Source organism: Cherax quadricarinatus, chromosome 55 (assembly GCF_038502225.1).
Source record: "Cherax quadricarinatus isolate ZL_2023a chromosome 55, ASM3850222v1, whole genome shotgun sequence".
NCBI lineage: Eukaryota > Metazoa > Arthropoda > Malacostraca > Decapoda > Parastacidae > Cherax > Cherax quadricarinatus.
Window position 1 is genome coordinate 18,435,683 of NC_091346.1, and position 72,089 is coordinate 18,507,771.

General features: G+C 41.4%; 2 protein-coding genes across 2 annotated transcripts in view; both read right to left on the minus strand.

The window, feature by feature from the left end:
• Window positions 1–6,687: 6,687 nt before the first annotated feature.
• On the minus strand, window positions 6,688–43,727 carry LOC128698924 (uncharacterized). The gene is made up of 3 exons (XM_070096882.1): window positions 43,542–43,727; window positions 17,047–17,186; window positions 6,688–8,344 (listed from the first exon to the last, which is right to left on the minus strand). Exons 1-3 carry the CDS (start codon window positions 43,677–43,679, stop codon window positions 7,507–7,509), a joined length of 1,116 nt encoding a protein of 371 aa, XP_069952983.1. The 5' UTR covers window positions 43,680–43,727; the 3' UTR covers window positions 6,688–7,506.
• An 18,288-nt stretch (window positions 43,728–62,015) lies between these two features.
• Window positions 62,016–72,089, minus strand: part of LOC128698925 (BTB/POZ domain-containing protein 6-like) — a 12,859-nt gene continuing 2,785 nt past the window's right edge. Inside the window, exons 3-6 of the mRNA XM_053791340.2 lie at window positions 65,719–65,952; window positions 65,187–65,282; window positions 63,872–64,011; window positions 62,016–62,859 (exon numbers count right to left, since the gene is read on the minus strand). Coding sequence (XP_053647315.2) covers window positions 62,016–62,859; window positions 63,872–64,011; window positions 65,187–65,282; window positions 65,719–65,952 — 1,314 coding nt within the window. The remainder of the gene's footprint in view (window positions 62,860–63,871; window positions 64,012–65,186; window positions 65,283–65,718; window positions 65,953–72,089) is intronic.

Genomic DNA, 72,089 nt, shown 5'->3' on the forward strand with positions numbered 1-72,089 from the left:
CAGAATGGGGGCACCTCACAAGCGGTGTTCCTCAGGGGTCAGTGTTGGGCCCGCTGTTGTTCAAAATTTACATAAACGACATAGATGAGGGAATAAATAGCGACATAAGCAAATTTGCTGATGACACCAAAATAAGCCGTCCAATTCATTCTATTGAGGACATTAGAGCACTCCAGGATGATTTGAATAGACTGACGCAATGGTCGGAGAAGTGGCAGATGCAGTTTAATATTGACAAATGCAAAGTTCTAAATGTTGGACAGTTAAATAACCATGCCACATATAAACTAAATAATGTAGATCTTAATACTACTGATTGCAAAAAGGATTTAGGAGTTCTGGTTAGCAGTAACCTAAAACCAAGACAACAGTGCATTAGTGTTCGCAATAAAGCTAACAGAATTCTTGGCTTCATATCTAGAAGTATAAATAATAGAAGTCCTCAGGTTGTTCTTCAACTCTATATATCCTTGGTTAGGCCTCATTCAGACTATGCTGCTCAGTTCTGGTCACCGTATTACAGAATGGATACAAATGCTCTGGAAAACGTGCAGAGGAGGATGACAAAGATGATCCCATGTATCAGAAATCTTCCCTATGAGGATAGACTGAAGGCCGTGAATCTGCGCTCTCTCGAAAGGCGTAGAATTAGGGGGGATATGATCGAGGTGTATAAATGGAAAACAGGAATAAATAAAGGGGATGTAAATAGTGTGCTGAAAATTTCCAGCCAAGACAGGACTCGCAGCAATGGTTTCAAGTTGGAAAAATTCAGATTCTGGAAGGATATAGGAAAGCACTGGTTTGGTAATAGAGTTGTGGATGAGTGGAACAAGCTCCCGAGTACAGTTATTGAGGCTAAAACGTTGTGAAGTTTTAAAAATAGGTTAGATAAATACATGAGTGGGTGGGTGTGAGTTGGACCTGACTAGCTTGTGCTGCTGGGTCTGGTACAGTGCTCCATCCTTGAGTGGGGATGACCAGACTGGGTGGGTCATTGGGATAATCCGAGGGGTGGGTCATTGGTCTAATCCGGGGGGGTACATGGACCTGCTCCGCATGGGTCAGTAGGCCTGTTGCAGTGTTCCTTCTTTATGTTCTTACGTCCCCCCCCAGGCGCTGTATAATCCTACGGGTTTAGCGCTTCCCCCTTGATTGTAATATATTAATAATCCATCTGTCTACAGTGTGTGAGCTTCTAGCAAGTGACATCCGCTTTTAATTTAATTAGGCTGATGGACTGTACACTACCGAGTATTATCTCGTCTGAAACCATCTCCAGTAATTATTCTCTGTATTAGAAATAAGTCACTTTGTCTGACTTTATTTTGGATTACCCTAGGTAATTTACACACGTTACTGTGCAAAAAACCACTGTGAAAAACAGTGAACTTCTAAGTGCTTTCATGATTTCCCACATTATCACATTTCCTTGATAATGTGAGAAATGAAAATGCTTCAAAGCTCACTATTTTTTCACAGTGGCTGTTTTGCATATTGTGATATCACCTATTTACTGTGACTTTATTGCATATGTTACTATGTATGATAATTGTACTTGTGTGGACCTGTATCTGGATACTGTACTTACTATGTGGTTCAGTGAAGAGAAATTTCAATTACTCCGATATGGAAAACTCGAGGAAATTATAACTACGTATATCGGAGTATAAAACAAATTCCAACCACACGATAGAGCGAAAAACTAATGTGAAGGTCCTGGGAGTGATAATGTCAGAGGATCTCGCTCTCAAAGATCACAACACTATCTAATGCATCTGCTAGGAAAATGATAGGATGGATAATGAGAACCTTCAAAACTAGGAATGCCAAGCCCATGATGATTCTCTTCAAATCGCTCGTTCTCGCTAGGCTATACACTAACAACCCCCTGGTGGTTAACGCTCTCGCTTCACACGGCGAGGGCCTGGGTTCGATTCCCAGCCAGAGTAGAAACATTGGGCGTGTTTCTTTCCACCTGTTGTCTATGTTCCCCATCAGTAAAATGGGTACCTGGGTGTTAGTCGACTGGTGTGGGTCGCATCCAGGGACACTGACCTAATTTGCCCGAGATGCTCAGCATAACAAGTGGCTTTCTATCTAGTAGTATGTCATTGTTGTCAGCTAGGACTGTATACCATGTACATGCACTTGTAGTAAATAAAGATTATTATTATTATTTCAAAGCAGGCAAAATTGCAGACCTGGAGAATGCACAGAGAAATTTCACAGCATGCATAAATACAATATTATTATTATAATCACGGGGGAGCGCTAAACTGTAGGATTATTACAGCGCATTGGGGGGGGGGGGGAAGATATTCAGGCTCAATTCAGGGAACCGAATCAGATCCAATTCCCAAGATCAAGAGCCCCTCACCAGCATCAAGGAACCCTTGAGGGGATAAGTAAATAAAGCACCTAAATTAGAGATGTTAGAAGCCTCTTGATTTGTACTCCCTGGAACACAAGTGAGATTATTATTATAATCAAAAGGAAGTGCTAAACCTACAAGGGTCATACAGCACAGAGCACAGGTGAGGAAGATACATCATAATATACACTTGAAAAATCCTAGAGGGACTAGTCCAAAATTTGCAAATGAAAATCACTTCTTACAAAAGCAAAAGACTTGGCAGGAGATGTAACGTCCCCTTAATGAAAAGCAGGGGTGCCATGAGTATGCTAAGAGACAACACAGTAAGAGTCAGGGGCCCAAGACTGTTCAGTTGCTTCCCAGCATATATAAGGGGATTACCAATAGACCTCTGGCTGTCTTCAAGAAGGCACTGGACAGGTACCTAAAGTCAGTACCTGATCAGCTGGGTTGTGGTTCGTACCTCTGTTTGCGTGCAGCCAGCAGTAACAGCCTGGTTGATCAGTCCCTGATCCACCACGAGGCCTGGTCACAGACCGGGCCAGGGGGCATCGATCCCCGAAACCCTCTACAGGTATACTCCAGGTAAAATGTCTCTACAGTAAACATACCCAAGTATGGCACATGTCTTATTAATCTACTTGCCGGTTTCTTATATTATTAAAATCATCGTTGGTGCTGGTCGAGGTAATAAGGTAGTGCTGGTGGGGGAAAATTAAGTTGAACTGAAGTTGTGGTGGAAAATGGTGATGGTTCTGCGGTAGAATGTATTGTGGCAGCAACAGTTTTTTTTTTTTTTTTTAACACATCAGCCGTCTCCCACCGAGGCAGGGTAGTTGTACATTATGGTTAATAGGTTGACTATGTACCTCTTATCCATTATGTGGGCAGCAGTCAACATTATGGTGTTATGATTAGAGGGGTATGGTGATACAGATAGTATGTAGAGACGTATACACATCCTCTATGGCGATATGTTCCCTCAGTGTCTTGAGCAACGCATGTCTGTCTGCATAATGGTGTATGTGGTGTGAATTATGGTGGTTACTGTAGTAGTGATGGTTGTGGTGCTAGTGTTGTGATAATGTGATGATAGGGGTGAAATATTGACAGCAAATAGAAAAATATTTTATTTGGATAATTAACCAGGGGGTTAAGCCAGGAAAATAAGGCTTATTCTATTGTGATCCTTCCTCAGGATGCTGCTCTTAAGTCTCATAACATCCAGTACCCTACTCACTGGAAAGTGAATAGGAATAAGGAAGTACACTCAATGCTTCCACTTGTCCCGAGATTGAACCCGAATTCCTTGGTTATTAGCCAAAGGTGCACAATATACACCTACCACTTGTGCCATGAGCCGCCAAGTGCAAGTAGAAATGGAGACGATAATATTGGCTCTTGTGGTTGCAATACAATCGCATATTATAATCAAAACTAAGCTAAACCCACAAGGGCCATACAGTGCTGCAGTTGTGACACAAGCAGCATTACTTGCTGCTAATTATTAAAGAACGTGCACTAAACTCTTGTGGGTCGCAGCACTATTCTGTAGATTATTATAATAAAAAAGAAGCGCTAAGCCACAAGGGCTACACAGCGCTATTCTGCAGAACAAAAATTTTCAAGCAAGTAATTCTGTTTACCCTTGTGTGACTGTTCTGAGTCATTATTATTATAATCAAAACTAAGTGTTAAACCCACAAGGGTTGTACAACTGTTCTGGTTTACTCTTGGTTAAAAATCACTTTCCACACCTGTGTGCCTATACTATTTATGTATAAGATGTAATAATGTAAATGTTTTGAAAGACAAATCCAATGTAATGTAATAATTTAAAGCAATCTTGATTGTTAAATATATGAAGAATTGCTAAATCACCATAGAAAATTTTACTTTAAAGAGGAAAATAAAATTTCTATACATTAACTGTTAACAAAAAGTTTTTCAAGACATGTCCACATTTTTTTTTTTAATTTAGCATACAGTATCTCCTCACTTAATGATGTACTAATTTACTGACTGCTCGGACTTACAACCGGTTCTCCAACCAGTATGCAAATCTGTGCATATTAGAGCTGATTTCCTCTATTCTGTTCATTACAGTATACAATACACAACTGTATAAACATTTAAAAATATAAATGGTGCAAAGGTGACATATAAAAAATATCTAAAGATGGTTGGCACAAACCCACCACCAGTACAATATGCTCCTCGCTTAACGACCAATTCGCTTACCAACCTACTCTTAGGAACAGAATAATTTATGTAATTGTTTTCATAGGGAATACCATGTGTCTCTGTACTTGAGTCCTGGCAAGCCATCTCTCTCTCTCAAATAAAGAAACACAGATACTGCTAGTCTTTAATAATCGTCAAAATCTGCTTAGTCTCTTGATGGCCGAACTTTTTAGCAATGCTACACAAAGCCTATTGTGGAGAACATTTCATGGGGAGTGAATGCCAAACCAGCAGGGGTTATACATCACCTGGGAGGAATGGAATTTCCCAAACTACAACAATTACTGTACATACACAAATAACCCGCACATAAAAGAGAGAAGCTTACGACGACGTTTCGGTCCGACTTGGACCATTGACAAAGTCACACAGTGTTACTTTGTCAATGGTCCAAGTCGGACCAAAACGTCGCCGTAAGCTTCTCTCTTTTATGTGCGGGTTATTTGTGTATCGTTCCAGTCACAGTATTGTGCCTTTTTGTGTTATTTAATTACTGTACATCTGATGAGAGTATATTTTGTATATGAATATAGAAATCTCCATTGTGTACACCTGTATGAATAAAACGGTACAATGATCATACTGAAGAAGGTTCAGTCTCAATCAGAATGTACGAGTACTGAGGTGTAAACATTTAAAACCGTATTTCCACTATAATGCATTCACTAATACATTATTACAACTGTACACACACATTCATTTTTTTAATGAAGACGGAGCCCTAAACCAGTAGAGGTTATATAGCACCAGGAAAATAGAAGGTATTTAAATCTGAGCCAAGCAGAGGATAAATCCAGCTCTTTGAATCAAGAGCTTTTTACTGGCATCAAGTATCCTCCACTTAGGGATATAAAATAATAACCAATAACCTATAAAGTATATATATACTATATAGTGCAGAATAACCACTGTGAAAAAAATAGTGAAATTCCAAGTGCTTTCGTAATTTCTCACATTATAATGTGAGAAATCGTGAAAGCACTTGGAATTTCATTATTTTTTCACAGTGGTTATTCTGCATATTGTGATATCACCTGTTTACTGTGAACTTACTGTATGTATGTATGTATGTATGTATGTATGTATGTATGTATGTATGTATGTATATATATATATATATATATATATATATATATATATATATATATATATATATATATATATATATATATAAATATATATATATATATAGTATATAAACATTACCTATATTATTACATATGAAAAATATAAAAATAATTCATAAAACATTACAGTGGTACCTCGAGTTACGAAATTAATTTGACCCAGAAGGCTGTTTGAGTGCGGATACCGAACGAATTTGTTCCCATAAGGAATAATGTAAATTAGATTAGTCCGTTTCAAGCCCCTAAAAACATACTTACAAAAGAACTGGTGGCCTGGTGGCGAAAGCTCCTGCTTCACACACGGAGGGCCCGGGTTCGATTCCCAGCGGGCAGAAACATTTCAACGCGTTTCCTTACACCTGTTGTCCTGTTCACCTAGTAGCAAATAAGTACCTGGGTGTTAGTCACATCCTGGGGGGGGACAAGATTAAGGGCCCCAATGAAAATAAGTTACAGTCCTCGATGACGCACTGAATTTCTTGGGTTATCCTGGGTGGCGAACCCTCCAGTGTTAAAAACCCAAAGAAAATCTTATCTTAATTTACAAAAATACACTTATATAACTGTTTGAGTTGGGAGCTGTTTGAAACTCGAGGTACCTCTGTACAGTGGACCCCCGGTTTACGATATTATTTCATTCCATGTGTGCTCAAATTATAAATAAATAAATAAATAAAAGTATGTTCAGGTGCCAGTACTGACCGAATTTGTTCCCATAAGGAATATTGTGAATTAGATTAGTCCATTTCAGACCCCCAAACATACACATACAAACGCACTTACATAAATACACTTACATAATTGGTCGCATTGGGAGCTGATCGTAAACCGGGGGTCCACTGTATTTGGAATTAAAAAAAAAATGCCATCATGGGACAAACGAAAGCCTGTTTATTATAATCACTTTTTTAAATCATGGTAGAAGAAAAAAATTAAGAATGCAATCCATACATTTATTCTAACAAAATTACAGCAATAATTTTTAAGCACCAAAATATTTTTCAAAAATAGTAGACCAAAAATATAAAATTAACATTTCATTTTCAAATCAACAACGAGGCTTAAATTATGACTTTTCAGTCTATTGTATGCTATTTCTTAATGCACAATGTTTATTTCTAAATATTATACATTAAATTACCTTACATTCAAAATTACAGATTTTAATTTTATGAATGTTGGGTAGAATTATGTGTTTTATGAATAATTCCATTTATTGATCCTAATCATTTTCTTGCATCACTCCAATACTTTTGTGTATTCTATTACATTTTTTTTTTACCTTACTGGCCATCTTCCCCAAAGAAAAAAAAAAGGAAATCAATTCACCTTCATTCATTCAAATGCTGTTTTGTTAGATGTGTACTCACCTAATTGTGGTTGCAGGGGTCGAGACTTGGCTCCTGGCCCCGCCTCTTCACTGACCACTACTGGGTCCTCCCTCTCCCTGCTCCATGAGCTTTATCATGTCTTGTTTTAAAACTATGTATGGTTCCTGCCTCCACTGCATCAAAATGCAAATGACCCACAGACCAACATTCCTGCCTTATCAGCACTACATTGCATCAACACAGTTTAAAAATCTCAAACAGCAGTATTTAGAAGCTAATTAGCATCTATTAATACATCATTATTCTTGCAGTTAAATAAGAGTGAATCAAACGGTGGGAAAAGTTTTGGTAGATTATAATTAATGTATTTGCATGAAAGCTCTAAGCCTGCATGGAACAAACAGTGCCAAAGGTTGCTGTTAAGTTGCTACTTCTTGTCAATCAACATTTCACTTTCTAAAATATACTCAATTTTTACTTCTGCACGACAGTAAGTTGTACCAACAAATTTTACGCCCTTGTGTTCAGTGTCGATGTCACCCGAGTCTGTCATCACAAAAGTTTTACAAATTTTTAACAAGACCTTATAGGTCTGATCAGGAACTAGGTGAACTGGCTTTTTAAAATGGCAAACAGCACCTTTCCAAGTCCCTTGAGCAAATTCCTCTTCAGCTGAATTGAGCACAGATACCTCACCATCTTCAACACTTGAAATACATGGAGAAGAAATCTTCATTAAAAATATTGGCTCTGATGTCTTAAAATTATCAAGCACTTGAAGGAGAAGTTCACTCCTAAAGTTAAAACTATAGTTACTACCATCTGATAAACGGGGCCTAAACAAGCAGCAAGAACTCATTATATGTTTTCGTTTCTTTGTTGAAAGAAATGAAATAAAGTCTGGTAAAACTACAGATTGTACACCTTCAATTCTTTGTAGAATAGCCACACCTTCATCATTAGTGAGAATGCCAGAAGGCAGCACATATCTCATAAATTCTTCAGATGTCATTACAAGAAATCTCACCAGAGGAAGAAATCCCTTCACTATATTACGCAGCTTGGGAATGAAAGGTTCTTCTCCACAATGATTAATGTCAGATGGTACTGCTACTTCCGTTTCTTTTTTCTTCTTTTCGCAGACTACTACTTCTGACTTGGCTTCATCATCTTGTGCCTCCTCAACATTAAGAACTTTTTTCTCAACATTTTCTATGTCACCTTTCAGCACCTCATCTTCAATGATGGTTAACTGTACTAAGCCCCTGTATTTTCAGAGTAAAAAAAATAAATTTAGAATTAAAAACATTACTGAACACAAATGTTTTTACGGCATTGAAATAATCACAGGAAAAGGGCCTAAATAAAAGAAAATTTATATATAATACAGTCTCTCCTCACTTAATGACAGAGTTCCATTCCTAAGAGTAGGTTGGTAAACGAACTGGTCGTTATGCGAGGAGCAAACGATACTAGTAGTGGGTTTGTGTTAACCGTCTTTAGATATATATATATTTTTTTTAACAAGTCAGCAGTCTCCCACTGAGGCAGGGTGACCCAAAAAAGAAAGAAAATCCCCAAAAAGTAAATACTTTCATCATCATTCAACACTTTCACCTCACTCACACATAATCACTGTTTTTGCAGAGGTGCTCGAAATACAACAGTTTAGAAGTATATACGTATAAAGATACACAACATATCCCTCCAAACTGCCAATATCCCAAACCCCTCCTTTAAAGTGCAGGCATTTACTTCCCATTTCCAGGACTCAAGTCCGGCTATATAAAATAACCGGTTTCCCTGAATCCCTTCACTAAATATTACCCTGCTCACACTCCAACAGCTCGTCAGGTCTCAAATATCATTCATCTCCATTCACTCCTATCTAACACACTCACGCACGCTTGCTGGAAGTCCAAGCCCCTTGCCCACAAAACCTCCTTTATCCCCTCACTCCAACCCTTTGGAGGATGACCCCTACCCTGCCTTCCTTCCCCTACAGATTTATACGCTCTCCATGTCATTCTACTTTGATCCATTCTCTCTAAATGACCAAACCACCTCAACAGCCCCTCTTCAGCCCTCTGACTAATACTTTTATTAACTCCACACCTCCTAATTTCCACACTCCGAATTTTCTGCATAATATTTACACCACACATTGCCCTTAGACAGGACATCTCCACTGCCTCCAACTGCCTCTTTAGCCCATAAATGGTCCAAACATATTACCTGGAGTTCACCTGGAGAGAGTTCTGGGGGTCAACGCCCCTGCGGCCCGGTCTGTGACCAGGCCTCCTGGTGGATCAGAGCCTGATCAACCCGGCTGTTACTGCTGGCTGCACGCAATCCAACGTACGAGCCACAGCCCGGCTGGTCAGGTACCGACTTTAGGTGCTTGTCCAGTGCCAGCTTGACGACTGTCAGGGGTCTATTGGTAATCCCCCTTATGTATGCTGGGAGGCAGTTGAACAGTCTCGGGCCCCTGACACTTATTGTATTGTCTCTTAACGTGCTAGTGACACCCCTGCTTTTCATTGGGGGGATGTTGCATCATCTGCCAAGTCTTTTGCTTTCGTTGTGAGTGATTTTCATGTGCAAGTTCGGTACTAGTCCCTCTAGGATTTTCCAGGTGTATATAATCATGTATCTCTCCCGCCTGCATTCCAGGGAATACAGGTTCAGGAACTTCAAGCGCTCCCAGTAATTGAGGTGTTTTATCTCCGTTATGTGCGCCGTGAAGGTTCTCTGTACATTTTCTAGGTCAGCAATTTCACCTGCCTTGAAAGGTGCTGTTAGTGTGCAGCAATATTCCAGCCTAGATAGAATAAGCGACCTGAAGAGTGTCATCATGGGCTTGGCATCCCTAGTTTTGAAGGTTCTCATTATCCATTCTGTCATTTTTCTAGCAGCTGCGATTGATACAATGTTATGGTCCTTGAAGGTGAGATTCTTCGACACGATCACTCCCAGGTCTTTGACGTTGGTTTTTCGCTCTATTTTTTGGCTGGAATTTGTTTTGTACTCTGATGAAGTTTTAATTTCCTCGTGTTTACCATATCTGAGTAATCGAAATTTCTCATCGTTGAACTTCATATTGTTTTCTGCAGCCCACTGAAAGATTTGGTTGATGTCTGCCTGGAGCCTTGCAGTGTCTGCAATGGAAGACACTGTCATGCAGATTTGGGTGTCATCTGCAAAGGAAGACACGGTGCTGTGGCTGCCATCCTTGTCTAAGTCAGATATGAGGATGAGAAACAAGATGGGAGCGTTTTTGCCACTAGTGCCCCAAACGTATATATACGTTTTATTTGTTATGCATTCAACATTGCCACGATAAGCGTGAGTCGCCTAGACATGAGAGAATGGGTGTGCACACTCACTTTGCACCATACTGAAATAATTGGGGATGCCGTGGTACCATATGGTCTTTTTTCCTATTAAAAAAAAAAAAACTATTTATTTTTCTCGAAAAATTTGGGGCACTACGCAAGAGAACGTATATATACGTTTGGACCGTTTGCACCATTTACAACATTGTTAGTATATTTTTAAATGTTTATACAGTAATGTACTGTACATGTATATTGTAATAAAATAGAGGAAATCAGCTCTAATATACATTATACTTATGTATGCACATTGGTCAGAGAGCTGGTCATAAGGCCAAGTGGTCGGTAAACGAGTATGTTAAGTGAGGAGAGACTACAATAATGAAAATTTCAACATTCACTCAAAAATCAAAGCCATTCATCAGACATCATCTCACTCATAATTGATGATTTACTTCTTAGAGATTTCAACAAATACCATACAGACACTGCCTACTAATAAGACTGTTTTTCACTGTCAATACATTCATCAGAGTTCTCATTCACACACCACTTTTTCCATTTCTTTTTGAAATTTATTCAATATGATCTAACCTGCATTGTGTGTTTTCCTCGTATTGAATCAACACTGATTTTTTTATGAACACACTGGCCATTTCCTGCCGAAGCAGGGTGACAAAAAAAAAAAAAAAATGATCACTCAATCACTGTCTTGCCAGAGGAGCGCTGACATTACAGTTCAAAAACTGATTTATAAAAATATATTAAAACATACACTAGCAATCCTTGTTAGAATTCAGTATACTGATGATGGATTTTATAAATGAAATTTTTTATTGGTAACTTCAGAAAAGTTTGAAAGAAAATTACCCTAAATGAACTCATTGATATTAATTTACATAACTGAATCTTAAAGCTAATAATAATCATAATAAAAGAATTAGCAGTTGGTTTATTAGGTTTAAAGCCTATCAATTACACAAGAGTAAGACTGCACTTCACCTTTGCAACAGCTGTTTGATATATATCAGAACCAAATATATATCTGGTTCCTAAAATAGGCATTAAAAAAACTTTGTAAATATATACATTAAGATACACAGCTCTTGGTATATATACAGTAGGGCCCCACTTATATGGCAGGTTAGGTTACAGGCTATCGCCAGAAAACAGAAAGCCATTTTTTTCCACTAATAAAGGCATATACAGTGGACCCCCGGTTTACGATATTATTTCATTCCAGAAGTATGTTCAGGTGCCAGTACTGACCGAATTTGTTCCCATAAGGAATATTGTGAATTAGATTTGTCCATTTCAGACCCCCAAACATACACATACAAACGCACTTACATAAATACACTTACATAATTGGTCGCATTGGGAGCTGATCATAAACCGGGGGTCCACTGTACAGTGGAACCTCTACTTGCGAGTTTAATCCGTTCCATGACCTTGCTCGCAACTGGATTTGCTCGTTTGCAGAGTCAATTTTCCTCATTTAAATTAACTGAAATGCAATTAATCCATTCCAGTGGAATTCTGTGCTTCAATAATTTCGCTAATATCAACTCTATGGCTTATTTATCTATCTCACTTCATCTAGTATGACATAATAAACAATATAAATAACATAGAAACTTGATATATATACTCTAAAATGAATAAAATATGTAATTCATGTAGTGGTATGGGCGGTGTCGGTGGTGGACGAGAGTTTGTCTGGAGACCGGACAAAATACTTTTTGAATAATTTCGCTAATATCATCTATACAGCTTATTTATCTATCAAAGTTCATCTAATATGACATAATAAACAATATAAATAACAGAAACCTGATATATACTCTAGAATGAATAAAATATGTCATTACATATGTGGCGGCAGCGGGCGACAAGTGTTTGTCTGGAGACAGGACAAAATATTTCTTGAATATTTCGCTATCATCAACTCTACGGCTTATTTATCTATCACAATTCATCTAATATGACATAACAAACACTGTAAATAACATAGAAACCTGATATATACTCTAGAATGAATAAAATATGTCATTACATATGTGGCAGCGGCAGCTGATGAGTTTGTCTGGAAACAAGACAAAATATCCATTGAATATTTCGCTATCATCAACTCTGCGGCTTATTTATCTATCACAGTTCATCTAATATGAAATAATAAAAAATGTAAATAAAACAGAAACCTGATATATACTCTAGAATGAATAAAATATGCCATTATGTAACAGGTGGAGGCGGCCACAACCGCTCCTTCTATGTTGTGCTAAACACCGCCATCTAGTGACGGCCTTTTGAAGCCGTCTATTATTATAATTATTATTATGTAGTACATTATTATTAAATATGTGTTATTTTTATACGTATTATATTATTATTCTTATTGTATTATATTATTATACGTACTATTATTATTATACATATTATTATTATTATTACAATATAAATAATTTGTAATTTTTATTCACGCAAAAAATATAAGATTTACTGTTACGCCTTATTGCAATAATTGTATAAATAATGTCAACCCATTCACAACTGCATATTGGAATGGACAGTGACATCATTTGTTTACTCTGAAACATAGCCAAAACAATCGAACACTTCTCCTGTGTTGAGCTCAATTTCAAGGTACTTTTCGTCGTGAAAGCAATCAAAATCATATCTATTTCTGTAAAATATCTTCAATTCTATCAAATGAGACCAGAAAAATGAGAATACAACCATAAAAACCTTATGAAAATAGCGCTAAGGGGTGGCTAATTGCCGAGACGTGAACTCCATTATTTATGCTTAGATTTCTTTCATTTTTGGTGTACGTTAAGAAGCATCTTTCCATCATACATTGCCCAAGTTTCAATAAGATAGTCCAACAAACAAATGAGATACAATTCCCTAGATCAAGAGCAAGAGCCCTCACCAGAGTCAAGGAACCTGCCTTGAGGTCTGCTCGCTTATAGAAATTTTGCTTGCATATGGAAACAAAAAATCGACCCATCGACTGCTCGTATTTGGAAAAACTCACACGTGGATGGGCTCACAAGTAGAGGTTCCACTGTATATGCCTAGTTCTATTACTAACTTATATTAAGCTAGTAATAGAGCTAGGCATTAAATAACACAAAAGTAAAATACATACACAGTACATTCATTACTTACCTTAAAATATTTGTAGTCTTATTAATGTAGGCAAGAGGTGAGTAGTATTTATTTGTAGGAAGTCAGGTCAGCAGAAATTTGTGGTTACAGGAAAGTGGGTGCGGGAGGGGAGAGGAGCGAATGGTGGAATGATGATGTAAAGAGAGTAGTAAGGGAGAAAAAGTTAGCATATGAGAAGTTTTTACAAAGTAGAAGTGATGCAAGGAGGGAAGAGTATATGGAAAAAAGAGAGAGGTTAAGAGAGTGGTGAAGCAATGTAAAAAGAGAGCAAATGAGAGAGTGGGTGAGATGTTATCAAGAAATTTTGTTGAAAATAAGAAAAAGTTTTGGAGTGAGATTAACAAGTTAAGGAAGCCTAGAGAACAAATGGATTTGTCAGTTAAAAATAGGAGAGGAGAGTTATTAAATGGAGAGTTGGAGGTATCGGGAAGATGGAGGGAATATTTTGAGGAATTGTTAAATGTTGATGAAGACAGGGAAGCTGTGTATAGGGCAAGGAGGAATATCTTGTAGGAGTGAAGAAGAGCCAGTTGTGAGTATGGGGGAAATTCGTAAGGCAGTAGGTAAAATGAAAGGGGGTAAGGCAGCTGGGATTGATGGGATAAAAATAGAAATGTTAAAAGCAGGTGGGGATATAGTTTTGGACTGGTTGGTGCTATTATTTAATATATGTATGGAAGAGGGTAAGGTACCTGAGGATTGGCAGAGAGCATGCATAGTTCCTTTGTATAAAGGCAAAGGGGACAAAGGAGTGTGCAAAAATTATAGGGGGATAAGTCTGTTGAGTATACCTGGTAAAGTGTATGGTAGAGTTATTATTGAAAGAATTAAAAGTAAGATGGAGAAGAGGATAGCAGATGAACAAGGAGGCTTTAGGAAAGGTAGGGGGTGTGTGGACCAGGTGTTTACAGTGAAACATATAAGTGAACAGTATTTAGATAAGGCAAAAGAGGTTTTTGTGGCATTAATAGATTTGGAAAAGGCATATGACAGGGTGGATAGGGGGGCAATGTGGCAGATGTTGCAGATGTATGGTATAGGAGGTAGGTTACTGAAGGCAGTGAAGAGTTTTTACGAGGATAGTGAGGCTCAAGTTAGAGTATGTAGGAAAGAGGGAAATTATTCCCAGTAAAAGTAAGCCTTAGACAAGGATGTGTGATGTCACTGTGGTTGTTCAATATATTTATAGATGGGGTTGTAAGAGAAGTAAATGCGAGGGTCTTGGCAAGAGGCGTGGAGTTAAAAGATAAAGAATCACACATAAAGTGGGAGTTGTCACAGTTGCTCTTTGCTGATGACACTGTGCTCTTGGAAGATTCTGAAGAGAAGTTGCAGAGGTTGGCGGATGAATTTGGTAGGGTATGTAAAAGAAGAAAATAAAAAGTAAATACAGGAAAGAGTAAGGTTATGAGGATAACAAAAAGATTAGGTGATGAAAGATTGGATATCAGATTGGAGGGAGAGAGTATGGAGTAGGTGAATGTATTCAGATATTTGGGAGTGGACGTGTCAGCGGACAGGTCTATGAAAGATGAGGTGAATCATAGAATTGATGAGGGGAAAAGAGTGAGCGGTGCACTTAGGAATCTGTGGAGACAAGGAACTTTGTCCTTGGAAGCAAAGAAGGGAATGTATGAGAGTATAGTTTTGCCAACGCTCTTATATGGGTGTAAAGCATGGGTGATGAATGTTGCAGCGAGGAGAAGGCTGGAGGCAGTGGAGATGTCATGTCTGAGGGCAATGTGTGGTGTGAATATAATGCAGAGAATTCGTAGTTTGGAAGTTAGGAGGTGCGGGATTGCCAAAACTGTTGTCCAGAGGGCTGAGGAAGGGTTGTTGAGGTGGTTCGGACATGTAGAGAGAATGGAACGAAACAGAATGACCTCAAGAGTGTATCAGTCTGCAGTGGAAGGAAGGCGGGGTAGGGGTCGGCCTAGGAAAGGTTGGAGGGAGGGGGTAAAGGAGGTTTTGTGTGCGAGGGGCTTGGACTTCCAGCAAGCATGCGTGAGCGTGTTTGATAGGAGTGAATGGAGACAGATGGTTTTTAATACTTGACGTGCTGTTGGAGTGTGAGCAAGGTAACATTTATGAAGGGATTCAGGGAAACCAGCAGGCCGGACTTGAGTCCTGAAGATGGGAAGTACAGTGCCTGCACTATGAAGGAGGGGTGTTAATGTTGCAGTTTTATAAGAAACTGTAGTGCAAAGCACCCCTCTGGCAAGACAGTGATGGAGTGAATGATGGTGAAAGTTTTTCTTTTTCGGGCCACCCTGCCTTGGTGGGAATTGGCCAGTGTGTTAATAAAAAAAAATATAAATAACTATTACATAATGTTTTCCCTCTGCCCGGCAACCACACCTCCATAGCATATAACCATTACTTTTATTATTTATTAACACAATGGCCAATTCCCACCAAGGCAGGGTGGCCCAAAAAAGAAAAACTTTCATCATTCACTCCCTCACTTTCTTGCCAGAGGGGTGCTTTACACTACAGTTATAAAACTGCAACAGTAACACCCCTCCTTCGGGGTGCAGACACTGTACTTCCCATCTCCAGGACTCAACCCCAGCCTGCCGGTTTCCCTGAATCCCTTCATAAATGTTACTCTGCTCAGATTCCAACAACGCATTAAGTATTAAAAACGATTTGTCTCCATTCACTTCTATCAAACACACTCATGCACGCTTGCTGGAAGTCCAAGCCCCTCGCACACACGTTACATAGCATATATACACAGTATGTTTATATGCTATGTAACGTGTTTCTTGTATAATTTTGAAGAAAATATCACAGATGGATTAATGAAAATGTCTATATTAACATACAATATGACATTTAATGTGCCCAAGAGTGATTAATATGTACTTTTTGTATTACTATGGCATTAAGACTAGAGGGACACTCTTAGTGATTAATGTGTACCTGCATGCCAGTACAGTGTATAAGTATATTTAGGTACAGGTACACAAGTACAGTGGACCCCCTCATAACGATCAGCTCCCAACTCGACCAATTATGTAAGCGTATTTTTGTAAATGCTTTTGTAGGTGTATTTTTAGGGGTCTGAAACGGACTAATCTAATTCACAATATTTCTTATGGGAACAAAATCGGTCTATAACGGCACCCAAATAGACTTCTGGATTGAAATATCGTTATGCGGGGGTCCACTGTATTATTATCAGAGCACATATAAATTATGCAATAACTTTAAAACACTTGAAATTTTGGAAAGTTTCCAGACATAATAGATGTGCTGATGGAGAATATAAACAAACAGGGTGGCACTCTCCATATTATAAAGACAGGTGTCGTATAGTGAGTTTTGGTCATAATTTGAAATAGCCATATTAGCGGAACGCCGTAAAGCGGGGCCCTACTATAAACCCTTCATAAAAGCATTAATGTTTACACTATTCTGACTATAATTTGCTTTGTAACAATAATTAACATTACCAAGATTGGAGGGCAGCAAATACTTTGCCCTCTGAAGATACATTGAGCTTGGGGTGACTAAGGACCTTCTTCAGAGATGATGGCCTAAGAAGACCAAAGTTCTTTGATTCCAACACTGCCTCTGAGGATGTTGCAAGTACCTGTTGGAAATTCCAAACTATGGTATTTTAAATGTTGATACAAAACCTGCCATTAGCAGGTATCAATTCATGAGGATATTTTTAAATGCTGCAGTTAAGAGGAACACTAAGTGTGAAATGTAAACTGCTGGAAAAACAACAAGAATGATGTTGAATGACTCTTCTGTCTCTCTCTGCCTTGTTACAATAATAAAATTTATTTGTACAAGTACATATACAACATGTACAGGCCTAGCTGACATCAATGACATACTACTATACAGAAAGCCCCTTGTTATGCAGAGCATTTTTGGCAAATTAGGTCAATTTTGTCCCCAAGATGTGACCCACACCAGCTGGCTAACACTCAGGTACCTATTTTACTCCTAGGTGAACAGGGACAGTAGGTGTTTTAACCCTTTCAGGGTCAAGACCCCCTGATCCTAAACTCATTCTCAGGGTCAAAAATTTTTCAGAAAAAAAAATTATGTTTTTCTCATGAAATGATAGAGAATCCTTTCCCGGTGGTAATGACACCAAAAGTATGAAATTTTATGGAAAACTTATGGAATTATGCTCTCGCGAAGTTAGCGGTCTCGACGATATATGTATACGCATCGGCAATTTCGCCCCACTTTGAACCCTATTTTCAACCAATTCCAATGTTCCAGTCGACTAAAATCATAACTATTTCACTAGTACTCCCTTTGTTCTATTGAATGAGTACAAGAAGCTGCCCATTTACAGATTTCAGCTACACAATAAAGTGGTCAGAAATTGGCAATTTGGCCAATTTCACAAATTTCAAACAATGCCAATTTCAAAATAAGGTCAGGAATAAACAAGATAGACATTCCTGGCACTAAAATAACATTTTCTCTGTTCATTAGTCATGTCTCCAGGCCCCTTTTCTATTACACTTGCTTTCCATTTTGAATTTTTCTCACAAAAAAACAGAAGATTTACTGTTATGCATTATTGTAAAAATGGTATAAATAACATCAGCGCACTTGTGAAAGAATACATGTATTAGACTCGCCAGTTAATGTGTATTGGACGCATGATGTGATTTGTTTACTCCTGAGCATCAGCAAAAAATCGAACATTTCTGCTACTTTGAGCTCAATTCCAAGGTACTATTGATTTTGATTAGTTTCACAATGATCTCCATTTCTGTAATACATCTTCCATTCTATCAAATGAGATCAAGAAAACGAGAATACTACCATAAATATCATACAAAAATACATGGCAAAGTTGCTGTTTTAAACCAAAAACACAGTCAGTTTTTTTCTCTCATTTTGCACTGTGCTGCAGGATTTCTTTTTTATACTGTGCACACTGACCATGCAGACCCATTATTTCATATGTAGGCCTACCAGCTCTCTCACTAAATTTGAAAGTGCTAGAATTTACGTGTTCAAGTACAGCACCAACCCTGGCTTTCAAGCCTTACAAGTATGGCACCGACCCTGAAAGGGTTAAGGAAACACACTCGAATGTTTCTACCCATACTGGGGATCGAATCACGGACCTCAGTGTTGGTAAATTACTAATGAATTTAAAAAACACAATTCCCACTTAAAATTAAAACATGCGCATTCAATGATTTAACTCTTTCAGGGTTTTGGCCGTACTAGTATGGCTTACACGCCAGTGTCCATGACGTACTAGTACGCATAAATTCTAGCACCTTCAAATCTCACGGGAAAAGGCTGGTAGGCCTAGATGTGAGAGAATGGGTGTGTGTGGTTGGTGTGCATGGTAGAAAAAAAATCTGGGACCCAGTGGCGCATTGTGGGAACGCCATTTTAGTAGACCTTGTTCACCATGCCTCGCAGTAAGAAGCTCCTCACTCCTCAGTGAATTGGGACATTTTGTTCCCCAGTGATAGTTCTAATACAGATGGAAGTGCTAGTGAAGATGAGTTTCAAGGTTTTGGCGAGGTTTTGACTGAAACTAATGGCCATAATATCGGTAATAGTGAGGAAAACCCAGACGACCCTCAGCCTTCCACCTCTGCTGCTGGGCCGTCTTGTCCACGTTCAATTGTACCAGAATCAAAGTGGAAACTCCTATTTTCCCAAATCCCGGACTCAGATGTGAGCAGTGGAGATGATAGTGATAGTGAATATGAACTACAAGCTCTTGAAACCAGTTCCAGTAGTGATAGTGAAGTGCAATACATGTATTCTCGAGTGAAGCGTCAGTATATACGACGATATATGCGCTCTGGTAGTGTGCCATATGCTATTCCAAGGGGAAGGAGTACATCTCGGAGTACATCCCGTCGCTGTACAACAGGAACAGACAGTGAAAATGACGATGATAGTGTTGCAATTGGGATGGAAAATGTGCATGGTGGTGGTAGTGGTGGTGCCAGCTGTGAGGCACCAGCATTGGGCCATGCTACCACCCATGCCACTACCTCAGCTGATCTACAACAAAGGCCACCACCCCTTGCCCACCCACCACACCAGCTTCTACAACCACAACCTCCACAACCACCTGTCATTGTCCAGTACCCACCAGCAGACCGCACTTGGGATTGGCAGGAAGCTGTCAGTTTTGTTCCAAATCCCCACAAGTTTGATGAAAGCCAAAGTGGAACACGACCATGTTGTACACTGGGGAACAATGCCACTGAACTGGAATGTTTCGAGTTATTCTTTGACGAACCCCTGATGGAAATTATTGTCAGGGAAAGCAACACATACTACGAGTACACCATGGCAAACAATACTTTCACCAAACTCACGGCTACAGAGGTGGAAGGAGACAACCGTGGCTGAGATGTATTTTTTCTTTGCCACAATGATGCTTATACCATATGTGTATAAGCACACTGTGAAATCATACTGGTCAACAGACCGCCTGATTGCAACCCCAGGTTTCAGTGATATAATGGGAGTGAATCGATTTGTGCTACTATTACGTATGCTTCACTTCTCGGACAAAACCAGGCCTGACAGAAACGACAGGTTATATAAGATTAGGAATGTGTTTGTGTATCTGAAAGAGAAATTCAATATGTATTTTTATCCCTTCAGGAAGCTTGTAATTGATGAGTCTTTAATTCTGTTCAAAGGAAGACTCTCTTTCAAGCAGTACATACCAGGTAAGAGGAAACGCTTTGGTATAAAGTTGTTTGTGCTTTGTGATTGTTACAGTGGTCTGGTATTGGATATTATTGTGTACACTGGAAGTTATACATTGCAAAATACTAAGAGGTTATTGGGCATCTCTGGTGATATGGTTAGAACAATGATAGGACCATACCTTGGTAAAGGGCATGTATTATATACTGATAACTGGTACACAAGCCCCTCACTCAGTGATTTTTTTTGCGAGTGAACATGACAGATGTGTGTGGAACAGTGTGTGCAAATTGTAAACATATGCCCAGGTTTGACGCTGGCACTCGTAGAGGTGAGGTGCAGGCATTTGCTACCAATGACATAATGGCATTTCGGTGGCATGACAAACGTGATGTCACACTGTTGTCATCAGTTCACCCTAACGAAATGACAAACACTGGCAGGCAGCATAGAGAGACAATGAACCAATTCTAAAACCTGCAGCTGTGATTGAATACACCCTCAATATGCGCTCAGTGGACAAATGTGACATGCAGATTGGGTTTGCTGATTGTGTTCGCAAGAGTTATAAGTGGTACATAAAACTCTTTTTCCATCTTCTGGACATTTCCATGCTCAATGTTTATAATATGTATAAGATGAGGACCAGAAACAAACCATCATATGGCGAATTTGGTTTGTCTGTCATCAGACAAATAGTATTCAAGTACCAAGGAACAACACCTGCAATAGACCGCCCACTAAATTATCAATAACTACCTTCTTGTCTGAAGCATGGTGATCACTTCCTAGTAAAATTGCCTGCAACGGCTTTCAAGAAAAAGGCTCAGAAAAGGTGTTACGTCTGTGCACATACAAAAAAAAAATGCCCACAACACACAGACACTCATTTTATGTGTGAAGAGTGTAAAACACCACTGTGCATGACACCAAGTTTCAAAGACTTCCACGGCTGCAGAACCTCTAGAAACATTCCCTGTGACTGTATATGTGTATATAAAATATAGATAAATAGTAATAAACAACATTTCATATCGTTTGTGTGTGTAAACAACAATTATAAACAATATAAGGACAAGTGTTTGTGGAGTTATTGTGTAGTAAATAAATAGAAAAAAATGATAAAATAACGTTAATATTGGTCTCACAGGCAATAAAAGTTACTTGGAAAAAAAAAATTAAAAATAATAGAAAATATTACCTAAAAAACAAAAACAAACAATACCGGGTGACGGCAGTCGGCGATGTTACCATATACCGGGCATTTTCTGTCAACTTCACGCCTCCATATCTCGGTAAGTATTGATGGTAAAAAATTTTTTGTTTAGCCTATAATGTTTAGAAAAAAAAAAACTATCTTTTCATAAGAAAAAATAATTTTTTTTTTTTTGAAATTTGGTGGACCCTGAGAACAAGTCTCGGAGAGGGCCTGTGGGCCCTGAAAGGTTTAATGTTGATAAAAAGAAAAGCATACAATGCAAAATAAAAATTGTAGATGCAGTTATTTATTTCTGACTTAGAAAATATGTACTATTATTATTATTTCCCAGAGGAACTTATAATAGCTGAAAAATCAGAATAATCCTACTGTACAAAATAAAGGATTGTATATTATTGATTCTTCATTTTTATTTGTTATTAGCATTTTCTCTCAATACAAATTATAAAATACCACTCAACACTGGAAAATAAAATTCAGAGAATCACATACATCAATTCAAATGATTTCCTTTTGTCACTTTGTTTATTATTTGTCATATGGAGACAATACAGTGAGAGACATTTATAAACAATAATAAAATTTTGTGTGCTACTTAAAAATTATTTCTTATAATTTGTACATAGTAATTTTTTAACCTGATCAACCTCTTCTTTCACACTTAAAACAACTGTAATGATCAACAAATATTGACAAGAATATACAGCAGGACCTCCATATCCATGGGGATACCAAAACTGAAGATATCAGAGAACCCTATACAGCCTCTCCTCACTTAGCAACGTACTCACTTACCGACGACTAGGACTTACAACGGGCTCTGACCAGTACTCATACCTAAATAATGTACAGTGGACCCCCGGTATTCGATGGCATTGGTATCTGATAAATCCAGTATTCGATGCATTTTAACGCAAAAATTTCACCTTGGTATCCGATCAAAAACCCGGTATTCGATGCGATTCGTACGAGACGTGTCCACGTGTGGCCTGAACTGCCCCATGTGTGCCAGTGTTTACAAGCCAGGCAGTGTGTGCGCTTCTAAGGATACATTCGGTACATTTCATATCACTGTTTTTGGTGCTTGCTTCTGCAAAACAAGTCACCAGGCTAACCCTGAGAAGTGTATGCCAGTTGAGGAATCCATTGTGGCATTGGGGAAGTCCTTGGGGTTGGAGGTTAGTGAGGAGGATGTGGAAGAGTTGGTGGAGGAGGAAAATGACGAACTAACCACTGATGAGCTGCTAGATCATCTTCAACAGCTCTGGTGCTCTGGTGGCCTGGTGGCTAACGCTCTTGCTTCACACGGCGAGGGCCTGGGTTCGATTCCCAGCCAGAGTAGAAACATTGGACGTGTTTCTTTCCACCTGTTGTCTATGTTCCCCATCAGTAAAATGGGTACCTGGGTGTTAGTCGACTGGTGTGGGTCGCATCCTGGGACACTGACCTAATTTGCCCGAAATGTACCGAAATGCGGAGCATAACAAGGGACTTTCTATATAGTAGTATGTCATTGTTGTCAGCTAGGACTGTATACCTTGTACATGTACTTGTAGTAAATAAAGATATTATTATTATTAAGAGGCCAGACCTGAGGAAACTGCTTCGGAGGAGGGGATAGAGAAATTGAGGAAGTTGCCAACTTCAAAGATTAAGGAAATGTGTGCAATGTGGCTTAAAGTGCAAACCTTTTTTGATGAAAATCACCCTGACACAGCTACTGCAAGCTGCGTTGGCAACCTGTACAATGACAATGTTGTGAACCACTTTAGGAAAGTCATAAAGGAATGAGAGGTACAGGCCTCTATGGACAGATATGTTGTGCGACAGAAGTCCAGTGACTCTGAAGCTGGTCCTAGTGGCATTAAAAGAAGGGAAGTAACCCCGGAAAAGGACTTGCTACCTCAAGTCCTAATGGAAGGGGATTCCCCTTCTAAACAGTAACAACTTCGACACTCTCCCCTCCTCCCATCCAATCAATCATCACCAGATCTTCATTAAAGGTAAGTGTCAATTATTCTATTGTTATTACGTATTCTATTGTTATTGTTGTTATTGTAATTATTCTATTGCATTAAACTTAATATTTCACGTGGTAAAATTTTTTTTTCATACTTCTGGGTGTCTTGCACGGATTAATTTGGTTTCCATTATTTCTTATGGGGAAAGTTGATTCGCTTTTCGGTATTCGATGAGCTCTCAGGAATGGATTAATATCAAATACATGTACCGGGGGTCCACTGTATATTAGAGCTGATTTCCTCTATTCTGCTTATTTCAATATACAGTACACTACTGTATAAACATTTAAAAATACAGTGGACCCTTGGTTATTGTAATTAATCCGTTCCAGAGAGCATGACCAATGCCAAATTTGACTATTTCCGAATTAATTTTTCCCCATAAGAAATACAGTAGGGCCCCGCTTTATGGCATTTCATCTTACGGCATTCTGCTAATACGGCAATGTTAAATTATGACCAAAATTTGCTATACAGCAAGCGGTCTTTCAAATACAGCACGCCACACCCGGTGACCACATCTATTATGTCTGGAAACTTTCCAAAATTTCAAGTGTTTTATAGTTATTGCATATTTTATATGTACTCTGATAATTATACTTATGTGTATCTGTACCTAAATACATACTTACACACTGTGCTGGTGTGCAGGTACACATTAAAATTGCTAAGAGTCTCTCTACTCATGACGTCAATAGTACGTAATAATCATCATTCTTGGGCACATTAAATGTCTTATTTTACATTATTATTATTATTATAATCAAATAGAAGCGCTAAGCCACAAGGGCTATACAGCGCTGCAGGGCAGGAAGGAAGCAAGGGTATCAGGTGGCAAAAGGGAGAGGGATGATTACTAGGTTACGGAGAACAGCAGGGCAGTGGATAGTGAAGGGATAGAGGGTAGCAAGAGATTGAGGGAGAAAGGGCTGAGGAGAGTGCAGAAGGTATCATCATCAGAGTTTGTGGAGTAAATCAGTCGTTGTCAAGAAGTCAATGAGAGAGTCAGGATTAAAGGAGGGTCCATCAGCAAGAAGGGAAGGTAAAGAAAGAGTAGTAGAGCAGAGACGACGTTGGAGGTAAATTCTGCGTGCTCGTTGATAGAGAGGGCAGTCTAACAGAATGTGGCTAACCGATACTGGAACCTGACACTTCTCACAGAGAGGAACAGGGTGCCTCTTTATGAGATACCCATGAGTAAGACGAGCGTGGCCAATGCGAAGACAGGAGAGAGTAGTCTCCCAACCTCGACACTGGTGACAAGAAGACGGCCAGTAACCTATACTCAGTTTAATAGATTGAAGTTTGTTACCGAGCAGAGTAGACCAACGTTGTTGCCAACGGGTGTGAAGATGGGTAGCGATTGCAGCAAAATAGTCCGTAAATGGAACACCTCTACAGTGGACCCTCGACCAACGATGGCATTGATTAACGATAAATCCGACTAGCGATACATTTTAATGGAAAATTTTTGCCTCGACTAGCGCTAAAAAACCCGGCCAACGCTATTCATTCCGTTCGAGACGCATCCACTTTGGCCTGAGCGCGCCTTACTTGTCCCATGGGTGCCAGTGTTTACAAGCCAGCCAGCCACCGTGGTCACTTCCAAACATACAATTGGAACATTTTATATTATCACAGCCTTTGTAGTGATTGCACCTGCAAAATAAGTCACCATGGGCCCCAAGAAAGATTCTAGTGCCAACCCTACAGCAAAAAGGGTGAGAATTACTATGGAGATGAAGAAAGAGATCATTGCTAAGTATGAAACTGGAGTGCGTGTCTCCGAGCTGGTCAGGTTGTATAGTAAACCCAAATCAACCATCGCTACTATTGTGGGCAAGAAAACGGCAATCAAGGAAGCTGTTCTTGCCAAAGGTGCAACTATGTTTTCGAAACTGAGATCGCAAGGGATAGAAGATGTTGAGAGACTCTTATTGGTGTGGATAAACGAAAAACAGATAGCAGGAGATAGCATCTCTCAAGCGATATGTGAAAAGGCTAGGAAGTTGCATGACGATTTAATTAAAAAAATGCCAGCAACTAGTGGTGATGTGAGTGAATTTAAGGCCAGCAAAGATTGGTTTGAGAGATTTAAGAAGTGTAGTGGCATTCATAGTGTGATAAGATATAGTGAGGCTGCCAGTTCGGACCACAAAGCAGCTGAAAAATATGTGCAGGAATTCAAGGAGTACATAGACAGTGAAGGACTGAAACCTGAACAAGTGTTTAATTGTGATGAAACAGGCCTGTTTTGGAAGAAAATGCCAAGCAGGACATACATTACTCAAGAGGAAAAGACACTCCCAGGACATAAGCCTATGAAAGACAGGCTTACTCTGTTAATGTGTGCCAATGGTAGTGGTGATTGCAAAGTGAAGCCTTTATTGGTGTATCACTCTGAAACTCCCAGAGTGTTCAGGAAAAACAATGTCCTCAAGGCTAATTTGAGTGTGCTGTGGAGGGCAAACAGTAAGGCATGGGTCACTAGAGACTTTTTCTATGACTGGTTACACCATGCATTTGCCCCCGATGTGAAAAATTACCTAATTGAAAAAAAATTAGACCTTAAGTGCCTCCTGGTATTAGACAATGCTCCTGGTCATCCTTCAGACTTGGCAGAGTGACTTTCTAGGGACATGAGCTTCATTAAGGTGAAGTTTTTGCCTCCTAATACCACTCCTCTCCTGCAGCCCATGGACCAGCAGGTCATTTCCAACTTCAAGAAACTGTACACAAAAGCTATATTTGAAAGGTGCTTTGTAGTGACCTCAGAAACTCAACTGACTCTCTTAGAGTTTTGGAAAGATCACTTTACCATCCTCAACTGTGTAAACATTATAGGTAAGGCTTAGGAGGAAGTGACTAAGAGGACCTTGAACTCTGCTTGGAAAAAACTGTGGCCAGAATGTGTAGACAAAAGGGATTTTGAAGGGTTTGTGGCTAACCCTGAGAATCCTACGCCAGTTCAGGAATTCAATGTGGCATTGGGGAAGTCCTTGGGGTTGGAGGTTAGTAGGGAGGATGTGGAAGAGTTGGTGGAGGAGGACAATGAAGAACTAACCACTGATGAGCTGCTAGATCATCTTCATCAGCATGAGGCCACACCTGAGGAAACTGCTTCGGAGGAGGGGATAGAGAAATTGAAGAAGTTGCCTACTTCTAAGATTAAGGAAATCTGTGCAATGTGGCTTAAAGTGCAAACCTTTATGGATGAAAATCACCCTGACACAGCTACTGCAAGCCGTGTTGGCAACCTGTACACTGACAATGTTGTGAAACACTTTAGAAATGCCGTAAAGGAACGGGAGGTACAGGCCTCTATGGACAGATATGTTGTGCGACAGAAGTCCAGTGACTCTGAAGCTGGTCCTGGTGGCATTAAAAGAACAAGGGAAGTAACCCCAGAAAAGGACTTGCTACCTCAAGTCCTAATGGAAGGGGATTCCCCTTCTAAACACTAAGAAGATCAACACTCTCCCCTCCTCCCATCCCATCAATCATCACCAGATCTTCAATAAAGGTAAGTGTCACGTAACTGTGCATGTCTTCTTCAGTTTGTGTGTATTCAAATTAATATTTCATGTGGTAACATTTTTTTTTTTCAATACTTTGGGGTGTCAGGAACGGATTAATTTGATTTCCATTATTTCTTATGGGGAAAATTAACTCGACTAACGATAATTTCGACTAACGATGAGCTCTCAGGAACGGATTAATATCGCTTGTCGAGGGTCCACTGTATATGAAACTGGTAGGTCATGTACTGCTGACCGTGCAGCAGTGTCTGCCTGTTCATTGCCCTGTACGTCAACATGACCACGGACCCAACAAAAAACAATATCTTTATGTTGGGTAGAGATGCGGCGTAGCCAAAGTTGGATACGGAGGACTAAGGGGTGAGGTGTATCAAATTTCTGTATAGCCTGTAAAGCACTAAGGGAGTCTGAGACAACCACAAATGATGACACAGGCATAGATGCAATACGGATAAGTGCTGTAAGGATGGCATACAATTCAGCAGTAAAAATACTAGCCGAAGATAGTAAATGCCCTTGTACGACGCTATCCGGAAACACTGCTGCGAATCCTACGCCGTCAGAAGACTTAGAGCCATCTGTGTACACAGCAATGGCATGAGAATGAGAGTGAAAGTGGTCAAGAAAATGAGAGCGGGAAGCGACCGTAGACAGTTGGGCTTTCGAGCAAGGGAGAGAGAAAGAACAGACTCGAACAGCTGGAACTTCCCAGGGGGGTAGGGAAAAGTGAGATGCTACATGAACAGAGAAAGGTGGTAACTGAAGAGAAGACAAGAGCGAATGTAGGCGAAGAGAGAAGGGATGGAGCAAACAGGGGTGGCGAACAAATAAAGAATGTCTACTAATATTGGTAACCATTCTATAAATGGAAGGATTGCAGAGGTCATGAGAGCGTACATAGTAGCAAAGGCAATGGGCATCACGGCAATCGGACAAGGATGGAACATTCGCTTCTGCATAGAGGCTCTCAACAGGGGAAGAGCGAAAAGCACCAAGGCATAAACGTAATCCTTGGTGATGGATGGGGTTAAGGCTAGAGAGAGTAGCAGGAGAGGCCACTGAATATTTCTGGTCACCATAAAAGAGTTTCGATAAAATGATGGTGGAATGTAGGCGAAGGAGAGTTCGACGATCAGCTCCCCATGAAAGATGAGCAAGGGTTTTAAGAAGGTTCAGCTGGCTGTGACAAGTTGCCTTCAGAGAGGCAATGTGAGGTTTCCAGGATAATCTACGGTCAAAGAGAAGGTCTAGAAACCTGACTGCATCACGTTCAGAGATATGGGAGCCATAGAGGTACAAAGGATGATCGGAGATGACAGAGCGTCTAGTGAAAGTAATTTGGTGAGTTTTGGTACTGGAAAATTTAAACCCATGTGTGGTGGCCCAATTGGAAACACAGTCGACCGCATGCTAGAGAGAATATAGCAAGGAGAAAAAGTGTTGTGCTCAGAACACATCCCTGGGGGACACCTTCAGCTTGGATAAAGTCCGGGGAGAGCACATTATTAACCCGAACCCGGAAATGTCTGTCAGTTAAAATGTTCTTAGGAAGGAAGGTAGATTGCCTTGGAGGCCTAAGGAGTGGGCTTGGGCCAAAATATTATACCTCCAAGTTGTGTCATATGCCTTCTGAAGGTCAAAAAATATGGCAATAACCGAGTGGTTATTCACAAAGGCATTACGAACATACGTATCCAAGCGCAGTAAGGGGTCTATGGTAGAACGGCCCTTACGAAAGCCATATGGACTAGTGGAGAGACTGTTGTGTGTCTCTAAATACCACATTAAACATCTATTTACCAGACGTTCCATCACTTTGCAAACTGCACCGGTAAGAGCAATGGGAGGATAGTGGGAGTCTTCATGTCCCGTAGTACCTGGTTTGCAGAAAGGGAGAACAATGGCAGATTTCCACAGCTGTGGAAGAACTCCTTGTGACCAAATAAGATTGAAAAGGCATACTAGGACTGCAAGGGCTGACTGATGTAAATGTTGTAGCATACGAATATGAATGTCGTCGGGCCCAGCTGCTGATCGGCAAGCTGAGAGTGTTGCCTCCAGTTCCTGAAGTGTAAAAAGCACATTATACTGTTCTTCTCTGAGAGAAGAAAAGTCCAAGGGTGCTAACTCTCTGGCAGACTTTGAGGAAAGAAACGAGGGGCATAGATGGAGCCCCAGAGAAATATGGACCAGATGATTGCCAATTTCAATGGCAACATCTAGAGGGTTTGCTATATCAACACCGGCAACCAGCAGAACAGGAGCCGGGTCAGGAGAATATTTACCACTCGGTTTCCGTACTTTTTTCCAGACTGCACTCATAGAGGAAGCAGAGGTGATGGTGGAAACAATCTCGCCAGCAAGTGCGTTTAGCATCACGGATGACACGGCGAGTGATCGCACGCTTCTGCTTAAAATCAAGAAGTCTCTCAGTGGTTCTATTGTACCAGTACCTGCCCCATGCAGTGCGTTTCAAACGTACTGCACGAGCACAAGCAGGAGACCACCAAGGCACGCATTTCTGAGAATGCCTGCCCGAGGTTTGGGATATAGAATGAGAAGCTGCGGTTAAAACTGAGGACAAGAAGAGGTGTAAAAGCTCATCAATGGAGGACGAAGAAGGAACCTCACTAAAAGCAGTTAGTTGTGAGTAAAGGTCCCAATTTGCTTGATCAAATTGCCAGCATGGATTACAATGAGGTGGTGAATATGAAGGGGAAGTAAGAATGATTGGAAAATGATCGCTGTCATGTAACTCCGGGAGAACAGACCAGGTGAAGTCTAAACAGCAGAGGAAGAGCAGATTGAGAGATCGATGCAAGAGAGAGTATGAGTACGAGGATCAAATGGGTGTGAGTGCCTGTATTTAAAACATGGAGGGGGAGGGAAGCAAGAAAAGCCTCTAGCTGAATGCCACGGGAATCACAGTGAGACCCCCCCCAGAGGAAATGATGGGCATTAAAATCGCCAAATAACAGAAGTGGCGGCGGTAATGACGAAACAAGAAAGGCAATATCTGGAATAGATAATGCTCGAGAAGGAGATACAAAGAACAGAGTGTATACCACCTATGCAAGTGGATACGGGCTGCTGTGTAATGCAGCGAAGTACGAACAAATAGCTGATGGTATGGAATATCAGTGCGAAGAAGAAGGGCACCTTTATTAAAGGTCCCATCAGGAAAAGGAGACGAAGAATACAATAAATTATAGCCTGAGATGGGATAGATAACAGCAGAGTGTAATTTTGGTTCTTGTAAGCAAACACCAACAGGGAAAAATTGGGAAAGCAACATCTGAAGTTCACTCCGATTACCCCTGAGGCCGCGTATATTCCACTGTAAATAGGCCATGATTGGCAATAACAAAGATACTAGAAATCCGCAGGTAAAGGGTACCTACGGACTAGAGGGGTTAGAAAAGTCCACATGCGGCAGCAGCGGAAAACATTCAAGCAGCGAAGGAATGGTGCGCTACGAAGAAAAAAGTTGTGCAGATGGAGGAGAGGAAAGAGAAATAACAGAGGGTGGATCAGTGTCCATTGATGGTTTGGTCTCTGCAATATATTCAGAGATTGCTTCAAGTGTTTCGGAATTCAAAGACGTCGTATGGGAGACAATATTGGAGGTGGAAGGGGGAGGATGAGTAAAGATTGGAACTGTAATGGACTGTACCAAGGTGGGGGGGGCAAAAGGGTGGAGGGAACTGGAGAAGAAGTGTGGGAGGGGACAGAAGAGGCAGAAACCTGGGAGGTGGCAGAAGAGGAAGAAACTTGGGAGGGGGAAAGGGGAGGAAGGCACAGTATGAGGAGGAGGGTGAACCTCCACACTTGTAACAGAGCCAGTGAGAGGGGAAGAACCAGGTACAGAGACTGGAAAGGTAAAATGAGGAGGTGGAAGAAGGGAAGGAGGGGTTAAAGGAGCTTTTTTGGACTTCTGAGAAGTAGAGGGACGATTGGGAGGTGTCGTACGAGGTCTCGTCGATACCGAGGATTGTGAGGGAGAACACGAAGAAGCACGAACAGACTGAGGTGTTGAAGTAGGGACGTCTGAGCCCAGGACAGCAAAAGAATTAGATACAGGAGTGACTATGGGAGGGGTAACCACAGAGGAGGCTGCAGAAGATGGGACCCCAGAAGCGGGGGACGTTTTGAAACATGAGAATAAGAAACACGGGGTAGTCTCCCTTGGAGGCAGAGATGAGAAATTGCCATAGCATAAGGGAGACCTTCTGCCTATTTGAGGTAATGGATTTCCCGCTCATTTAAGTAGACCTGGCAACGGCGAGAGTATGTAGGGTGAGCCTCATGACAATTAAGGCAAGAGGGAGGTCGAGTGCAAGATGTATTAGAATAGTCATCAGCACCACAGACTGGGCATTCAGCTACAGATCTGCAATACTTCGCTGGATGGCCAAATCGCCAGCAATTTCTACACTGTTGGGGTGTAGGGATCACCTTTCGAAATTGTAACCTATGTCCTGCTACATAAATTGAGGATGGGAGTTTACGGCTGTCAAAAGTTAAATGAGCCACACTGCAAGGGTTTCTTCTCCGCCCGCGGGCAGGAAGAACATAAGTGTCTACCTTGAGGATTGGGAGATCTTGGAGTTCCAGCTGTTCAAGAACGTCATTGCCACATGTCTGGAAATTCTGTTGGACTATGGTATGAGGCAGAATGACAGTACCACTACAAGAATTGAGGGAATGATGCTTTTCAATAGTGACAGGGATAGTATTGATATGTGAAAGAAGAAAAAGATTATGAGCTTGGGTAGCATTCTGGAAAGTGATGATGCATGTACCGCTCTTAAGAGCATGAAAGGAAATATCTCAACAAACATGGCGTAGGAGTGCCTTGCCAATACTATGGTCGGAAAGATAGGCAATAGAGGAAGTCAGTCGTAAAGTGGAGAATTTAGTCCATTGTGCATTCTGAAACTGAGCGTGGAAAGGAAGTGCATGACATGTCGATCTTTTCTGAGAAGAACGAGAAGGTGGAGAAGTATCATCAGGTAATTGTCGTTGGCGTTTAGGAGTGGGACCGGAGTTGGTCAGACATGAAACGGGCTGGCAATTTGAAAATTGCCGCACCGTAGAAGGAGAGGCTGGAAGCATAGTCAAAGGAGAGCAGAGGTAAGACAAATAGAAGGAGTCAGTCGAGACCTCAGTACCTGAAGCGGGTGAGGAAACAGCACCAGCAAGAGGTACAGAGGCATTAGGAGTGTCCGAAGAGTGGTCAAAAGATGAGGCGGGGTCAGAATGGGGTGCTGTAACAATAAGGGGCCGGGGGTAGTGGGGTCATGGATTGGGTCTTCCATGGTTAGGTTACTTCTTTCTTTTTGTTTTTAAGAAAAAAAAAAAAGAAGAAAAGAAAATAAAAATAAAGAAAAGAATAAAAAAAAGGAGGGACTGGGGAGGGATAGTTCCTAGGAGGAATGAAAGGGCCAGAAATCTTCCTCCGTGCCCAAGAGGACCTCAGCACCGCAAGTAGCGCAGATGCAGCATGGAACCCGTGCCATACCCTACCCAGTAAACCAGCAATCTGGGATAGCAATCTCACATCTGCCGAGCTACCTCAGTGGACAAAAGAGTGGGCGGCTGGATATCCGCCACAAAGCATACCTCCTTTGGCCACCACCCCCGGAATCTGAAAGGCAGCCTCCAGAGATACACCCGTCACCCGAAAGACACCCTAAGCCACCCCCAGGGAGACCGGAGAGGGATTGGGACATCCCCAGGCGATCCAGATTCCACGGCAAACTACACCACTGCCAAGAACCTCAACGGAATAGGATGGACCCCAGTACCCTTTCCCCTACCCAGAAACTAGCGTGCCTGTGGGAAAAATCCCAAAGGCCAAAAAGAGGAAGGGCAAAAGGGAGGGGTGGGGAGGAGGAGGAAGAAAAAAAAAGGGAGGATGGGATAAGGAAGGGGGGATTGGGGGGTAATTAGGTTTGGTCAGAGGAAGGAGACTAACAGGTCTAATTCCTCAGACCAAGAGCCTCTTCACCACGCCAAGGAGCCCCCCTTGAAGAGGTATTTTACATTAACCTTTCCAGGGTCAAGAGGCCTTCTCCTAAACTCGTTCTCAGGGTGGAAAATTTTTCAGAAAAAAAAAAAAATTAATTAATTCTTATGAAATGATAGAGAACCTTTTTCCGATCATAATGACACCAAAAGTATGAAATTTTATGGAAAACTCATAGAATTATGCTCTCGCGAAGTTGGCAGTCTCAAAGATGTTTACGCATCGGCGATTTCGCCCAATTTGAGCCCTATTTTCAGCCTATTCCTCTGTACTTGTCGACAAAAATCATATTTACTTTGCTAGAACTCCATTTTTTCTATCAAATGAATACAAGAAACCACCCATTTACCAATTTCAACTATCCAATAAAGTGATTAGAAATTGGCAATTTTGCCAATTTCACACAAATTTCAGAAGATGCCAATTTCCAAATAGGGTCCAGAATAGACAAGACAGACATTCCTGACACTAAAATAGCAATTTCTCTGTTCATTAGTCATGTCCCCAGGCCCCTCTTACATTTCTTTTGCTTTCCACTTTGAATTTTTTTTCTCACAAAAAATAGATTTACTGTTATGCAGACTACTGGAGTAGTGTAGAAATGGTATAAATAATATCAGCACACTTGTGAAAGAATATTAGACTCACCAGTTGACGTGTATTGGACGCATAGCACGATTTGTTTACTTTTGAACTTTGGTAAAAATCGAACATTTCTACTACTTTGAGCTCAATTTCAAGGTACTTTTCATTGTGAAACCAGTCAAAACAATAAATACCACATGAAAATACAGTGCAAAGTTGCTGCTTTAATCCAAAAACACGGTCAAAGTTTTTTTTTTCTCATTACGCACTGTGTGCTGCAGGATTTTTTTTTTATACTGCACACACTGACCACATAGACCCATTCTTTCATATGTAGGCCTACCAGCTTTCTCTCGCTAGATCTGAAGGCGCTAGAATTTAGGCATTCTAGTACGTCAATAACCCTGGTGCGTAAGCCGTACTAGTACGTCGGAAACCCTGAAAGGGTTAATATAGACATTTTCATTAATCCATCTATGATATTTTCCTCAAAATTATATAAGAAACACATTACATAGCATATAAACATGATACATACACTCACAGAATAAAAATTGACGTAAATATAAATTTGTTTACAAAGCGGCTGTGTAGGTAGTGTTGGAAGAATTAAGTTTTCTCTAGTCAAACACTTGGGGACACCTGTAGAAAAATATTCCTTTCGTATGCCTTCACTCTATATATGGCAATTCACAACCCTTGTGGGTTTAACACTTTTTTATTATGATGATAATAATAATATCATCTACACTCTAAAAATGGTGTGTTGCATGAGAATGGGAGTGCTGCTGTTTGTTTATTCTGTACTAACTTGTACACAATGTAAGAGTATTTGTATTGTGAGGTAATTATTATTATAATAAAAAAAATATTGTGAGGTAAAAGTTTTACAAACTCTTACAAATGTACGCGAATGAACTAAAAGCAGACATATTAGTAAGCATTTATTTCACCTTACAAAGTGATCGCAAACTACCTGTTCAGTTTGTGTTCTTACATTGTCTGTACTCTGTATCTCGTTCTCTCTCTCATTTACTCTTTTGTTAACTAGTTGGCTCTCATTGACGATGGCATCTAAGCTTAGCTGTGATAAAAAGAGGAGTCGGAAGCCTCTTGCTTTAAGTGCCAAGTTAGAGGATGATAGTGTGCCATTCTGATTTTATTCAATAAACACCCTGCCACTTACCTCTCACACATTAATATTAATATTTTAAGGTAAGTAATAAGTGTACTCTGTGTGTATCTTACTTTTTATTGTATTTTTTTTTTTTGCCTGTTTCTATTGCTAACTTAATATAAGTTAGTGTAAACTTGTTGTCTGGCATTTATTGCATATTTTATATGTGCTCTGATAATAATACTTGTGGACTTGTGTGGCAGCCAGGTGGAGGGACAACATTACGTTTTCTCTGCTCAGCCACCAGAGAAAGCATGTATGAATCTGCGTTTGGCCCAGTCACTCCCCCACTCCGCTTTTGTTTACAATTTTCAGTATGAATTATTCATTACTTCTCCCTTCGTTTATGATGCCATCTAAAGGCAACTGTAGAAATTGTTAAATTCAGTGAACAAGGTATGGCTCTGGGCCACAGTGTAGGTAGCCGGTAGGTGTAGCCCAGGCGGGCTACCTACACTGACTTCCTACAAATAAATACTACTCACCTCTCTTCCTATATTAAGACTACACATATTTTAAGGTAAATAGTGAGTGTACTATATGTGTATTTTAACTCTCTGGGATATTTTAAATATCGTATATTAAGTAAGAGACCGGGACTACCTACACCTGGGCTACCTGCACCTGACTTCCTACAAATAAGTACTACTCATCTCTCTCCCTACACTAAGATTACAAATACGCTCCATTCTCTCTACATGTCCGAACCACCTCAACAACCCTTCCTCAAACTGTTGTCCAGAGGGCTGAGGAAGGGTTGTTGAGGTGGTTTGGACATGTAGAGAGAATGGAGCGAAACAGAATGACTTCAAGAGTGTATCAGTCTGTAGTGGAAGGAAGGCGGGGTAGGGGTCGGCCTAGGAAGGGTTGGAGGGAGGGGGTAAAGGAGGTTTTGTGTGCGAGGGGCTTGGACTTCCAGCAGGCATGCGTGAGCGTGTTTGATAGGAGTGAATGGAGACAAATGGTTTTTAATACTTGACGTGCTGTTGGAGTGTGAGCAAAGTAACATTTATGAAGGGATTCAGGGAAACCGGCAGGCCGGACTTGAGTCCTGGAGATGGGAAGTACAGTGCCTGCACTCTGAAGGAGGGGTGTTAATGTTGCAGTTTAAAAACTGTAGTGTAAAGCACCCTTCTGGCAAGACAGTGATGGAGTGAATGATGGTGAAAGTTTTTCTTTTTCGGGCCACCCTGCCTTGGTGGGAATCGGCCGGTGTGATAATAAAAAAAAAAAGTAATGAATGTACTGTGAATGTATTTTACTTTGTGCATTTTTAATGCCTAGTTCTATTACTAACTTAATATAATTTAGTGTAAACTTGTTGTTTGGCATTTATTTATTTATTTTTTTATTATCACACTGGCCGATTCCCACCAAGGCAGGGTGGCCCGAAAAAGAAAAACTTTCACCATCATTCACTCCATCACTGTCTTGCCAGAAGGGTGCTTTACACTACAGTTTTTAAACTGCAACATTAACACCCCTCCTTCAGAGTGCAGGCACTGTACTTCCCATCTCCAGGACTCAAGTCCGGCCTGCCGGTTTCCCTGAATCCCTTCATAAATGTTACTTTGCTCACACTCCAACAGCACGTCAAGTATTAAAAACCATTTGTCTCCATTCACTCCTATCAAACACGCTCACGCATGCTTGCTGGAAGTCCAAGCCCCTCACACACAAAACCTCCTTTACCCCCTCCCTCCAACCTTTCCTAGGCCGACCCCTACCCTGCCTTCCTTCCACTACAGACTGATACACTCTTGAAGTAATTCTGTTTTGCTCCATTCTCTCTACATGTCCGAACCACCTCAACAACCCTTCCTCAGCCCTGTGGACAACAGTTTTGGTAATCCCGCACCTCCTCCTAACTTCCAAACTACGAATTCTCTGCATTATATTCACACCACACATTGCCCTCAGACATGACATCTCCACTGCCTCCAGCCTTCTCCTCGCTGCAACATTCATCACCCATGCTTCACACCCATATAAGAGCGTTGGTAAAACTATACTCTCATACATTCCCCTCTTTGCCTACAAGGACAAAGTTCTTTGTCTCCACAGACTCCTAAGTGCACCACTCACTCTTTTTCCCTCATCAATTCTATGATTCACCTCATCTTTCATAGACCCATCTGCTGACACGTCCACTCCCAAATATCTGAATACGTTCACCTCCTCCATACTCTCTCCCTCCAATCTGATATTCAATCTTTCATCACCTAATCTTTTTGTTATCCTCATAACCTTACTCTTTCCTGTATTCACCTTTAATTTTCTTCTTTTGCACACCCTACCAAATTCATCCACCAATCTCTGCAACTTCTCTTCAGAATCTCCCAAGAGCACAGTGTCATCAGCAAAGAGCAGCTGTGACAACTCCCACTTTGTGTGTGATTCTTTATCTTTTAACTCCACGCCTCTTGCCAAGACCCTCGCATTTACTTCTCTTACAACCCCATCTATAAATATATTAAACAACCACGGTGACATCACACATCCTTGTCTAAGGCCTACTTTTACTGGGAAAAAATTTCCCTCTTTCCTACATACTCTAACTTGAGCCTCACTATCCTCGTAAAAACTCTTCACTGCTTTCAGTAACCTACCTCCTACACCATACACTTGCAACATCTGCCACATTGCCCCCCTATCCACCCTGTCATACGCCTTTTCCAAATCCATAAATGCCACAAAGACCTCTTTAGCCTTATCTAAATACTGTTCACTTATATGTTTCACTGTAAACACCTGGTCCACACACCCCCTACCTTTCCTAAAGCCTCCTTGTTCATCTGCTATCCTATTTTCCGTCTTACTCTTAATTCTTTCAATTATAACTCTACCATACACTTTACCAGGTATACTCAACAGACTTATCCCCCTATAATTTTTGCACTCTCTTTTATCCCCTTTGCCTTTATACAAAGGAACTATGCATGCTCTCTGCCAATCCCTAGGTACCCTACCCTCTTCCATACATTTATTAAATAATTGCACCAACCACTCCAAAACTATATCCCCACCTGCTTTTAACATTTCTATCTTTATCCCATCAATCCCAGCTGCCTTACCCCCTTTCATTTTACCTACTGCCTCACGAACTTCCCCCACACTCACAACTGGCTCTTCCTCACTCCTACAAGATGTTATTCCTCCTTGCTCTATACACGAAATCACAGCTTCCCTATCTTTATCAACATTCAACAATTCCTCAAAATATTCCCTCCATCTTCCCAATACCTCTAACTCTCCATTTAGTAACTCTTTTCTCCTATTTTTAACTGACAAATCCATTTGTTCTCTAGGCTTCCTTAACTTGTTAATCTCACTCCAAAACTTTTTCTTATTTTCATATTATAATAATAAGGTAAAAGGACCCCAATGGAAATAAGTCACTCTGACTTTTTTGGGTTATCCTATGTTCTCTACACATATCCTGCTATGTATGATAATCTATGTAACTGTATTTGTGTATACCTGAATAAACTAACTTACCAGGCCAACCCACCCACACATAATATTCTATAACATTTAAGCATCCCAAAGCGATAAAATGCACATACAGTTCACTCATTACTTACCTTAAAATATTTTTAGTCTTAATGTAGGGTCAGAGGTGAGTAAATGTGATAAAATGAATAAATGAGAGAGAAAGAATGAGTACATGAGAGGACACTTGTGGAGTTATGTAAACAAACCAGGTGGACGCGAGTTTTGTAAACAAACCAGGCGAACCCGTCTGGTTTGTGTACAAGTTGTCTCTACATTGATGTGGTAGAATAAATAAAGAGAAACACTCCCATTCTTGTGTAACACCATTTTTAGAAGAAATGACGCTCTAAGTGAAGGCATATGAAAGGAATAATTTTCTAAAGTTACGCCCAGTAACACATATTCTCTTATGCTGGACTAGAGAAAACATTATTCTTGCTGTCACTCATACAAGCTGTCTGGCTACCACATCTCACATTTATATTTATTTATTCTACTGTGGGGTGTATTTATCATCTTTATATGTAACGTATAGTGTTTATTATATATTTCTGAAAAAATAATATACGTAAATGGAAAACGTGCATATTAACGTAATATACGACACGATTAGTGATTATTATTGAGTATTTTTATCAAGCCCATGATGACACTCTTCAGGTCGCTTGTTCTATCTAGGCTGGAATATTGCTGCAAGGGAGATACATGATTATATACACCTGGAAAATCCTAGAGGGATTAGTACCAAACTTGCATACGAAAATCACTCTCTCCGAAAGCAAAAGACTCGGCAGACAATGCAACATCCCCCCCAATGAAAAGCAGGGGTGTCACTAGCACGCTAAGAGACAACACAATAAGTGTGAGGGGCCCAAGACTGTTCAACTGCCTCCCAGCATACATAAGGGGGATTACCAATAGATCCCTGGCTGTCTTCAAGCAGGCACTGGACAGGCACCTAAAGTCAGTACCTGACCAGCCGGGCTGTGGTTCATACGTTGGATTGCGTGCAGCCAGCAGTAACAGCCTGGTTGATCAGGCCCTGTTCCACCATGAGGCCTGGTCACAGACCGGGCCGCAGGGGCGTTGACTCCCGGAACTCTCTCCAGGTAAATTAATATGGCATCTCGAGACATAAGAACATAAGAAACATAAGAAAGAAGGAACACTGCAACAGGCCTACTGACCCATGTGGAACAGGTCCATGTCCCCCCCCCCCGGATTAAACCAATGACCCACCCCCCGGATTATCCCAATGACCCACCCGGTCTGGTCATCTCCACTCAATGATGAAGCACTGCACCAGACCCAGCAGCAGAAGCTAGTCAAGTCCAACTCACACCCACCCACACCCACTCATGTATTTATCTAACCTATTTTTAAAACTACACAACATTTTAGCCTCAATAACTGTACTCGGGAGTTTGTTCCACTCATCCACAACTCTATTACCAAACCAGTGCTTTCCAATATCCTTCCTGAATCTGAATTCTTCCAACTTGAAACCATTGCTGCGAGTCCTGTCTTGGCTGGAAATTTTCAGCACGCTACTTACATTCCCTTTATTTATTCCTGTTTTCCATTTATACACCTCAATCATATCCCCCCTAATTCTACGCCTTTCGAGAGAGTGCAGATTCAGGGCCCTCAGTCTATCCTCATAGGGAAGATTTCTGATACATGGGATCATCTTTGTCATCCTCCTTTGTATGTTTTCCAGAGGTTTTATATCCATTCTGTAATACGGTGACCAGAACTGAGCAGCATAGTCTAAATGAGGCCTAACCAAGGATATATAGAGTTGAAGAACAACCTGAGGACTTCTATTATTTATACTTCTAGATATGAAGTGAAAGTTTTTCTTTTTCGGGCCACCCTGCCTTGGTGGGAATCGGCCAGTGTGATAAAAAAAAAAAAAAAAAAAAAAAAAAAAAAAAAAAAAAAAAAGATATGAAGCCAAGAATTCTGTTAGCTTTATTGCAAACACTAATGCACTGTTGTCTTGGTTTTAGGCTACTGCTAACCAGAACTCCTAAATCCTTTAATGTGTATCTGCATGCCAGTACAGTGTGTAAGTTTATTTAGGTACAGGTATACATAAGTATAATTACAGTGGACCCTCGACCAACAATTTTAATCCATTCCAGAGAGCTTGTCCTTAGCCAAATTATCGTTAGCCAAATTAATTTTCCCCATAAGAAATAATGGAAATCCAATTAATCCGTTCCAGACACCCAAAAGTATGAAAAAAAAAAATTTCACATGAAATATACAATTTCCTACAAAGAAAATGATACATGTACACTAAATACTACATGAAGAATAAATGACACTTACCTTTATTGAAGATGTAGTGATGAGTGATGAGATGGGAGGAGGGGAGATGATGGTGGTGTATTATTGTTTGGAAGGGGAATCCCCTTCCATAAGGACTTTAGGTACCAAGTCCTTTTCCGGGGTTACTTCCATTCTTTTTTTAATGCCACTGGGAACAACTTGACAGTCACTGGACCTCTGTCACACCAAAAATCTGTCCATAGAGCTCTGTACCTGGTGTTCCTTTAAGATTTTCCTAAAATGGGCCACAACATTGTTATTGTAAAAGCCACCAGCATGGCTTTCAATAGCTGTGTCAGGGTGATGTTCTCCCATAAAGGCTTGCACCTTTGTCCACATTGTACAAATGCCCTTAATCGTTGAAGAAAGCAACTTCCCCCATCTCTCTCTCCCCTCCTCTGAAGCAATTTCCTCAGTTGTGGCCTCTTGCTGTTGCAGATGCTCTTGCAGCTCATCAGTGGTTAGTTCTTCATCGTCGTCCTCCACCAACTCTTCCACGTCCTCCCCACTAACCTCCAGCCCCATGGACTTCCCCAATGACACAATAGATTCCACAACTGGCATAGGCTCCTGAGGGTTAGCCCCAAACCCTTCAAAATCCCTCTCTTCTACACATTCTGGCCACAATTTCCTCCAAGCAGAGTTCAAGGTCCTGTTAGTCACTCCCTCCCAAGCCTTACCTATAAGGTTTATGCAACTGAGGATACTAAAGTGATCTTGCCAAAACTCTCTTAGAGCCAATTCAGTGTCTGAGGTCACTTCAAAGCACTTTTGAAACACTGCTTTGATGTACAGTTTTTTTTTTTAATTTGAAATGACCTGCTGGTCAATTGGGCTGGAGGAGAGGAGTGGTCTGAAGGATGAGCAGGAGCATTGTCTAATACCAGGAGGCACTTGAGGTCCAATTTATTTTAGAGGAGGTAAATTTTCACAGTGGAGCCAAACACATGATAGGACAAATCATAGAAAATGTCCCTAGTGACCCATGACTTACTGTTTGCCCTCCACATCACATACAAATTAGCCTTGACAACACTGTTTTTCTTGAACACTCTGGGATTTTCAGAGTGATACATGAGTAGAGGCTTCACTTTGCAATCCCCACTAGCATTACTACACATTAGAGTTAGCCTGTCTTTCATAGACTTGTGTCCTGGCAGTGCTTTTACTTCCTGTGTAATGTAGGTCCTGTTTGGCATTTTCTTCCAAAACAGGCTTGTTTTGTCACAATTAAACACTTGTTGGGGTTTTAATTTTTCAGTGTCTATGTACTCCTCTAATTCCTGCACATATTTTTCAGCCGCTTTTTGGTCACACTGTGTATGCCACTACGATTCAAACCAACCTTTGCTGGCCTTCAATTCACTAACAGTACCACTAGTTGAAGGCATTTTTTTAACTAAATTGTCATGCAACTGCCTTGCCTTTTCACATATTATTGACTGAGAAACACTATCTCCTGATAATTGCTTTTTGTTTATCCACACCAATAACAGTCTCTCCACATCTTCGAGCATTTGCGATCTCTGTTTTGAAAACATACTTGCACCTTTTGCAACAGCAGCTTCCTTGACTGCCTTTCTGTTGGCCAAGATACTAGCGATGGTAGATTGGGGTTTGTTATACAACCTGGCCAGCTCGGAGGCATGCACTCCACTTCCATACTTTGTGATTATCTCTTTCTTCAATTCCATAGTAATTCTTGCCCTTTTTACCACAGGGTTGGCACTAGAATCTTGCTTGGGGCCCATGGTGGCTTATTTAGCAGTTACAAGCACTAAAAACACTGGAATAATACAAAATGTATTGCAGGTACACGTGGAACCATTCACAGTGGCTTGTAAACAATGGCACACTAGCTGAAGGCAGGGCAGCTGAGGTGCGCTCAGCCTGGATGGACAGGCGGACACATTTGGGACGAATGTCCTTACCCGAATTTTTCATCGAGCCAATATTTTTACACAAAAATGCATCGTTGCCCGAGTTTAACGTTAGTCGATGCCATCGTTCGTTGAGGGTCCACTGTATCAGAGTACGTATATATAAAATATGAAATAACTTTTAAAAACACTTGAAATTTTAGTTTCCAGATACAATGGAGAGACGTAGTGCTTACGGAGCTCACGGAGAATGTAAACAAACTGGGTGGGGCACGGTGACCATATTAGAGTCAGGTGGGGGGAGCCGTATAGTTTTGGTCATAATTTGAAATGACCATATTAGCGAAATGCCGTAAAGCGAAACACTGTAAAACAGGGCCCTACTGTATAAATAACATGCTGAAAATGTCTAACCAAGATATTACTCTCAGCAATGTAATAAAATTAGACAAATTTAGATGTAGGAAGGATACAGGGAAGTACTGGTTTGGGAATAGGGAATAGAGCTATAGATGAGTTTAACTCCCAGGAAGCATCACTGATGCAAGAACTTTGATTAGCCTCAAATACTGTAGGTTGAACAGGTATATAAGTGGGTGTGGTTGATTGTGAATTGTATCTCGTCAGCATTGGCCAATACAGTCTTTGTTTACGAGCTACTACAAGGTTTAACATACAATTCAAGAAAATATTATATGGTGCACGACTCAAGAAATCGTAATGACACGATTGCAAATAAACCATACCCCCGGCCGGGATTGAACCCGCGGTCATAGAGTCTCAAAACTCCAGGCCGTCGCGTTAGCCACTAGTGGCTAACGCGACGGGCTGGAGTTTTGAGACTATGACCGCGGGTTCAATCCCGGCCGGGGGTATGATTATATGGTGCAACATAATTTAAGAGGGTAACCCCAATTTCTTGAATCAAGAGCCTTCCAGCAATAAAGCACCTCACTTGGTTGGGTATTTTATTCAAAGAAAACTCTTATTCACTTACCTTTAGCACCTTCTTGTGTTCAGGAAAGGTAATGGTGAGATCGGACAAGAAAGCTGAGGACCTGAGATATGTCATGCGCTCTCTTATATTGGCCATACGGCACTGCCAGCGCTTGCTGCTTAATGTGGGTGCTGTCATTGCCACCGAAGCCCTGCAAAATGATATATTCAGTAGTAAACTCTTTGATATATCAGACCAATAGGAGGGAAGCGGGTGGCCAATAGTGGCAATAGTGGCGGACAAAGGCGTTTTGCTGCAATTTTTCAACTGTGCAATAACCAAAATGTGGCAAATAAAATCACGTAATATAACGGTCTACAGTAAATACATCCCATTTCCCAGGTGCTGTATGATCCTTACGGTTTGTTGCTTTTGAACTGTAAAATTTCAGTATACTGTACTTCAGTGACATGGATGAAAATCTGCTGGGATAGTAGATTTGGAAGCAATGGGCAATGGACATTGGTTACAGATTTGTCTGCTATTGTTGTTACTACCAAATTTAGATTTTTACGTACAACACTTCGTAAAATTAACTTTACACAGTCCCATTTGTGGGTGTGGAAAGTATTTCCCCAGCTCAAGCTGCCACCTTGCTGTGGGTCAGCGGGGGAGACCTCCCGCCATCCCCAGTGGCCTGGTGGCTTGGTGGCTAATGCTCCCGCTTCACACACGGAGGGCCCGGGTTTGATTCCCGGCGGGTGGAAACATTTCAACACGTTTCCTTACACCTGTTCTCCTGTTCACCTAGCAGCAAATAGGTACCTGGGTGTTAGTCGACTGATGTGGGTTGCATCCTGGGGAACAAGATTGAGGACCCCAATGGAAATAAGTTAGAGTCCTTGATGATGCACTGACTTTCTTGGGTTATCCTGGGCAGCTAACCCTCTGGGGTTAAAAATCCAAACGAAATCCTATCTTATCTTATCTTACCCCTGCCACCCCCATCCCAGCCTTCGTGAATACGTGTCCAGTACAAATGCTCCCTACGAGCTAGCTGTGTTTATGAATTGTTTTGATCTTTTAATTGCCATATCTTGTATCTGCCACAGTCATGCCACCCAGTAGGCATACCAATGTTCCAAGAAAAGGTATAAGCGTTTAAGTCTTTGAGTTAACAAAGAAAACAGAGATATTAGACAAGAGATAGCCTGTGGCCGTAATGAAGCATCAGTTTGTACAATTAAAAAGAATGAGGTAAATATACGAGTGTATGATGAATAACTGACTGACCGACTTGACTGACCAAATGCAAACAAACCATACCACAAGCGGGGATAGAACCCACGATCAGAGTGGCCAGCTGGCCCAGACTTGACTGGACTTGACTGACTTAAAGTTAGACTTTTTCACTGAGAGGACCCTGACAAATCTAGCAGTGCTCTGAAACAGTGTCTAGAGCAGCTGATACTTTACCGTCAGCTGTATATGGTACTGCAAGGTAAAATAGAACAGAAATCCACTACAGAATTTATGCACACTCCAGTACAACCATCAACTTCAGTACTAGAACCTCTACCATCCGCCTCAGCCCGGTAGGGCCACAGCATAACTCTTCACACTCATCGATAAACTCCAGCACCCACAATATAAGGTAAAAAGCACTATTATTTCTGTTGCATTTGTAGTCTTAGGCAGCAAAAATAACATAATACACCACGACAATGAACAACAATTACATATTCACTTTTATTTTTGTGAGATCTGGAGGTTGAAAAAATAGTTGTTTGGCTTTTTTGGGGCTCCCAGGAATGTAACCCTATTTTTCCCACAAGTTCTTCAGTTTATCTAACATGGATTTACCTTGCACTGCATTTTCAGGAATGTAACTAACGTGTAATATAACGGTCTATGGTATTTATTTATTAACACATCAGTCGTTTCCCACCAAGGTAGGGTGGCCTGAAAAAGAAAAGCTTTCATCATTCACTCCATCACTGTCTTGCCAGACTACAGTTATAAAACTACAACAGGACCTACATTACACAGGAGGAAAAAGCACTCCTAGGACACAAGCCTATGAAAGACAGGCTAACCTTACTGTTGTGTAGTAATGCTAGTGGGGATTGCAGAGTGAAGCCTCTACTCATGTATCACTCAAACTCCCAGAGCATTCAGGAAAAACAATGTCCTCAAGGCTAATTTGTGTGTGATGTGGAGGGCAAACAGTAGGGCATGGGTCACTAGGGACTTTTTCTATGACTGGTTTCACCATGTGTTTGGCCCCACTGTGAAAAATTACCTCCTGGAAAATAAATTGGACCTTAAGTGCCTCCTGGTATTAGACAATGCTCCTGGTCATCCTTCAGACTTGGCAGAGCGAATTTCTGGGGTCATGAGCTTCATCAAAGTCAAGTTTTGTTCCTCCTAATACCACTCCTCCCCTGCAGCCCATGGACCAGCAGATCATTTCAAACTTCAAAAAACTGTACACAAAAGCTATGCTTCAAAAGTTCTTTGAAGTGACCTCAGACACTCGACTGACCCTAAGAGAGTTTTGGAAAGATTACTTCAGTATCCTCAGTTGCATAAACCTTATAGGTAAGGTTTGGGAGGGAGTGACTAAGAAGACCTTCAACTCTGCTTGGAGGAAACTGTCGCGAGAATGTGTAGAAGAGAGGGATTTTGAAGGGTTTGGGGCTAACCCTCAGGAGCCTATGCCAATTGTGGAATCTACTGTGGCATTGGGGAAGTCCTTGGGGTTGGAGGTTAGTAGGGAGGATGTGGAAGAGTTGGTAGAGGAGGATGATAATGAACTAACCACTGATGAGCTGCAAGAGCATCTGCAACAGTAAAAGGCCAGACCTGAGGAAATTGCTTCAGAGGAGGGGAGAGAGAAATTGAGGAAGTTATCTTCTTCAAAGATTAAGCAAATGTCTGCAAAGTGAGTTGAACTGCAAACCTTTATGGACGAAAATCACCCTAACACAGCTATTGCAAGCTGTGCTGGTGACTATTACAATGACAATGTTGTGGCCCATTTTAGGCAAATCTTAAAGGAACGCAAGGAACAGAGCTCTATACACAGATTTGTTGTGCGAGAGAGGTCCAGTGACTCTCAAGCTTGTCCTAGTGACATTAAAAAACACAGAAGGGAAGTAACCCCAGAAAAGGACTTGCTACCTCAAGTCCTCATGGAAGGGGATTCCCTTTCCAAACAATAACAATGTCCATCATCTCCCCTCCTCCCATCCCATCACTCATCACTAGATCTTCATGACTTTGTCAATGGTCCAAGTCTGGCCGAAACGTCATCGTAAGCTTCTCTCTTTTATGTGCGGGTTATTTGTGTGAAGAACCCCATATAAACCTGAACACCTGCTTTAAGATTCTCATAATTCCTTGCCCCGTTAAGGGGTAAACTGCAGCCACATGCCAAACCTTACTGTATAGTAACGTGTTTACCACGATGGCCCTCTGCAACAATGTCAAATGATACAGGTGCAAACTCCCCAATCTATGCTGCACCCGTTCCACAATATGCTCGGAGTTCATCTCCCTTGACCGCACTTGATTCTCCATAAACACTATTCCACATATCTTTAAGCTATCCACCACCCTCCACTCCACACCAGCATCCCAATCCCCCTGCCAGTTTCAATTTCCCAACTTTAATAAGCATGATTTCTCCACATTAACCCTCATCCCCGTAGCCTCCCCAAAGGTACAAATGACTTCTCCCACCTCTCTCAAACTATTTCCCTTCCGCACAAGTACCGTCGTGTCGTCGACGTATCCTACGATCCCTGGCCCACACCCCACCTCCCCTGTCCCCACCCCCCCCACAGATACGTGCCTCAATGAGTCTGTAAAATGGGTCTTGAACACAGGCAAACAGGATTTGAGATAGTGGACATCCTTGCCTGAGGCCCCGCCCCACACACACGGCTTCCCCTATGTGACCATTAATTTGCACGCGCACCTGCGGCCCTCGATACAATGTCTCCACCCATTCCACAACTTCTTCCCCAAATCCCTGCTTTAGAAGGATCTGCCGCAACGCCTCCCGTTCCACACGGTCATATGCTCCCTGCCAATCCAAAGCAAGTAAGCACCCCCCTTTCCCCCCAAACCCTCTACAAACCCCTTAAGACGTCCGTGGCCCTCGACCATAGATCTGCCAGGCAACCCACATTGCCCTCCAGATACGACATGCCCCATGACACATTTCAGGCGATTTCCCAGTATTTTCGCAAACAATTTATAATCTGCACAAAGTAAAGATATCACCCGATAATCCTTGAGGGTATTCTGGACCTCTCCCTTCGGGACCAGAACAACCACTGCTGTGGCTTGCAACTCCTCCAACACCCCCTTCTCCTTCATGATATTCATCAACTCCATCAGGAATCCACGCATTAACTTCCAATTCTGCAGGTAAAATTCACAGGGTGATCCATCAATCCCTGGAGCCTTCCCCGTACGCATACTCGCTAATGCCCGCCAAACCTCGCCGTCATCTATCTCCCCACCCAGCGCTACTCGATCACTATGCCCCAATGAACATGGCACTAGCTCGCAGACGCTATGCAGTGCTGCACCTCCCACACCACTACGTCCCAAATACTGCTCATACCATGCATCCGCATAACCACTCATCCCCTCAGTCGTCCTCAACACTTGCCCCTCACGATAATTCCCCACTTCAGAGTGGACGATTAACCTACCAACCTCAGTGGCCGCTCAACATCGCTGCTGACCCCGTAAAACACACGCCGATGGTCGATCGCCCCATAACACCTCCTCAGCCCATCCCTGCACACGCACTGCATTAAACCATTCATTTGCAGCTCTCGAATCCTTCCCTTCAACGTTTCTATCTCCTCTACAGGATATACTCCCCCTTGTCCGCCTCTCCCAGAGCAATCCCTCAACCTACCCTCTAGGTACTGAAGGAGCCCGTATGATTGTTGCATTATGCGTTTCCCCTCCCTCACATAAAACTTACGTATTCGTGCCTTAGCCACCCCATCCCACTACCCCAGTAATTCCTCTATGCCCCGCCCTTCCTCACTGAGCTCTGCCCACAACGTCTCAAATCCTCCCTGCTCCTCCTCATCACCCAGGATCCTCGTGTTTGGTTTCCAATAACTCTTACACCTCCTGGCCAGCCCATCCCGCCCCAGGTCTACCACAACCGCCCTGTGGTCTGAATATTCCACCTCCACCGTACGCAAGGACTCCACTCTTACCCGCTTTGTGATGTACACCCGATCTAGCCTCACCGCATATCCATGTCTAACAAAAGTGTGCTCCACCTCCCAAGCCCCACCCCCAAATATGTCACGTAGACACACATCTCTCAGAAGATCACCTAGGATAGTTGAAAAATGCCCTGCCCCACGCGGCTCAATGTCTGCCCTGCGAATAACACAATTCCAATCCCCTCCCACAATAGCAACAGGTGGTAAAGAACAAAAAGAATAAACGAGCTCATCCCTCACAAAATCCGCTTTCAGACATGCATCACTCTCTGCGGGTGCATACACACACACTAAAGCCACTTGCTCGCCCATTCACCATCCTTCCACTCTGATAACACGGCCCTCGCCCCCCCTTCACTTCTACTAACCACAAATGGGCTCGCCTCCCGGAGTAGCACTCCCACCCCTCCCTTCAAGCATCCCGTCTGCATCACAAACGCCCTATATCCATTCACCTCCAATATACTCCCCACCTTGATATTGTGCTCTTGCACAAATACAACATCCACTCTATGCCGGCACAAGAAACTTGCAAACCACGCACGCTTCACATCCTGACACAAACCATTAATGTTAACTGTCATATACCTTAGGCCAGCGGTGGTTTCTTCCCTCTGTGCTTTGACACCTTCCTCACAACGCCACCATGTCCTATTGGACCTCCTTTATGCATGTCTACTGGCAGCCTTTACCCCCCCTGGTCCAGCTCTGGGTCCAAAGTCCCGGAGGGACCACCACCATCTTCCTCCACCACCACCACCTTGCTGGTCCTCTGTGCTGGAGTCAGGACATCATCAGAATCCGATGTCACAGCCTCACGCTTGCACGTGACTCCATCTGTTTCCATCCTCACCTCCTGTGATACCTCATGGTGAACCTCCACCTCCACCACATGTCCAACCTTCCCACCCTCTGGGCACATTACCCCGTGAGACACCACCAAGTCGATGGGCTCAATTTGCTGTCCACACAGGTCTGCAGCATTCCTCACATCAGCCTTCGTCACCGACTCACCCTCCCCATCGGACTGGGGAAACAGCGAGGTGAGCACAGTCTCTAGGACCTCGTCGATGGCTTCCTCTGCCAAACCATGCCATCCCCCACCATCAGGCAAAATGGGTCCCACAGGGCCCCCAGCCACAGGGGCCATCAGGTCCGCACCCGCCACTGCCTCCGCTTGCTCCACCTCCTCACTCCACAGACGACCAGGCCTACGTCCTTCCTGTAGCTCCAGAGCACGTCGAACTTGCTCAGATTCCCCTGCGGCAGTACATTCTACACCATAAAGTCGAGTCTGTTGTTCACAGTATGCAGCAATGTGATCATAACCACCACAACGCCTGCAGGTCCTGCGTTGCCCAGCATAGGACACCATGAGCTGAGTCCTGAAGGCCTCCAATATAACATATGACGGTATGGGGTGTCGTATCATCATTTTCAGTGAAAACGTGCCCTCTGGGAATCCCACGTATGCACCTTCTACCCACTTGCCGGGCTGTGCCAGGTGAACGGTCCCATAGTCCTTGAAAACATTGCGTATGTCCGTTTCATCAGCCTCAAACGGTACATTTCGCACTCTAACCCATGTGTAATGCTTGGAGACGTCATGAAGGCGGACACTCACCATAGAATTGACGTCCACTCGCACATCCTGGTATTTCTCTACCAGCCTCTCGTAGACGCCGGTATTCAACAACTTAACAAACACCCTGTATGCACCATTAAGTGCTACACCGTACAATTCTTCATCCTGAATACCATGCGTATCCCGGATGATTAATGGCAACAGCACAGGAGCAGCTTGCGGTGAAATCGCCCCACGAACCAGCTGGATGCCCACAGTATTTACCCTCCTCCTTACACTCTGCGCCATATTGGAAAAAAACAGGAAGTCTTCCAATCGCCGAGAGAGGGCAGCAGGCGTACGTCTGCTCACACCAACAGACGAGCAGAGAATGTATAATTGTTGTGTAATCAGTAGAATGGAGTATTCTGTTAGGTAATGAAGTTAAATAGTAACAAAGTTTGATTGGGTCACAGGTTGACATTTATGAGATACAATAATGAGATACATATATGATATACAATTTATGAGATACAATTATTCAGTATTTATTTAGTTGTGGGTGAGTAAGTGATTTTTGAGAAGAGACTTGAATTTATAAACAGTGTTTCTTTTATATTCACAGGTAATGAATTCCAGATTTTAGGGCCTTTTATATACATTGAGTTTTTGCATAACGTGAGATGGACACGAGGAACATCAAAGAGTGATCTGTGCCTTGTGTTATGGTCATGTGTTCTGTTGAGGTTGGTAAGGAGATGTTTGAGGGGAAGGTTTATGTCAGAGTTAAGTGTTCTATGTATGTAGTAGGTGCAGTAATAAGTATGGATGTTTTGTATTGTGAGTAGGTTTAGAGTTTTGAATATTGGTGGTGTGTGCTGTTTGTAGTGGGAATTTGTTATCATTCTGACTGCAGCCTTTTGTTGGGTGATTAGTGGTCTGAGATGGTTTATTGTTGTTGAGCCCCATGCGCTAAACCCGGAGGATTATGCAGCGCCTGTGGGGGCGGGGGGTAATGTGGATTACCCCCCGCATTAATTCTGGGAACTGGAGCACAGATCCAATTCCCTAGATCAAGAGCTCCTCACCAGCGTCAAGGAACCTTCCTTGAGGGGACTTTTCACTTGAAATTCTGAAAAAGCTCGATTTCTACACATTTTTTTCTGAAGCCGTTTCTTTACCAGTAACTGTATTGGTTATCAGTTTTTTTATGATGGTTAATAAATGAATGTGCATATGATTTAAAATTTATTTTAACCAAAATTGTCACTTCACTCCTGCTGTCGTCAAATATATTAACTTAACGTTACAGTAAGCTAATTCTTACATTATAGATATACATATTATTGCTAAGACATCTTTTGATTACCACCCATCCTGTGGGTGGTAGTCAAAAGATTATAGAGGTACATAATGGGTCCAGGGACTGGGACCCAAAGTTATGATAACTGAACTAGTTACAAAGGTAATGAACTCCAGGTAGATCTGGTCACAATCATGGCAAGTTACAGAGGTAATGAATCATCTACACTCCTATACATGGTTACAGTCATGAACAAATTATAAAGTAATGAGCCACTGATACGTCCACACCTGGTCACAATTTAAATGAGTTATAAATACAAATATTAAATGGGTCATACATCCATACGATCGCGCGCGCGCGCACATACACACATGAGGGCGAACGCACAGACACATGCACACGAGCTTACAAATATATGCATACACACAAGCCCGCACACCCACATTGACACTCACACAAGCACGCACCCCCACCCACACACAAGCACACACACACACACACACACACACACACACACACACACACACACACACACACACACACACACACACACACACACACACACACACCAGGCAGAACTACAAAGGGATCTGGACAGGCTGCAGACCTGGTCCAGCAATTAAGGCATTAATTAGAATATTGAATAGGGTGGGACTGAGCACACCTCCCTGTATATATCGTGTTATTTACCTTCTAGCACTAGTCTAAGGTTGCCTGAGTGCCTTATGTACTATAGACCTTTATTTCTATGTTCTGTACATTATTCCCGTATATTTTGAAAAATGAAAATTCTGATTGTAATTTTATTATGTTGTTATTTGGTGGTAGGTTGTCCGCTCTCGAACACGTTCAGGACGATAACTGGATGATACTGATGTATCCCCCTACCCTTTTTCCATTCCCTCCCCACCATTCACTCCCTCCCAATCATCACCCTCCTTACTCTGTCTCCCTGTCTATCTCCCTCACTCCGTCACCCCGTTCATCTCTCTCAGTTTTCCTGTCTCTCTCTCATATCATCAACCAGAACTATCTGTCTCATATTATGAACCAGAACTCTCTCTTCTACTTTTAGTGCTAATGTTACCCTGAAGGGGAGGAGTCTCTTGGTATTCGGTTATGTACATTATCATAAACCAATTAAACGATTTAAATTAGATTTGGGCTGTCTACTGTGTCTTAATTCACCATTGTTATTGAATAAATTTAGGTGTTACTCTATATATGATGATTTGTTAATGCCTCTTCCTGTTTCCTTCAGATCTTTGTCTGTTTACATCCGTTATCAACTTATGCCGCACTCTGCACTATTCCAATCGCGTGCATTGAGGTATAGACCCTAGGTCGGGAAATTTGGGTAAATTACCCGAAAATGGGGTAAAAATTAAAATCTCGAGGGTAATGAAGGCTCAAACATATAAATAAAATTGCACAATAAATATTATTTAACAAGCAAGGCAAATTTTGAAAGCTATATTTTTTCCAATAAATAATTTTTTTTTTTTCGTTTTCATTTTTTTTTCAGGTTTCGCCAAAACCTAAAGTGAAAAATGCTTTCAATGATGATATTTTCTCCATTTCCCCCCAAACTACTTCTTAAATCACAACCAAAACTTCGCCTTGAAGCCAAACATGAGGCCTTAAGCTGTATTGATAACTTAGTCACACAGCACACACTCTCGCAAATTATTTACGTTGATGGTTCTGTTCACCAATCCACTGGTGCAGCTGGTAGTGCTGCTGTTGTCGTACAGAGTGATGGCTCTCTTAAAGAAATTGGAGCACGCATCAATAATTGGGCCTCTACCCTTCAGACAGAACTGTTTGCCATACTCCTTGCACTGAAATGCATCTATGTATCAAAGATTGACAGTTTAATTGTAACTGATTCTCTGTCATCCATAAATGCTCTCAACTCATTAAGCATAAATTGTGGCATGCTTGTGTCAGAAGCCAGACACAGGTATGGTAGGATTGTGGACAGTGGAGTCAGAGTGCACATGCTGTGGATTCCATCTCACATTGGTCTTCAGATGCATGATAGAACTGATAAATTGGCTAAGCTGTATGCTTTCAAAGAGGGAGTAGATTACAATCTTGGCTTGTCAGGTAGTAGTTTGAGAACAATAATACGAAAAGAACTTCAGCTGAATTTTATGGACTTAAGGCTCAGGGAGATTGACACCAGTGAGTCCATCTATCATTCTATCATGCAGGAGGAGCCACATGTCTATGGTGCATCTAACAAAATAAGCAGACTCTTGGATGTCACTACCGCCCGGCTCCGGCTGGGTTACAAGTATCTTTGGCAGGTTAAATCACCACCACCAGATGTAGACCAAACGAAATGTAAACTTTGCCAGATGGATTATTGTCACACCTTGCGTCATTATGTACTGGAGTGTGATAAAATTAATGAATTTAGAAACAACTCACTCAGAAGTGTTCAAGAAATGGCTAAGTATTTTATCCACAGTGGTATATTACAGACCATTCTGGAGAAATACCCTGACTTTGCTAGCTGTAAATAAAGCATTACCACATATGTGCATGTGTGTGTGTGTGTGTGTGTGTGTGTGTGTGTGTGTGTGTATGTGTATGAGTGTGTGAGTGTACTCACCTATTTGTACTCACCTATTTGTGGTTGCAGGGGTCGAGTCCTAGCTCCTGGCCCCGCCTCTTCACCGGTTGCTACTAGACCCTCTCTCTCCCCGCTCCATGAGCTTTATCAAACCTCGTCTTAAAACTGTGTATGGTTCCTGCCTCCACTACGTCATTTTCTAGGCTATTCCACTGCCTTACAACTCTATGACTGAAGAAATACTTCCTACTATCTCTCTGACTCATTTGTGTCTTCAACTTCCAATTGTGGCCTCTTGTTTCTGTGTCCCCTCCCTGGAACATCCTGTCCTTGTCCACCTTGTCTATTCCACGCAGTATTTTATATGTCGTTATCATGTCTCCCCTGACCCTCCTGTCCTCCAGTGTCGTCAGGCCGATTTCCCTTAATCTTTCTTCATAGGACATTCCCCTTAGCTCTGGAACTAACCTTGTTGCAAACCTTTGTACTTTCTCTAGTTTCTTGACGTGCTTTATCAAGTGCGGGTTCCAAACAGGTGCTGCATACTCCAGTATGGGCCTGACATACACGGTGTACAGTGTCTTGAATGATTCCTTACTAAGGTGTCGGAATGCTGTTCTCAGGTTTGCCAGGCGCCCATATGCTGCAGCAGTTATCTGATTGATGTGTGCTTCCGGAGACATGCTCGGTGTTATACTCACCCCAAGATCTTTCTCCTTGAGTGAGGTTTGCAGTCTTTGGCCACCTAGCCTATACTCTGTCTGTGGTCTTCTGTGCCCTTCCCCTATCTTCATGACTTTGCATTTGGCAGGATTAAATTCGAGAAGCCATTTGCTGGACCAGGTGTCCAGTCTGTCCAGGTCTCTTTGAAGTCCTGCCTGGTCCTCATCAGATTTAATTCTCCTCATTAACTTCACATCATCTGCAAACAGGGACACTTCTGAGTCTAACCCTTCCGTCATGTCGTTCACATATACCAAAAATAGCACTGGTCCTAGGACCGACCCCTGTGGGACCCCGCTCGTCACAGGTGCCCACTGTGATACATCATTACGTACCATGACTCGTTGTTGCCTCCCTGTCAGGTATTCTCTGATCCATTGCAGTGCCCTTCCTGTTATATGCGCCTGATGCTCTAGCTTCTGCACTAATCTCTTGTGAGGAACTGTGTCAAAGGCCTTCTTGCAGTCCAAGAAGATGCAATCAACCCACCCCTCTCTCTCTTGTCTTACTTCTGTTATTTTATCATAAAACTCCAGAAGGTTTGTGACACAGGATTTGCCTTCCGTGAATCCGTGCTGGTTGGCATTTATACTCCTGTTCCGTTCCAGGTGCTCCACCACTCTCCTCCTGATAATCTTCTCCATAATTTTGCATACTATACACGTCAATGACACAGGTCTATAGTTTAGTGCCTCTTTTCTGTCTCCTTTTTTGAAAATGGGAACTACATTTGCTGTCTTCCATACCTCAGGTAGTTGCCCAGTTTCCAGGGATGTGTTGAAGATTGTGGTAAGTGGTACGCACAACATATCTGCTCCCTCTCTAAGGACCCATGGAGAGATGTTATCCGGTCCCATTGCCTTTGAGGTATCGATGTCCCTTAGCAGTTTCTTCACCTCCTCCTCATCTGTATGTATGTCGTCCAACACTTGTTGGTGTATTCCTTGTGTGTGTGTGTGTGTGTGTGTGTGTGTGTGTGTGTGTGTGTGTGTGTGTGTGTGTGTGTGTGTGTGTGTGTGTGTGTGTGTGTGAGTATGAGTGTGTGTGTGTGTATGAGTGTGTGTGTGTGTATGAGTGTGTGTGTGTGTGTGTATGAGTGTGTGTGCGTGTGTGTGTATGAGTTTGTGTGTGTGTGTGTGTGTGTGTGTGTGTGTGTGTGTGTTTATGTGTGTGTGTGTGTATGAATTTGTATGTGTGTGTGTGTGTGTGTGAGAGAGAGAGAGAGACTCAGCAATCAACATTTGCACCAATAACTCACTACAGTTGTGACCGGGTGTGGAAGTGTGAATTGCTCATTACTCTAAAATTTGTTCATGATTGCAGCCATGTATAAACGTAAGTAACCATTCTTACAGTATTCATTACCTTTGTAACTTGTGAGTTCATTACCTTTGTAACTTGTGAGTTCATTACCTTGTACCTAGTTCAGCCATCAAAACTTTGGAGCCCGGTCCCTGGACCCATTGTGTACCTCTGTAATCTGTAAATACCTTTGTAACTTGTCATGATTGTGACTAGACCTACCTGGAGTTCATTACCTTTGTAAATTGTGAGTTCATTACCTTTGTAAATTGTGAATTCATTACCTCTGTAACTTGCTCAGCTATCAAAACTTTGAGGCCCAGTCCCTGGACCCATTATGTACCTCTGTAATCTTTTGACTACCGCCCGCAGGATGGGTATGGGGTGCATAATAAACATATTAAACTAAACTAACTAAACTAATAAGATTTTTTTTATTGAATTTGTCTTACAATTTTTTTTATTTCATGCAGTTCATTTTTCATTTTATAATTTTGTTAATTTTGTGTTTTATTTTTGAAGTTGCTTTATCTCGTATAATACATATTTTTTCAGCTTATATGAATGTTCTTTGCAACAGAAAAAAACTACAGACCGATAGCTCTAACTTCCCATATTATAAAAATCTTTGGAAGGGTTCTAAGAAGCAAGACCGCCACCCATCTAGATACCCATTAATTACACAACCCAGGGCAACATGGGTTTGGAGCAGGTCGCTCCTGTCTGTCCCAGCTACTGGACCACTACGACAAGGTCATGGATGCACTAGAAGACAAACAGAATGCAGATGTAATATACACAGACTTTGCCAAAGCCTTCGACAAGTGTGACCATGGCGTAATAGCACACAAAATGCGTGCTAAAGAAATAATAGGAAAAGTCGGTAGATGGATCTACAATTTGCTAACAAATAGAAGACAAAGAGTAGTAGTCAACAGAGTAAAGTCTGAGGCGGCTACGGCGAAGACCTCTGTTCCACAAGGCACAGTACTCGCCCCCATCTTGTTCCTCATCCTCATTTCAGATATAGACAGGGATATAAGCCACAACACAGTATCTTCCTTTGCAGATGACACCCGAATCTGCATGACAGTGTCCTCTATTGCAGACACTGCAAGATTCCAGGCGGACATCAACCAAATCTTTAAATGGGCTCCAGAAAACAATATGAAGTTCAACGATGAGAAATTCCAATTACTCCGACATGGTAAACATGAGGAAATTAAAATTTCATCAGAGTATAAAACAAATTCCAGCCACACAATAGAGCGAAAAACTAACGTCAAAGACCTGGGAGTGATCATGTCGGAGGATCTCACCTTCAAGGACCATAACATTGAATCAATCGCATCTACTAGAAAAATGGCAGGATGTATAATGAGAACCTTCAAAACCAGGGATGCCAAGTCCATGATGACACTCTGCAGGTAGCTTGTTCTATCTAGGCTGGAATATTGCTGCACACTAACAGCACCTTTCAAGGCAGGTGAAATTGCTGACCTAGAAAATGTACAGAAAACCTTCACCGCACACAACTGCGATAAACCACTTGAATTACTGGGAACGCTTGAAGTTCCTGAACCTGTACTCCCTAAAACGCAGGCGGGAGAGATACATGATTATATACACCTGGAAAATTCTAAAGGGACTAGTACCAAACTTGCACACGAAAATCACTCACTACGAAAGCAAAAAACTCGGCAGACGATGCGACATCCCCCCCAATGAAAATCAGGGGTGTCACCTGCACGATAAGAGACAACACAATAAGTGTCAGGGACCCAAGACTGTTCAACTGCCTCCCAGCATACATCAGGGGGATTACCAATAGACCCCTGGTTGTCTTTAAGCAGGCACTGGCCAACCACCTAAAGTCGGTACCTGACCAGCCGAGTTGTGGCTCGTATGTTGGATCACGTGTGGCCAGCAGTAACAGCCTGGTTGATCAGGCCCTGATGCACCATGAGGCCTGGTCACAGACCGGGCTGCGGGGGCGTTGACCCCCGGAACTCTCCCCAGGTAAACACAGATAAGTTTTGGAGTAATACCCAAAAAAAGTTCACCGAACACTGCCTATAGAGGATTGGGGTTATGGAAATTCGGGGATACCTCACTCGGTTATTATTAATTTGGGATACTGTCGAAGACATGTCATTCAGGTGTTAATTTGAAACCTCACTGGTGAGGAAAGAAGGGGGGCGGGTTCACACCTGTACAGGTGTGAGGAGAGCCTATCTCAGGTGCAATTCCTTGATTTCGGAGTAACTTGGTGGCATCCAGGACTCTCCCTTGTTCGTTTACGGTGTCCAGAGTTTACTTGGAGAGGGTTTCGGGGGTCAAAGCCCCCGCGGCTCTGTCTGAGAGCAGGCCTCATGGTGGATCAGGGTCTGATCAACCAGGCTGTTACTGCTGGCCGCACACAAATTGGCATACGAACCACAGCCCGGTTGGTCAGATACTGACTTTAGGTGCCTGTCCAGTGCCGTCTTGAAGACAGCCAGGGGTCTATTGGTAATCCCCCTTATGTATGCTGGGAGGCAATTGAACAGTCTTGAGTCCCGGACACTTATTGTGTTGTCTCTTAATATACCCATGACACCCCTGCTTTTCATCAGGGGAATGTTACATCTCCTGCCGAGTCTTTTGCTTTCAAAGGGAGTGATTTTCAGGTGCAGGTTTGATACCAATCCCTCCAGGACCTTCCAAGTGTATATTATCATGTATCTCTCTCGTCTGCGTTCCAGGGAATACAGATCAAGGACCTTCAACCGTTCCCAGTAATTTAGGTGCCTTATCGTACTTATGTGTGCCGTGAAAGTTCTTTGTACACTCTCCAAGTCTGCAATGTCGCCAGCCTTGAAAGAGGCCGTTAGTGTACAGCAGTATTCCAACCTAGAGAGCACAAGCGATTTGAAGAGGATCATCATGGGCTTGGCGTCCCTAGTTTTGAAGGTTCTCATTATCCATCCTATCATTTTCGTAGTAGATGAAGTAGATACATTATCACTCCCAGGTCCTTCACATTTCTTTTTTGCTCTATTGTATGGTTAGAATTTGTCGTATACCCTGATACATTTTTAATTTCCTCAAGTTTTCCATATCTGAGTAGTTGAACTTTCTCCTCCTTGAACTTCATATTGTTTTGAGAGGTCCATTTGAAGATTTTTTTGATGTCCACTTGGAGTCTCACAGTGTCTTCGATGGAGGTCACTGCCATGGTAATCCGAGTGTCATCCGCAAAGGAAGACACGGAGCTTTGGTTTACTTCTCTATGTCCGAAATAAGGATGACTTTGTAATTTGTTCATGATTGTAACCATGTATAGGAGTGAGTATGATTCATTACCTTTGTAACTTGACATTACTGTGACCAGATCTACCTGGAGTTCATTACCTTTGTAACTAGTTCAGCAATCATAACTTTGGGGTCCAGTCCCTGGATCCATTATGTACCTCTGTAATCTTTTAACTGCCGCCCACAGGATGGGTATGGTGTGCATAATAAAGATATTAAACTAAAAAAAAGGATAGAATGGGAGCGAGTACTGTCCCTTGTGGAACAGAGCTTTTCACCGTGGCTGCCTGGGACTTTACTCAGTTTACTATTACTCTTTGTGTCTATGTGTCAGGAAGTTATAAATCCATCTACCAACTTTTCCTGTTATTCCTTTATCACGCATCTTGTGTGCTATTACACCATGGTCACATTTGTCAAAAGCTTTTGCAAAGTTTGTGTATAGTACATCTGTATTTTATTTATCCTCAACAGCATCCAGGACCTTGGCTTGTCTGAGTGGTCTAGCAGGAACGACCTGCTCTAAACCCGTGTTACCCTGGGTTGTGTAATTGATGGGTATCTAGGTGGTTGGTGATCTTACTTCTTAGATTTTTATGATATGGGATGTTAGCGCTATCGGTCTGTAGCTCTTTGCAATTGCTTTACTGCCACCTTTGTGGATTTTTTAGATTTTGCCACCGAAGTGGCTAGTTTATTGTGCATCCCATATCCATCCTGTGGACGGTAGTTCAAGAGCATATGGATACACAAAAGGCCTAGGAACTAGGCCCCAAAAGGGTTAACAGGTGTAAATATGGATTTATATCTACATATCTGCAGTTCACTTATCTGTTACAAGCAAATTTAGGAAATTTGCTTAGTATATCTGGCATCTTATTTTCATTAATAAGATATCTTGACATGTTACATAGGTTATTATACTGTCTGTCTCTGTATTCCTCAATAAGTGGACAATTAAGCACATAGTGTTCAAGACAGTGACCATATGTCTGATCACATAATTTACATTTAGTTTGATCATCATCTGTGTGTCTCCCAAACTGCCAGAAGTACTTGTAACCAAGCATAAGCCTGGCCACTACAACATCAGTCAGTCTGTTCACATTGCAAGTTGCTCCATAAACATACTTATCTACGTTCATGTTATCATAGTGGGTTATAGATCTACTCAGGCTTCTAACTGCATTTCTATAACACTCATTTCCATTATTTACTTATCTCCTAATATTATTCCTAATGCTAGACACAGATATACCAAAGTTATATTGTACATTCTCCTTCTGGGTACTCTTCTTGGCTAACACATCAACTTTATCATGAAGGAGTAATCCAATGTGTGATGGGATCCATAGCAATTGTACATTAATTCCTTTGTCCCGGATTTCTGATTATCTATACCTGGCTTCTCCAATGAGCATGTTGTTGGAGTCATTATATGAGTCAAGAGCCTTCAATGATGACATAGAATCAGTAATGATGATAGAGTCAAGCTCAGTGTCGTAAGTTAGCTTTAGCGCCATTAGGATTGCAAACAATTCAATTTGCAGTGTAGACGCCCAGTTAATTCTTATGCCTAGTTCAACAAGTTTGTTATCGTTCTTAACTAGGAAGGCGGCAACAAGAGCAGATGCAGCCTTGCTAGAAGATTCCTGTTTAGATCCACACCTTTGTGGAGTGGGGCTATTTCTGTTGTTTTTACTGTGTGTAGGATGACCCCTGCGTCCATGCTCCCTCTCCATAAAATGCTGAAGGTACACGATAGGGGCTTCTTGCAATTCTTGATGAACACGGAGTTCCATGAATCTGGGCCTGGGGCAGAGTGCATGGGCATGTCATTTATTGCCTTTTCAAAGTCTTGTGGAGTTAGGATAATATCCGAGATTTTTGAGATAACCAAATTTTGGGTTTCGTTCATAAAGAATTCATTTGGATTGTCGACCCTTAGTCTGGGTTGCGCCTCGCTGAACACTGAGCCGTATTGGGACTTTAATATCTCACTCATTTCTTTGCTGTCATCTGTGTATGTCCCATCACGCCTAAGCAGGGGACCAATACTGGATGCTGTTTTTCCCTTAGATTTGGCATAAGAGAAGAAGTATTTTTTTTTTTTTCAATTTCCTTTATGACTTTTAGTTCTTCCTGTGAGTTTTGTCTCCTGTAAGATTCCTTCAGCTTAAATTTGATATTTGCAATTTCATTGACCAGTTCCTCCCTTCGTATTTCAGATATATTGGCCCCTCTCAGCAGCTCCATGACTCTTCGCCTTCATCTGTATAGGGAGCGTCTCTCTCTTTCTAGTTTACATCTTCTCTTTTTTTTTATGGAATGTGTCTTGAGCAGATCTCAAGAACCACAGAGTTCATTTTTTCAAGGCAGATGTTCTGATCCGTGTTGTTTAGGATATCTTCCCAGCTTGTTGCATTCAGGACATGGTTTACTTGATCCCATTGTATGTTTTTATTAAAATTGAATTTAGTGAAGAGACCTTCATGACTGATCAAAATTTGCTGGTCAGAGTGGAGGACGTTCCTGTACAGCTTGTATTCGTGATTGTTTTTTCACTGTCATTTACTAAAAAATAATGTATTTTTGTATTGTAAAGGAAAGCCTTGCCTGTAAATATCAGACCTTCATGTTGATTTTTAACTAGTGTCTCATTGCTTAACAGCCAAACATGTGAAACCGATATAATGATGGTATAGGTCTCACTTGGGTCGAGTTGAACCGGTCGCTTAAACTGGCAAACAAGACCTCTCCATGACCCCTTGCCGATTACCTCTTTCTTGGAATTATTCACATATATAAAACCATCATCAAGGCTTGAAATACACGGAGAAGAAATCTTCATTAAAAATATTGGTTCTGATGTTTTAAACGTGTCAAATATTTGACAGGTTATTTTGTCGTAATATACAGCAACAAGATCAGGGTCTTCTGCCAATTTGTGATCATTAAAGAGGACAGATGTTGATAAAACTTTCCGTGGTTTTGTTGCAAGATACCCTACAAAGTTTGGCAGAGGAATGGAAAATGCACCTTCAAGCCACTGCAGAATAGCCACCCCTTCAGCTTCAGAAATAACACCAGAGGGCAACACATCCTTTATAAAATCTTTAGAGGTCATTGAAAGGAACCTCACCAGGGGAAGGAACTCCCTCACTACCTGACGCAGCTTCGGCAAGAGAGATTCCTCTCCTAAACATTTCTTTCTTCCCTGAGGGTTATCAGAGACCTCGGCTGCTACTCCCTCCTCACTTACTGCCTTACCATCACTTCCAGGTTCCGCCTCTGGAGGCTCCACTGAACTAGTTTCCTCGCTTCTAGTTAACTGCGCTAAGCCCCTGTGTTGGTAGAGAAGAAAATGCATGCACAGCACTTTAGTAAAAACTGATTTTGGAGAACTGCAGAGAAACGTTATTATATGAAAGAAATCAATATTGGCCGGAACAATATACAAATAACCCGCAAGAGCTTAGTTTTGATGATGATGATGATGATAATAATAATAATAATAATAATAATAATAATAATAATAATAATAATAAATGCTTGTCTCTTAAGTGCGGGTTATTTATGGATAATTACAAGAAAATTACTTAAAATTAGCTTCCTTATTGACACAAATCTTAACAACACTGCTGTAACTTATGGCTCTTAACAATTTCTTATTTCAAGCAGTTTAATCCAGTCCCAGTTATAGTATCATGTTTCTCTAACATAAAATCGTAATGGAAAACTTCCTAATAACATTATATAAGTATATATAATTTATATATTCGTATAAGTTTACTTAACTATACATATATTTTTATACATGACACGTTAGCCTGCTATTCTATTTTCAATTGCAGAGCTGTTTGACCCTGGTGGGTTTAGCGCTTGGTTTTGATTATAATAATCTATTTTCAACTAAGCCTTATGTGAGTATTTTATTTAATACCTGTTAGTCAAATTTATTAAATAAATGTATCCTTAAACATTGAATTTTCATTTTAATTACAATATAAGAACATCTACTGGCGTTTCTATCTTAATGGAACGATATATTTCACTTTTGTAATAAACTTGATAAACAATTCATGGAATTTGTGGATGATTACAAAAAAAAGGCAAAATGAGACAATAACATCTCTCTAAAAGGGTTACTCTTCCTTACGCATTTTTTCGTCAGTGCGATGGAATTATTATTACTACGCTGAAAGCTAAGCGATACACCCACAAAGGAAATGCAATAGATACGCATCCAAAACTGAACAGTATATGTGGAAAGGCCAGTATAGCTTGCGCTACTCAGTTTTGAAATCCATCTTTAAATCGCATTTGCAAAAAAAATCAGCAACAGAAATAGGTTACCAAGTCACGAGGGCAGAGACCACTTGTCCTTCCGAAGACACATTAAGCATGGGGTGACTGACGAGTCTCTTCAGTGTTGACGACCTTAGATGACCGATGTTCCTCGATGCCAACACTGCCTCAGAAGACGTCGCCAGCACCTGTAGTAAATTTCTAATTAACTTTCACATATATTTCTGCAGATCGTCTTAAAGATCTAATGTTTTATATATATATATATATATATATATATATATATATATATATATATATATATATATATATATATATATATATATATATATATATATATATATATATATATATATATATATATATATATGTCGTGCCGAATATGTAAAACTGGTCAATTAGCAAGAACTCATTTAAAATTAAGTCCTTTCGGAAATTTTATCTTATACGTTTAAAGATATATTTTTTTTATTAATGTTGATGTAAAAATTTTTAATTTTGCACCAAAAGAATCTTAGAAAACTTACCTAACCTTATTATAACAAGAGCAATTTATTTTAGCCTAACCCAACTAAATATATTTTAAATATGTTTACAATAATTTAGTACTAAACAAACACAATGAAATATATATATTTTTTGTTAGGTTAAGAACGATTTTGGCGAAATTATTGCATACACAAATTTTCACTTGTCCTATATGGCAAGATGAGCGTTGCTATTTAAGCCAAGATCGCAAGTTCTGCCTATTCGGCACGACATATATATATATATATATATATATATATATATATATATATATATATATATATATATATATATATATATATATATATATATATATATATATATATATATATATATATACATATATTGATCAAAAGTATTCTTCCAGGTAGGTACGTTGATGATGGTGAAGGGCTCTTCATCCACGGAGATAGAGCAGCCCTCCCTTTCAGCGAGTCAAACCTAATTGCTTCCTATAATAATAATAATAATAATAATAATAATAATAATAATAATAATAATAATAATAATGTCTAGATCTTTTGTAAGCATTAGGCTCACACATGAGAGATCTTGGGTTCGAACTTCAAGCAAGAAGAGACGAGTGGACAAGTCTTATTACACCAGCTGTTTCGTTGTTATTAAATGGATATCAAAACGTAAATGTCGTACTGATGACAAGTTAAGAAATGGCACTCTGAAGAACAAGGAATACTGGGTGAGAGTTTCGCTCTTAACACAGTTTTAAGCTATTAGATGAGGCTCTCCACCGCGAAACGTTCCTTCACAACTGGATATCAAGACTACTAAGATGGACACTGGGTGCAAGGCTCAAAAAAAAATTATTGGAACATACCTCATCACATCTCTGGAGTAGGTTCTGATCCTCTAGCACGATAGCAGTTTCATACACAAAAGGAAAAGTCCCTTCGTCAACTTCATTAATCAGGTACTGTAAAATATAATCATGTGGCACAATTAACTGTTATTAGGTTCGCATGTGTAGTTTCAGTTTAATATGTATATTATGCACCTCATACCCATCCTGTGGGCGGTAGTCAAAAGATTACAGAGGTACATAATGGGTCCAGGGACTGGGACCCAAAGTTATGACAGCTGAACTAGTTACAAAGGTAATGAATTCCAGGTAAATCTGGTCACAATGATGACAAGTTACAAAGGTAATGAACCATCTACACTCCTATACATGGTTACAATCGTGTAGAAGTGTGCAGATTACACCACTGAGTAATCAGATTATTTCGTTGTGGTTTCCAGATTACATCGGTGTGTACTCATTTTCAGCTAGAGAGATACAACTTTTCTTTTGGCTCATCCTTAATCGGAAGAGATTTTATTGTTTTGTTCACTCGGAATAAAATTCTTACCTTAGAGCATATGTCACAAACTGCATCCATTTGATACTTGTGTGCCATGATATACACATGTATGGCCATCTCTACATCAGGTAGGATGACCTTCTCGCAATAAATGTACTCCAACAACCAGTCAAATGCTTCAGGAAGGTCATCTGAGAGGGTTAGTGTGCCTTCCTCAGCCATGGGTCCACACAACATCGCCTCGAACACAGGAGAACTCGCCGCCAGCAAAAACCGATGAGTCTGCAACAAGATTGGTTGCATCTCACTGATTCTGGAACCCGACAAGTCGATGAATAAGCCACTCGTGCAACATCTGGGTATTTGGGTACACAAATTTTACACAAGTGTCTCGTTCGTCGAGACTGGTTGTCTTAATGTTTTTTTTTATATTTTATTTAAAACAGTATTCCAAGATGCAATATAAAGATACCATAAAATGGTACATGTTATGACAGAACATTCAACACTAGTACTGCAACAGTCCACTGAGTGAACATACATACAATGTTACCTTAAGATAGCCTAACACAACCTACAATCTACCTAGAAACAGTGTTACATAATTACAAAGTTCTTCATAACACACTAATGCTAACACTCTGAGCTTGCTACTATCTGCAGCTCATAAGACTGCCATCCCCACGAGCCCCTTTGAGGCGGGGTAGATGGCAGACCAGAGGCCTAGCTTCTCTCTACGAGCCCCGTGAGGGCGGGGAATGTGGCTAGACCTGGAGACACTTGGTCCCAAAGATGAGGAGGTACTATACCTCCTCCCATGGGAGACTTAAGTCTCGAGACACTCCCCAGATAGGGAGCCAAGGCCGGGTCACCACTACTTGGAAAAGACCCGGTCCGGGAGAATACCGGCGAATAGAAAAAAAAAATGCTAACACTGACTTCCAACACCTCCACAACCCCCACCCGCCCCTCTACAAGTTGAAACCCTGACCACTCACGTGATGCAACACCATAACAATGTTTTCTTTTTGTTTTTATATATATATTTTATTTAAAAAACACAATACACATCATACATGTATGCTATACTTAGGTTACATAAACAAAGAAACGTGATCCATTAAATAATAAAAACAAAACTCCACATTCCTTATCCCAACACTAAACTTATACTTAAGAAAAACACGTTCAACTGTAAATGCTTGATTCCCCCCTCCAAAATGCCCAACCAGCACACACAACATACATGTAACTAAAACCAGCCCACACCTGAACATACAGGTGGGTTTATTATATCCATAAAACACAGCCAGTCTCTTATAACACAAAAGGCAATATTATCCTAAGAATGTCACACTTATTTACATTATATATGAAACTTTATATACAAAGACATTCTCATATAATCCAATTCGTTGCACACTCATTAGTATTGTATATTAAACTTTATACACGAAGACATAATTTTTTTTTTTTTTTTTTTTTTTAAAGCAACATACACATAAACCATAATAAGAAAAACACAAGCCGACAATTAGCAAATCAACAACCGTGGCAGACAATGTCAGTACACACACACACAAAAAAAATACATTTTAACACATTGATATAACAAAATTCTACTGATATAAACCCAACCTATTTACGAAAAAAAACATACCGACTACTAATACAAAACGTCGGAGTCATTATAAAACATGTAGGAATAAGTCCTACAATCATATATATATATGTATATATATACGCATGCACATACACACCTACGCGTATGTGCACATGTGTTCGTACAGAACAAACTGGATTATACATAGATATAAAACTCTAAATGACTAGTCACCAAAAAACTAAAAAAAAAAAAATTACATCCACTGATAGAACTATACCTAAGACATTGGTTCCCACTAACACACCTACACACACACACACAAAGTTAATGTTACCGATTAACACTCAATATATAATATAACTTTCCATACAAAATGAAGGGTATATATAAACCCCATAAAATACCTATATATTCTCGTGCATAGTCCATAATGTACCTCTTCAATACGATAAAAAAAAGAGACCTATGACAAGGATAAAGCTATCATCAGATTCGAATTTATAAACTTATCCTCACATATACATATGAATATAAACCCCCTATATAAAATGTTTCTTATAACAATAAAAGAAAAAACAAAATCACATACAACTTTAAACTCTGTGGTTTTACAAAAATCATAAGGTCTACATACCCTGGAGCCCCCGACGGCTCCCTGCAAATAAACTTTACCCACATCAAAACACCTTGCAAACCAGTCAACCATTCCTCATCAGGCATCCAAGCACTCCAAGAGGGCACACCACTGAAGAGACCAACCCCTTGTCTCTCACCCCGTCACCAAGCGGAGTAAACGTTCAACAGTAAATCCACGATATCCCTCCGGAAAACTAGTTACCCACCGTCCCCCATATAATTGTTTGTTCCTACATGCTGTCCTATAAAAACATGCCGCTAACGCTTTTATCCTAATGTTTCCCTCCACCTCCCTCATCCCCCAAGAAACATACAAGTAATCAACTATTACGTATCTGATAGCCCTCCCCACCTCGTTGGGCACCCCTCCCATATCTAACATTAAAGCCCTTAGGGGTGATATCTGACCCCCCCCCCCCAATAAAAGGAAAACCCTCTTCAACCACAATCTTACCACCTCCAAATCTGAACAAAAATATACTACATGGAAAGCAGTTTCAACTTCCCCACAAAAACCGCATGACGCCTCTCTCACAAAACCCATTCGTCTTAGCACCTCTTTCGATGCTAACGTCCCCATAAGAAATCTATATACTAATTCCCTCACTCTTGCCTGTATTTTTAGTTTACTAAATTCCACCCAAATCACTCTCCAATCATATGTGGGATACACGGCCATCCCCTGCATTGATTCCTGACGACGACCCACACCCACCAACCGTTTTACCTTGAGTTTTTTAACATTGCGAACCTTTAACATAAACCTCAACATATCTTCACACTCCACTAAGTCCCTGCCACCCCACCATTTGTGGATATACCCCATCACCTCCCCCACCCGAAGACCCCTTTCCCCCGCTGCCCGAATATACCTCTGCTTCACATATAGCGCCTTCACCCTAGATCCTAATGCCATCAATCCCAATCCTCCCTGTCTTACCGCAGTCATTACCACATCTTTGCCCAACCACGCCCTCCCGAAACCCCACACATACCTTAAGACTCTTCTTTGTAATTTCATAATATCCTGACTTCGTAAGGGATAAATTTCCGCCACTCCCCACACCTTACTATAAATCAGCGTATTTACCACCACAACCCTTTGTTGCAAGGTTACATCCCCGGCCCTTAGACTCCTGAGCCTACTCAAAGCTCTGTCCATTACCATTTCTGAATTAACCCTCCTGCTCTCCTGTGCATCTGCCAAATACAAAATCCCACAAATCTTTAGCCTTTCTACAGTTATCCAGCCAAACTCCTCCCCCAAGGTCCCGCCTACCCAAGCGCCTACCTCCAGCAATCGTGATTTCTGCTTATTAACTCTCATCCCAGTAGCATTCCCAAAAATCTCAATTACCCTTCCCACTTTACTTAAATCTTCTATCTCATTAAGTAAAACAGTTGTATCATCTACATAACCAACAATATTCCCACAAAATCCACCTTTCTCCCCCATCCTTCCCATCCCACCATCAACCAGAACATAGAAAGGATTCTGCATACATGCAAAGAGTATTTGGGAGAGTGGACACCCCTGCCTTAAACCCCTCCCCATGCTTTCAGGCCTACCCAACCTACCATTTACCTGTACTCTCATCGATGCATCCGCATACAATGTCCTCACCCATCCCACCACCCTCCCTCCAAAACCCATTCTCACCATACTCTCAATCAAAAATTCCCTATCCACATAATCATAAGCTTTCTCCCAATCCAGACCTAGAATACCTCCCTTACTACTACCCTCGAGGAAATCCCTAATACGTCCATGACCTACCCGCATACTCCTCCTCGGGATACCAAACTGTCCCCATGTATCACCGACCCCATGACCTTCTTCAGTCTATTACCCAAAATTTTCGCAAAAACCTTGTAATCTGCGCACATCAGAGATATTGCTCGGTAAGCACTCAACTCTCTTCCCCCCTCTGCTTTGGCACCAAAACTAAGACACCCGTACTTTGTGATGTGCCCAACTTCCCACTAGTTAACATATGATCCAATACCCTAACAAAGCACTGCCTAATACACCCCCAATGTGCTCTATAAAAATCATTTGGTATACCGTCTATCCCTGGTGTTTTCCCGGTACTCATCCCGAAAACTGCCTCTTCCACCTCAACCTCACTTATACCAACCTCCAACCCCACTCTATCCTGCTCACTTAAAACACTATGGAACCCCCCTTCAAAAATACCCTCCCAGGAACCCCCCTCCCTCCAACTCCATTTCTCCCTAAACTATCAGCATAGAGACTCATACTTTCCGTGTTGGATAAGACACGACCCTCTGGATACCCTCCCACCCCAGGGCTTGTCTCCAATTGTAGAATGGTGGTTACTCTCTGTCGGTCCCTAAATTTACGTAAAACAAACCCGGACGGCTTATCACCCCACAATACATCCTCTAACCCCGCCCTAACCCTAATTGCATCAAACCTATCATTGTGTAATTCAGCTATTCTACTCCGCAGACTGTCCATATCATCCCCCCTACCACCTCCCCCAACATAACAGTCTTGCACCTGTCCCTCCAGATAATTTTGCAACCCAAAACGCCACCTCGCCTCTTCTCGTCCCCTAACCTTAAAAAAATTTGCTATTTCAGGTTTGGCCTGCATTTACCACCAATCTAACAGATCTATCTCCCTGTCCCTAGCCTCCCATAAATGCAACCACCAATCACTGAAAAAAGGCCCCTCCCCCTCCTCCTTAAGAAGCCTTACATTTAATTTCCAGTACCCAGAATAAATACGCACCACTCCATCCCACATTAAATCTGCTATTACCGCCCTGTGATCCGAAAACCCCACATCGAAGGTTTGCACCCTCACAACATCTATACCCTGCTTAATATAAATTCTGTCCAATCGCGCTTCATATCCCCTACGGACGAACGTGTGCTCCACTAGGTATTCCCCCCTCCCCACCACATCAACTACTCCAATATCTCGCAATACATCCCTCAGAACACTCAACACACAACCCGCCCCTCTCGGTTCGACATCACTCCGAATCACACAATTCCAATCACCTCCTATTACTGTTATAGCAGGCAAACCTCTCAAGTGATACAGCAATACCTCCCTGACAAAATCTACTTTTACCCTGGTATTACTAGTTGCTGGCATGTAAACTCCTAGGAATTTGTAGATGAATGGTTCAGAGAACCGACATGTTGATAAATTAGACACATGTGCAACTCTTGGGTATCTTTATTGAGGAAACGTTTCGCCACACAGTGGCTTCATCAGTTTATAAGCGGTTTATAAGCTGCTTCTCCGCTCATCTGCCGTATTCTACTCAAGATTGATGGACTGAACACATCGACTCAAGGTTGAGGGACTGATTACCTCATTCTCCTCCTGTTCTTCAAGTTTCTCCTATGTATGGACTGATGAAGCCACTGTGTGGCGAAACGTTTCCTCAATAAAGATACCCAAGAGTTGCACATGTGTCTAATTTATCAACATGTCGGTTCTCTGAACCATTCATCTACAAACCTGTCAGACACTGCAACTTCTTGGGATCTTAATACTTAGGAATTCTTCGCTTGCCTAATTCTTGGGCACAACCTACTTCCACAGTGAACAAATGTGACACCACCTATGACTGCTGCATCTCTCCTGCCATACGGTTTATAAGCTTCTTCTCCGCTCATCTGCCGTATTCTACTCAAGATTGATGGACTGAACACATCGACTCAAGGTTGAGGGACTGATTACCTCATTCTCCTCCTGTTCTTCAAGTTTCTCCTATGTATGGACTGATGAAGCCACTGTGTGGCGAAACGTTTCCTCAATAAAGATACCCAAGAGTTGCACATGTGTCTAATTTATCATTAAACTCCTAGGAAACTAGCTCGACTCTCACCCCAGACACCATCCACCCTCACGACCCTCCCCCCCCCTCTTCCCAACCGATGACACGCAAGGGGCTGGTCTCCTTTACCGCCACTGCTACCCCACCTTTCAATTGCAAACCACTGGTAACATACATCCGATATCCTTTCACCCGCAACACACATCCAGCCCTGTGATTATGCTCTTGCAAAAAGCATATGTCGACATCAAACCGCCTTAAAAACCACTCCAACCAAACTTTCTTGACCTCAGTCTTAAGTCCATTAACATTAAGCGTGACACATCTGAATATTATAGAAGGGGCGGCTTTCCCCT

What these genes read in the sequence shown, in the direction of transcription:
- LOC128698924 (XM_070096882.1), bottom strand. Translation starts at nt 43,679, where the DNA reads ATGACAGCACCCACATTAAGCAGCAAGCGCTGGCAGTGCCGTATGGCC. An exon ending in AACACAAGAAGGTGCTAAAG is followed by an intron (nt 17,187 to 43,541) that starts GTAAGTGAATAA and finishes AATTTCCAACAG; the next exon opens with GTACTTGCAACATCCTCAGA. An exon ending in TTTGCTGCCCTCCAATCTTG is followed by an intron (nt 8,345 to 17,046) that starts GTAATGTTAATT and finishes CTGAAAATACAG; the next exon opens with GGGCTTAGTACAGTTAACCA.